The sequence below is a fragment of the Musca domestica genome, unplaced genomic scaffold (assembly GCF_030504385.1).
Source record: "Musca domestica strain aabys unplaced genomic scaffold, Musca_domestica.polishedcontigs.V.1.1 79, whole genome shotgun sequence".
Classification (NCBI taxonomy): Eukaryota; Metazoa; Arthropoda; class Insecta; order Diptera; family Muscidae; genus Musca; species Musca domestica.
In genome coordinates, this window is record NW_026712406.1 from 958557 (window position 1) to 1030645 (window position 72089).

A 72089-nucleotide genomic window follows, 5' to 3' on the forward strand; every position below is an offset into this window, starting at 1 on the left:
GAATAACATCCGACTCCATTCAGACTTGGTATTTCTGTCAACACACGGCCTGTTATAAAGATGGTAGAGATCGGGCCATTTTTCTGGTACCTCCCCGCATAGGGTTCAAGATTTTGAAAACCCAAACTTAAAGAAAGCGATATGAGCATCCAACTCTCTTCAAATAACACACATCCAAATATTTTTGCTAACGCAAGATCTGTTGTGAAGATGATATACATCTGTCAACCCCTTCTGGTACCTCACCCACAAAGTATCACAATTTCCAATAATTATATCTACCATAACTTGCGAAACAAGTCGGCGATTCTTTACACCTTGCTATATCTATTTATTTCTCTTAACCAGATATAATCTGATATAAATATGTGATTTAGCAAAAGTTCTGATTTCGCATAAAACTGGATATAAATTTCGATTTCCTTCAAATTTTGCACATACCAATATTTTTTATCTGTATTAGGTGAAGTATGAAAATGGAATATGCAATATATGCTACCTCACGACATATTTCCACATTTTCCAAAAATTTGCACATATCTCATATAAAGTATAGGTAATCGATATAGGCCAAATCTGGCACGATGTAATATTTGTGTCAGTCTTAGGTCAGTTACGAATTGGTCAATATTGTCCAACCGCTTTGGAATCTCACCCATAAAGAGTCAACATTTTGAATAATCATAACTCAAGGCTGGGGGTATACATCGGTCGGCAAAACCGACTGATACTATTTTACTTGTTTTGATAACTTTTATTTATAGCATTCAAAATGATGACTCAAAATTTGCTTTTTTTTAAATATAAAAATGTGTCCAGAAAACCAGATACAAACACCAATGTAGAATTATGTTTATAGAAAAAATCTCACACAAAAATAACGGAGTTATCTTCGTCATACCTACCACGATTAGGTAAAGAAAACCTATAGAAATTATTGTATCGGTAGTGAATATTAAAGACAGTGTCCTTTTAAAAAGCGAAAAGTCTTTAAAATATAAGAGAGAGCGGTACCATTACGCGACTTACAAGTACCAAAACTAAAAATATTTTTCTCGAGTTTCTTATAGAAATTTTTGGAGATTTATAATAGAATTCAAATAATAATCAATTTGTGTCATGAAACCGATAATTTGCTCAAATTTTGTGTGGACTTTGTTTTAACTCATGTCCTTCATTGTTATTGTGGAGTTTTTTTTTTATAAACCTAGGTTTAGATAATACTATTCGTATTTTAACAGTTTTTAGCTGTGAAACATACGTTTTATTTTACCAAATTATTATATTTTTATTCAAATATATTTTTATTTATTTTTTTTTTTTTTTTAATTTTAAGCTTTTAATTCTTTTGTTTTTCCAGCCAATTGTCAACATCCTTCAAATTGCTCTTCAACCAATTGATGTTATATTTTACATTCTCCAAGGCCTGTTTGCGGGACGTGGTACCGGCTCCGGCTTCAGGATATTTGCCAAAGAATTCCAACATTTCTTCGTATTTAGTTTCGGTGGTGAAACGTTCTGTTATGCTAGATACCATGCGGCCAAAGTAACGATCATTTAGGCCGAATCGAGCCACCATAGTTGACCAATTTTCACGAATATATTCCCATACAATGGGTTCTCCCACCGAGTTGGCGGCAATGTTTTGTATGCAAGTGAAGTAATCCTGACTGCGCACATTATCTTCGTTCCAAGCCAAATCAATGAATCTGAAAAATTATATGAGGTAAGTGATTTTATTTTGTTCAATAGCATTCGATTTAAATTCGTACCTCTTCAAAATCCATGGTTCACGAATGCCGGCCAGACCATACATCAGCTTCAATTTTTCACTGGCATTTTGCTCATCCAAAAATAGTTGCCATAATTGTTCCCATTGTTGTTGTTTGCCCAATCTCTGCATGCCATAGTAATAGACCACTTCTCTTAGATCTGGTTCAGGTTTATTCGTGGGATCGGCTAAGAAGGCAGTGAAGCGACTTGAGGCCTGATCCAAGCAATCTGGCAAACCCAAGGAACAGGCAGCTGTAATGACACTGACACGTAGGCGACTAAAGACAAAAGAGTGAAGTGAATAATTAGGAAGATTGTTTTGAAAACAGTGTGAAGATTTAAAATATTCGTTTGAAAATTCGTACTTCTTTTAAAATATTCAAATTTTAAAAAAGATTCGTTTCAAATGCTACGATTCAGAATCCAAATTACTATTTTAAAATTATTTATTTGCAATTGAAACGTTTTATTTGAGATTGTTTAAAAAAACAGTGTGCAGATTTAAAATAATCGTTTGGAAGTTCCTACATTTTTTTCAAAATATTCATACTAAGGACGGAACTGTGTAGTGAATAATTAAGAAGATTGTTTTTTGAAAACAGTGTGCAGATTCAAAACATTCGTTTTGAAGTTTGTAATTTTTTCAAAATATTCAAATGTTAAAAATATTTGTTTCAAATGCCACGATTCAGAATACAATACAATTTCAAGTTCTTTCATTTGCAATTAAAATGTTTGATTTAATATTGGCGTAAAAACAGTGTGCTGTTCAGAATGATTTATTTACAATTGAAATGTTTCATTTGAGATAATGTGCACATTCGAAATATTCGTTTGCATTCTGAATCGTAACATTTCAAAAAATGGTTTTGTTTTTTAATTTGAATATTTTGAAAAAAATACAAACTTATAAAAAATATTTTGAATCTGCATACTGTTTTCAAAACAATATTTTTTAATTTTTTTAAGTGAAGTGAATAAATAAAAAATATTGTTTTGAAAACAGTATGCAGATTCAAAATATTTTTTTATAAGTTTGTATTTTTTCAAAATATTCAAATTAAAAAACAAAACCATTTTTTGAAATGTTACGATTCAGAATGCAAATTACCACTTCAAAATATTTATTTGTTTTATTTGAAAGGTTTCATTTAATACTGTTTTAAAAGCAATATCTAGATCGAAATATTCCTTTGAAAATTTGTAAATGTAAATAACAAATTCAAACTTTTTCATTTGTAATTTAAAGCATTTTATTGAATTTCAATATGTTTCATTTGAAATTCGTAGGATTTCATTTCAAATTGAGATTGATTTGCTTGAAATTTAAAATTTTCATTTTAAACCCAAATTTTAATTCAATCTTAATCTGAATATGCGAAAGGTTGGTTGGTATCAGTTCAATATAACTCAATTGAAATTCAAATCAATACAAAACGTAACAATTTTAAATGAAATGTTTTGATTCTTGATAGAATGTCTTGTATCTCAAAATTCATGTTTTGGGTTTGAAAATTGTTGTTTTGGATACCAAATTAAAATTTTTAATTAATAACATTCTATGGAAATTCAAATTTTTTCACATGAGAACGAAAATGTTTCGTTTGAACTTCAAAAAGTTCCATTTAAAATCCAAAAAGTTTCATTTGAAAGTCGAAACATAGTATAACTCACTTAAAATTCAAATCAATACGAAACGTTAAGAAATTCAAATTAAATGTTTTGATTCTCAAATTATATGTCTGTTTTTTGGTTTCATAATCAATGTTTGAATTCCAAATATAAATTTTAAATGAATAACATTCTGTTGAAATTCAAAACGATTTATGTAAATACCAAAATATTTCGTTTGCAATTGAAAAAGTTTCATTTGATATCCAAAACTTTTCGATCTTGTTAATTCAATTTGTTCAAATTAAATGTTTTGGTTGTCAAATGTATCTTAAGATCCACGTTTTGATTTCAAAATCAATGTTGAAATTCAAAACGTTGTACGTAAGTACCAAAATATTTCGTTTGCCATTGAAAAAGTTCCATTTGAAATCCGAAATATATTCGATTTTATTAATTTAATTTATTCAAATTAGATGTTTTGATTCTCGAATGTATCTCAAAATCAATGTCTTGAATTCCAAATATAAATTTTTAATGAATAATATTCTATTGCAATTCAAAACGTTTTATGTAAGTTCCAAAATATTTCGTTTGCAATTCAAAGATTTTCATCTGAAATCCGAAACATATCCGATCTTAAACTTAATGCTCTAGATTGAAATCGGTCGTTTTGGCAAAATCCATTTGCATTTTAAAACAAGACAAAATGCTTTGAATCCCAAATCGAATGTTTTGACTTCCAAATTTAATGTTTTGATTTTCAAATTTAATATTTTAAATCTTAAAATTCATGTTTTATTCCAGTATGCTAATCAAAACCAATGTTTTCAGACATGAATGTTTTGATTCTTAAATTAAATGTTTTGAATCTCAAATTTCATGTTTTGTGTTTAAAAATCAATGTTTTGGATTTGAAATATGAATATTGTTTACAAATGATTCTACTTACTTTTTCAAATGATTATTTTCATCGACATTCCATGTAACCTCCTGATAAACTTTTTCGATCAGCGATCGGGCGTACAACAAATAATCCATGTAAATTTCCGTTTGCATAAGATTACCCTGCAAGGCCTGAAGTTTAGTGGCGGCCACATACCATGGTACAAAATCGGATTCTTTTTCCAAATATTTGGTCATATCTAAGGCGATGTCATAACTAATTTGATTGGCATCGGCCAAGGCAAAGACATCGTTCAACAAATGAGCACGGTCGGCAATATCGAATTTCTCTGGTGATGCCACTAAAGCCGAAATAATTTCTTGCCACATATCATCTTCGTAATTGACACGATAGTAACCGACTTGATGGCTATTAAATTTCAACCATTTCGTGTCAATTGGTACCGAAACAGATGCCGACGATTTGTCGTAATTGAACCAAGTGCGACGCACTGTGGCATCGGTATCATAGAAGTAGGTGAGGGGTATGGACCATTTGTAACTGGAAAAATTAATATGCATTAAGTAATGTAAAAGTGGTAAAAATTCCCAACGTCTTACTTGAATTCGGAATCGTCATAGCTCTTCTCGTAATCTTCTACATTCGAAAAGAAACGTTTTTGAGTAATTTCAAAAGTGGTTGCGGAACTTCGTTTTACGTTGATCACAGGCAAGCCCATTTGTTCGGTCCAGGTGCGCATCATTAATCTGGAAATAAACACCCATTTAAATATCACACCAAAAGCAAATCCCTATAGAGCCACATAAAATATATTTCCTACTCACTTGACATCGAAGCCAGGATTGGTATTTGCCACTTCGGTTAGGAAATCATCGGTAACAGCATTTTATATTTAAAGTTGTTCAAATAATTCGTAACAGCTTCTTCGAACTTCTCAACACCGACAGTGTCTTCCAACATGCGAATAACCGAAGCACCCTTTTCATAGCTGATGGTGTCGAAATTTTCATTGATTTGATCGGGCGTTTCGACGGGCTGGACAATGGCGTGGGAGGATGGCGTCGAATCGAATTTCATAACGCTATGCAAGGCATGCAATAAGAATTGGTCGGGCTGAAAAGGAAGAGACATTATTGATTTTTAAACTTTAATTATACATGTCATTCTGTAAAGAGGAAGCTGGCTCTACATTGGGCGCCAATATTTATTATGAAGTAAAATTGAAAAAATAAACAAGATTTGTTTTTCAAATCTTGAACTCTATGCGTGGGAGGTACCAGAAGGATTGGTCCGACCTCAACCATCTTTATAACAGATCTTGTGTTGACAGAGATATTAAGATTTGCCAAGTCTGAATGGAATCTGATATTAACCTCGCGTTTTACGAGCCTCATGGATATTCAAAATTTTGATCCTTTGTGGGGGAGCTACCAGAAGGAGGGGACCGATATATCCTATCTTCCCAGCAGATCTTGTGTTAGTAGAAATAATGGAATGTGTGAAATATGAATAGAACCGGATGCTTATTTCGGATTTGTCAAGTCTTCGTGTTTTATGAGCCTCATGGGTATTCAAAATTTTTTTGTGGGGAAGGTACTAGAAGGTGTGGACCGATATATTCCATCTTCACACCAGATCTTGGGCGAATAAAAATATTGGGATGTGTGAAATTTGAAGACAATCCGACTCTTACATTACATTTTATGAGAATTATAATTATTCCAAATTTTGACCCTTTGTGGGGGGAAGTACTGATGGAGTGGATCGATATCGTCCATCGTCGCGCTTGATATAGCACTGATGGAAATATTAGGATTTGCAAAGTTGGAGCAAAATCTGATGATTCTGTTCATCCGCAGTGCAGTATTTTTTTTTTTTTTTTTAATTTCGACCGTTTGTGGGGTGGGGAAGAGTGGACGCATAACGCCCATTTCCGAACTCGACTTAAGTTTGATAATAATATTACGATGCATAAAGTTTGGACCAAATCGGATACTCCCTTCAAGACGGACGGACGAACGGATATCGCTAGGTCGACTCCAAATGTCCTCAAACGGATTTGGAGCACAGAGACTTAGGGTCTATTACGATGAGACACCTTTTGGCCGTATCAAATGATATATAGCCTCTCTAGCCACATGGCTAGAGGGTATAAAAACCACAATATTATGTATCGAGATGGGATAACAAGTTAAAGTCGATTAGAATATCCTGAACTATGATTTTCGAAACCTCTGTATACCTCAAAACAATGAATCTTTCAACAAAATATAGAGTAGGCTTGTTCGAATAAGATTGAATGAAGACAATTCCTATTTCTAGGATAAAAACAAAATATGATCGAGGTGTACTGTCCGCGCAAGGTAGACTGCGATATTTATACTTTGGTAACACCACAAGTCGATTGGACGAAAGCTGACTTAGGTATCCAAGTCCAGCTATGTCAAAGCCCTGACTAACAAAGGCATCTTTTCATCAGATTGCAGTAGAAAATACATCGTTGGAATTGAAGAGAATTACTGGGTGACATGAAAAAAAAAACTGCAACCAACTTCAGACTGCTCGCATTTTTAAGGCACTCGTTGGCACTAAAAAAAAAACCAAAGTATCGATCACCTCAAGCAAGCCAAAGAGGTCAGCTGAAAAAATGTGCACCTTCGGTTTGCCACCAGAACTCAAGCACCGGTCATGGTGATGGTGTCGGCCGCCATAACAGCCGATGGTCACTCTCCGCTCGTATTAATCGACCGTGGCATCAGAATAAATGCCGAATATTATAGCGAAAATATTCTGGAGGGTGTATTAATGCCTTGGGACGGCAAACATTTTGGCCGGAGAATTTGGGCATTCCAACTGCAGGACTCAGAACCATCGCACTCAGCGCGCGCAACCCAAGAATGCTTACAAAATGAGGTTCCTCGCTTCATTTCCAGCGCAAAAATCTCCGGATACCAATCCGTTGAACTATTGTGTCTGGGGTATTTTGTAAAGCAAGGTTGGCACTCAAAAATACCAAATTGTCGATCACCTCAAGCAAACGCTTCGCCGGGAATGGACCAAAATACCGCAGAGCAACATTCGGGCAGGGTGTGTGACGGTTTCATTGTCCGTTTGAAGGCCATAATTGGTGCCAAAGGTGACCTATTCTAACAAATCTAAATTTATTCTAAAATTTTATGATATTTCCGACATTTTTTGCTTTCATTCATCTCACCCTGTATGTGAATTAAAATTATTTTTTTTATTGACCCCCCTTGCACAATAAAGGAGCCCATTAGAAAATTTACTTACCAAACCCCAGTCAGGATTAATGCTATTAATTGCTTTATATTCCATGAAACGGGCAAAACCTTCATTTAGCCAGAGATCATTCCACCAATTCATTGTAACTGTAAAAAAAAACCCGTCAGCTCTCTAAAGTCTTTGGAAAGAAACTCCATGTGTAAACCTACCCAAATTTCCGAACCACATATGGGCCAATTCATGAGCAATTACGGCAGCAACCCGCTGTTTATTCCAAGTAGAGCTCATGTCGCGATCGTACAAAAGAGCCGCCTCACGATATGTCACTAGACCCCAGTTTTCCATGGCATTCGAAGAGAAATCGGGAATGGCAGCCATGTCTAAAAAATGGATAAGGTCGTTATAAATTTTTAAAGGATTACTTTTGATTTTACGTAGTTAAATGTAAAACTTTGTTCTACAAAGATTATGCTACTATTATGGAGAGCTACAATTTGTTCGATTTTACTCGAGAGTAAAAATACTCGAGTACGAGAGCGCTCGAAGAGTACACGTTTTACAAGAAGTTTTCTTCTCTTCTTTGAGGTAGGGTTCGCGAGTATTCCCTCCATAATATGGTGGAGGTTATAACTAGATTGTTTTTTAATCGCAGATGTACGAGCTTCATTCTCAAGCGAATTTTACTCCCTAATCCAATTTGAGAGAGTATTTCGGAGCTCTCTTATTAGGCAGATTTATTGTAAGCTTGCTTACCCAACTTTGGCAGAGGATATTCAACCTTATAGTTCTTAACGAAATATTCCATGACAGCTGCTGCTGTATCGGCAGCAAAGGCCGTTTTCGATAGCTGATGTTGTGTAGCGAAAATACGAATATCAAACGGTTCTCCATATTCAGGATTAACAGTTCTGGTGGTACTGGCAAAATCCGAAATGAGAAAAACAGCCAAGTATGTACTCATCTCAACACTGGTGGCGAAATTAACTTCTGTATAATCGTCCAAAAATGTTGTGCTCTAGAAAAGATGGAAACACAGTTGTAATCGCAGGAGAATGGGAAATGCGATCGAAAAACTTACCTAGAGAGAGCATGATAATTATCGCCAGTTGGTGTTACCAATGTAATGCGGAATTTTGCCTTCATATTTGGCTCATCGAAACAGGGAAAAGCTTGACGGGCATAGGTTGGTTCAAATTGCGATGTGGCAATGTGTCTGTAGGAAGTGAAGAAAATAATTGTCATTATATAAGTAAAAGAGCATAGCTCCTAAGTTTCCACAGATCACCGTAGGGGGAACTCAAGCAAGTGATCCAATGGTGGCCTTCTATCAGAAATTACTATAAATTTTACGATTGGCCCCTAATGTATGTTCTATTTTGACATTTTTGTAGTAAACACATACGAAATATACGTTAATATACCATCTCCAGAACGCGGAATATCAGTGACTATTCATCAGTGACAATAATCGGTCGGTGACTTTGGAATCGCTGACTTGTTTCGCAAGTTATGATTAAAAAATTAAAAATAAAAATATTAAAATTTTGACCCTTTCTTGTTGAGGTACCAGAGAACTCCTTCTGGGTAAATATACATGACATCTTCAAAAAAGATCTTGTTTTAAGAAAAATGTCTGTATTTCAAAATCTTAAACCCTATGTGGGGGAGGTACAAGAAGAAAAGGTCCGATCTCTACGATCTTTATAACAGGTCTTGTGTTGATGGGAATATGGAAATATAACAAGTCTGAATGTAATTTGATGTTAATTTCGCGTTTTATAAGCTTCACTGATATTCAAAATTGTGACCCTTTCTGGGGGAGGCAGCAGAAGGAATGGACCGATACATTCCATCTTCACAGCAAATCTTGTGTTAGCAGAAATAATGGGATGTGTGAAATTTTAAGAGAGTCGAATGTTTTTTTATTTTATGGGAGATATAATTATTCAAAATTTTGGAAATTTGTGGGGGAGGTACCAGAAGGAGATGTCCGATCTCTGCCATATTTATAACAAATCTAGTGTTGATGGAAATATTGAGATGTACCAAGTCTGAGTGGAATCGGATGTTATATTCGCCTTTAATGAGTTTCATGAATATTCAAATTTTTTGAACCTTTGTGGGTGAGGTATCGGAAGGACTAGACCGATATATCCCATCTTAACAGCAGATCTTATTTTAGGAGAAATAATGGGTAGTGTGCAATATGAAGAGATCCGGAAACCTCTTTCGTATTTTATAATCGCTTTGGTTATTCAAAACTTTGACCCTTTGTGGGGGAGGTACCAGAAGAAATAGTCCGATCTCTATTATCTTAATAACAGATCTTATGTTGATGAAAATATTGAGATGTACCAAGTCTGAATGAGATCGAATGTTAATTTCGCATTTTATGAACTTCATAGATTTTAAAAAATTTGAACCTTTATGGGGGAAGTACCAGAAGGAGTGGACCGATATATTCCATCTTAACACCAGACCTTGGGATAATAAAAATAGTGTGATGTGTGTAATTTGAAGGCAATCGGACTCTTACATCACATTTTATAAGAGTTATAATTTTTCAAAATGTTGACCCTTTACGGGGGTGGTACTTTATGGAGTGGACCAAAATTGTCCATTTTGTACCATGGTACGGGTATTATGTCTCTGTGCATTTCTTTGTAACATGGATTGAGATGAAATATTTTGTTTGGCCCAAGGACGAACCCTATTGAACCAAATGTGCACCAAATGGCCAATATACCTCCAAATTCAGTCTAGAAGCAAGTACATTAAATTTGGTGAAAATCGGTTCAGATGTAGCTATAGATTCAATATATACGTTTCATCCGATTTGGTGTTTAATCCCCCACATTCGTAAAATGCATCCCACAAGAACGAGGTTTGATACCAGTTAACAGATACAGCCCAAAAATACCTTTGCCAAATTGTATCCAGATCGGTTCAGATTTGGATATAGCTCCAATATATATCTCCAACCGATTTCGGGTGAATTGTACACCAAGTGGCCAATATGAGTCCAAATCACCTGAATTTTGGCACATCCGACCGAATTCAGTCTAGAAGCAAGTATATCAAATTTGGTGAAAATCGGTTCAGCTCCCATATATAGCTCCCATATATATGTTTCATCCAATTTGGTGTTTAAGTCTCTCACATTCGCCTCACTGCTGATCTAATGCCTCTGACTCTGTCTATACTTCCCAATTAACGTACGCTCGGTTATTTTTATTATTTAAAAAGATTTCTTTTTGTGACGGAATTTCAATAAAAATTTCATAAATTTTGTCAAAAACTTTTCTATAGTTCTTAAAAATCATTCACTTATTTGCCTGACAATTGGGGAAATAATAAAACTTTAAGAAATCACTCAGTCTAAAGCACCATTATTATGTATAACCAACGCCCAGTGTGCAAGTACTTTGATAAAACAATGTATACTTTTAGGCTGACGTATAAACTAAATGACAATGTTATCAAAGCTAACTAACAATTAATGTCTTTCTTTCTTCTCTCACAGTACTTACCTTTTCTCATCGCTGGGTGTTGAGTATGTGCTCCTATAAAGGCCAACAATCTTTCCCAACATTTCACCTTCAAAAATAATGCCCAAACTCATTTCGCTGCCACCTTTCACTGCCTCTTCCATATTGACAATTAAAAATTGACGCAATGTATCGAATTCATAGCTTGCCACTTTAACGCTACCGCTTGAGGTGAAGACAGCACTGATGTGTAATTTATGTGAGTGCAAAACAATTTGTTGCGTGTCCTCAACAACGCTGACGGTAATCACTTCCTGACCTGTGAAATTGCCAGTTTTGATATCAGGATGCAAATACAAATCATAGAATGTGGGTTTTATGGCGGTGGGCAAGCGATAGTCAATCTGAAAAAAAAAATTGAAATGAAATTAAATTGTTTTTGTTTATTTTAATCTCAAAGAAAAAAAACCAAATTAACTTGTTTTTGATTTCAAAACTTTGATATTATCGCATTATTAACATTATAGTTAATAGCCAGAACTATATTGTCATAAATATAGCTGGTCTGACAATTTGTAATAAATAATAAAAAAATGAGACCTTCTGCCAACAAACAATTCATAAATTTTATTGTTGTTAAATATCCACTATATGTGGATACAATTTATGATGGCACCACTAAAGATTCGTTCGATATCCAACTAAAACAACATTTTTAATATCTTATCAAGGAATATTGGATTTTGTTCACCGCCAACAACTGATTCTGAAAACAATATATTTTTTATGATATTTACAAAAGTTTGATAAAAAAAAAATCAATAACACTTTTATTGTGGTCAACTGAGTTATTTGTATGTTGTAGAAATAAATATCATTTTACATCCTTTGTATGCATAAAGTTCTATGACAATTTAGCCATGTCCTTTCATCACCCCCGCGTCCGAATGGAATGAAGAAGGTTGCTAAGATTTTACTCAGATGTATATTAGATCCCCAAAATTTTTGGGCCATATACGTCAACCTATTGGCACAGCCCCTACTTAACTTTTGCCGCCAGCTTTAAGGCGTTACGGGCGTTTTAATGACAATTTTAAAGCTTGTGTTCCCAGTGTATAAAAACACATTCTTGCAGAGAACTGTCTATTTAAGTCCACATTTTAGTATAATCCCCATATAACGGTACCTCCTTATTCAGTCGGTATTTTTGCCATTTTTAGCCAAATTTTTTTAATTGGAATTATTTCAAACTTAATACTTGGAGATCGTAGTGGGCGCTCTCATAAATGTCTGAAAATTGCCCGTACAGGTGATAGAAAATTATTTATAGAGGCCCTCTGTTCGTTGCTCCTATATTCGTGTAGCTTCGCATATTCGATATTTTTCCAATTTTCGACACATTTTTAAAAGGAATAATCTCAGCGATGATATTTGAAGTTCGCCTGTGCCTTCTCTGGCAGATAATTGGCAACACAAGGCAATGCTTTCATTTAGCCCCCATATAGCTATACCACCTGATATTCGGTATTTTGAAAAATTTTGAGGCATTTCTTCCAAAGGATTTTTTTACATCAAGGAAGTACCTTTCAAATAGTGGAGGATATTAAAAGTATGACCCGGCCGAACTTAGCTGCTTTTTCCTTGCCAGAATTCCGAAATTTATAACGAGAGTTACTGATGGAGTGCAGGATAGATATACCAAAGGGTTTTTGGAAATTCCAACTTTAATTTTACGGAAAGTTCTAAAATGTTACCATTGGGTATTATGTAAATACTTTTGGTTTAGGTTATGAAAAGTTCTAAAATAGTACTAAACTTCTAAAATACTACCATTTGGTATTATGTGAACGGATAGAGCTTGAAATTTGCTATGAGAATCGGCATTCGGCACAATTGGCATTCCTGTTGGTGGTAGATTTGCGATAAAGAGTTGGTTTTGAAAATGTGTACCATAAGTGCAAGAAAAGTACTAAATAGTACTATATTTGGTACAATTTGGTATTAGGTGAACAAAAAGTGCTTGAAATCTGAAATTTGGCATTAGGATCGTAGTTTATGTGTAGTCTGGAAATGTGTTTTCGGAAATGTGTACTATAATTGTACGAAAAGTAATAATTGGTACTATATTTGGTATGGGTTGAAGGGAATAGGACTGGAATCCTTAAATTTTATGTTGATGTCACTGTTGGTGTCTGTGGTTAGATATGGCGGTGGTTTTGGAAATGTGTACTATAATTATTCGGAAAGTACTAATGGGCTCTCGGTGTCTATGGTTGAGATATGGAGCTGGTTTCGGATGTGCGTATTATATACTAGAACTATGTACTAAATTTGTATAATGGGGAAAATTAAACAGCTGAAATTTGCTATAAAGGTTGGTATCTGAGTTTTAGATATGGGGATCGTTTTTAAAATTCGTACTATAATTGTTCGAAAAGTACTAAATGGTGCTATATTTAGTCCAGGATTAGAGGATAGAGATTTCAGGGATAAAGATAAAATTCCGAAATTTTTTGTTTTTTCTTTTTCCTAATTTATTTACCTCAGGGAGGGGATTAACTGGCGGTCGGGTACAACATGCACTCAGCCATTGTTACAAACATTATTTTTTGTCTACCGACATTAATGTGCGTCGGCAATTTTTTCATATTTATACCCTCGGCCACATGGCTACAAAAGATATATATGACTTGAAACGGTCAAGGCGTGCCTCATTGAAATAACGAGTTTAGACCCTCTTTGGACCAAATTCGTTGCCGGACATTTGGAGTCGATCTAGGGGTGTCCGATATCACATACCAAAAGAGACGGTAATATCAAATTTTTGGGACCTATCCCTTTACCCAGTACCCAATTTGGTAGCACTTAGTCTTTTGCGGACAATTAATGTAAGCATTTGCAAAACCACCTTCATATCTTCACCACAAAGACTAATAGTGACATCTATATCAAATGTCGGGATTTTAACACTATTCCATCATTTAAATATTTCAAAACAATCTCCAAGCCTCAGATACCAAAGTAATTTTTTTAAATCAATTTTCAGGGTTTCGGCTCGTTTATTGCCTCCATTACCAAATTAAGTACCATTTGGTGCATTTATGGTACGCATATTCAAATCCAGCTCTTTCTCTCAATAACAGACACCAACAATGTCACCCATATCAAATTTCAGAATTTCAGATCTATTCCTTTCACCCAATACCAAATATAGTACCATTCATTACTTTTCGTACAATTATAGTACACATTTCCGAAACTACTCCTAAATTGCAATTCCAGATACCAAGAGAGTCCTCAACACCAAATGACACATTTCTAAATCTGAAACTCAGATACCTATATCTAAAAAGTAAATTTTAGGAAATTTAACTCAATTCCTTCATCCAATACCAAATTTAGTACTATTTAATACTTTTCGTACACTATTCCAAGACCACCTCTATGTCTAGGCTACACATAAACAGCGACCCTAATTGCAAATTTCAGATTTCAAGCAATATCTTTTCATCCAATACCATATTGTACCAAATATAGTACCATTTAGAACTTTTCGTGCACTTATAGTACGCATTTCCAAGACCACTTCTTTATCTCAAATCTACCACCAACAGGGACCCCAATGCACAATGAAAAATGTCAGCTTCATTCGTTCACCCTAAACCAAATTTAGTACCATTTTGTACAGTTCGCAAACTTAGTACACTTTTCCTAAAACCACCTTCATATATCAAACTTGCTTTCCATTACTGATTCTAGCTCTATCCGTTTATATAATACCAAATTGTACCTTCTAAAATGGTACAATTTAGTACAATTTTACCACTTTTCGTAGAATTAAAGTTTGAGTTTCCAAAAACCCTTAGGCACATCTATCCTGCACTCAATGCGTGACTCACATTCCAAATTTCAGAGTCCTAGCTCATTCCGTTTGTCAAATACAAAGTATTTAATTTTTAGTAGGGCTTAGTGCTTTTCGTGACCTTTTAGTACGAGTTTTCGAACATCCCACCTTATCACACACCTACGCACCAAGACTGACGCTCGTGCAACTGCAGCCGTTTCGTCTGGCCTTCGATCTAGATCGGTCAGTTATTTCACTACTCGTTTCCTAGCATGGAAATTTGAAGCAGATCGAACGCTATTCAAAAATTTGTGGTTCAAATGTACCTTTAGCTCTCATATAATTCTTCACCCGATAAGCCATTTTTGTTGTGAATTTTGAATTATAAGCTTTCATTTTTTTTTTAAATTTTTGAATTTTAAGTCACTTTTAAAATTTTGCAAAAATCAAAAATAAATAAAAAATTATCCAACTTACCTTTGTTTCATCCTGCAATTTTTCTGCAACTTTTTTCGGTTCGAATTTTAATTCCGCTTCAATATTATTGACATTTCCCGCAAATGTGGCGGTAGCCTCACCATTCAACATGCTACGAGGTAATTCCGCTGCCACCAAGGACATGGTGATTGTTAGGATTGTTAATCCAAGGACATACTTTAAAATATTCGCCATTTTTTTTAAACAAAAAATTCCCTTCTTAGGGATAAACACAAGCACACACAGTCACAACTCAATCTATTACCGGCCTGAAAGACAGACCATGGCAAACTAAATAAGATTTTGAAATTTCTTTTAAATTTCCTTTTCGTCTGTCAGGTTTATCAAATCGTAACGATATGCAATCGACATCAATAAAATTAGAGCAATATTGATTATTGGGTTTTTAATGACCAGACGTTTATGTGCATTGATATGATGTACCGTATGATGGTGTGTGATAACACAATATTTTATGTTATTATTGCAGATTTCTTTTAAATATAGTCGAGTTGGATATTCCGATAATTGGGGGTTGTTGAGAAATGGCAGAAAATTGTCATAATTTTTACGAAAAAAAAAATGATCAAAGAATATGATTTCAGATTTCAAGTGTAAAAATCAGAGGATAATTATAAATTATAAAATTTATTCCGAAAGTGTTCCCCATATCTTTGGAAGATCCTCCACACGGCCATAGGTTGCTCTGAGTGGAAAAGTCCTAAAGAATTCAAATGAAGAAATTAATAAGTTAAAAAGTATCAGTCGATTTTGCCGACAGATGTACAATACCCTCAGCCAATGTTCGGTTATTAAAATATATTAGACTTCTGTTATGATTATTGTAATTGCATAAAGGGTCAAATGCAGTGAGTTCCGCAGGAATGGGCCAATCTTGACAATTTCGTATCGGACATAAATAAATATGATATAAATATTGCGACGTGCCAGTTTTGGACTATATCGACTACTTCCTATACTTTATTTGAGATATGTGATATTTTTAAGAAAATGTTGAAAATGTGCGTGATGTACCAGATGCAGTCGTCCGGAGTATTCCATTTTCGTACTTCACCTAATACAGATAAAAATAAAAATATTGGTATTGGCAAAATTTCAAGAAAATCGAAATCTTTAACCCTATGTGGGGGAGGTACCAGAAGAAATGGTCCGATCTCTACCACCTTTATAACAGATCTCGCGTTGATAAAAATATTGAGATGTACCAAGTCCGAATCGAATATTAATTTCGCGTTTTATGAGCTTCACGGATAATCAAAATATTGACCTATTGTGGGGGAGGTACCAGAAGGAGTGGACCGATATGTCCCATCTTCACACCAGACCTTGGGTTAATAAAGATATTGTGATGTGTGTAATTTGAAGACAATCGGACACTTACATCACATTTTATGAGAGTTACAATTATTCAAAATTTTGAACCTTTGTGGGGGAGGCACTTGATAGAGTGAGCTATATTTTCTATTTTCGCACCTGATACAAATATTAGGATTTGCAAAGTTGGACCATAATCGGATTATCCTTTCTCTTTCTGTGCAATAAAATATATATATTTTTTTAATTTCTATTTTTTTTTTTTTTTGTGGGAAAGGTACCAGAAGGATTGGGCTGATGTTTCCCATCTTTGAACTTAATTTAAGTTTGATGATAATGTTACGTTGTACCAAGTTTAGATCAAATCCGATACTCCCTTCGAGAGTTAGCGTGCGCACCAGCCAGCCAGGCAAACAGACGGATGGACATCGGATTTGATCCAAAGAGACCTAGGGTTTTAAACCGTTAATTCAATGAGGCACGTTTTGACCCATCAAATGATATATACCTTCTCTAGTCATGGCTGAGGGTATAAAAATTGTGTCAAACTGAACAAATTGTGAGGTTTGGGGTTTGAAAAGGCTCAACACGAACTTTTGGAACAAATCTAAAAGTCTTAGGTGAACTTTCCGCAAATGAAGTAGCGGACGTTAGCTAATACATGGTATACTACTATTTAAACAGTTCCTCATATTTTATTATCATTTCGGGTTAATTCTCCTGCAAAGTAGCTGCCACGACCCCTGTACGAAATGGGAGTATCCGGTTCGTTCTCTGTGTGATATTCAATTTTTATAGTTTTGTGAGTTATGTGGATCCCGATTTTCTAACTTGATCTAAGATTGACAAAAATATTAGAATCTGCCAAATTTGGAACGAATCGATACTTCTTTCTAGAGACTTATGGTGCGGATCAGCTAGTTTTTTACAGTATTAAATGATACATACCATCAGATGCCATACGGTACCTAATAAACCTATAATTTTATGCTGGGAACAATTTATGTTGACAATTGACCAACCAAAAATTCAACCTTACTTATTTATGGACGATCGGATTCCTGTCTGTAGGAACCCAGAGAGGACTGGGAGGTATGTCTTCTATTTGTGAAACACTTCTTCTATTCAAGGACAACCCATAAAAGGACTTATATTAATGAAAACTTTATAAAAGTGATTCAAGCTGTAGTAGATTTAAAGGTGTACTTCCGGAAATAGAAAAATCTATAAAATAATGTTTATCTATGGAAGATCATGCGATCTATAGACAGAAAACCTATTGTATTTTATCTGTAGAATGCCTACGAAACAATAGGTGGTCTTCTATATCTGTTGAAAATCTAAAGTATATCTCGTAGGTATACCAGATTTATAGAAATCTCTTTATGTATGTCTTCTACCTAAAAAGATGTAAGAACTAACGAATATGAATGCCTCCTCTCTTTCGTGAGGTCTACTTTCTATGGCAGAAGGTCTGTTGAAGATCTAAGGAAGTCCTATCTTATATGATCTAAACATGGGCTCCTCAGCATAGCTCCGAAATGGTTGAGCACTTCCTTTCGCTAGTATTTTTCACTGCTCTGTCTAAAACTGTTGTTTCTAAGAGCCACATTTTGGCCGTATCAAATGAAAAATTCGTGTATATATGGAAGGTCAAATGAAGGTCTTCTGTCTGTGGAGAACCTATAAGTTTTCGAAGGTCTGGTTTCGGTGGAAAGGCGTTTTATCTATGAAAATCCTATATAAGGTGTTCTTTCTATTAAAGGACTTCTTCTGGAACTTATAAAAGGTCTTCTATCTGCTTAATATTTAAAAACGGCTTCCTGCGTTCAAACATTCTGCAAGGGCACTTCTATCCTTCTCAAGGTCTTATTAGTACAGAAAAGTCTATTAAAGGACTTTTAGGTCTGAAAATATCTCGTATTTGTGGAAGACACATTCAGAGCCTTTTGTCTAGACCTACAGAAGAATTTTAACAACTTAAGACTTGTAGAACAACTTCTGCCTACGTAACACCTCTAGAAGGTCTCGCATCTGTAGATTTTTGAGTCTTTCTCTCTAAATTACAAATAGGTATAATTTTGACAAAATATTTCTTTATTTTTTAATTAAACCTAATATTGACACCATCCCCTAATGTGACTTCAGCCAATTGGAGACCTCATCCAAGTTGGTCTTCAACCAGTTGATGTTATATTTGACGATTTCCAAGGCACGTTTACGTGAAGCCGTACCAGCACCACCCTCTGGATATTTCTTAAAGAATTCCTCCATTTCTTCGAATTTCGTTTCGCTACTAAATCCACCGGTAATGGTGGGAATCATGCGGCCCAAATAACGATCATTCAAACCGAAACGTTCGATCAATTTTGGCCAATTTTCGCGTATGTATTCCCAAACAATAGATTCACCCACAGGATTGGCGGCAATGTTTTGAATGCAGGTATACCAATCTTGGCTGCGAATGTAGTCTTCGGTTTCGGCCAAGTCAATGAATCTGGAGAATAAATTGAAATGTGGAATTATTTTCTTTAAATGTAGATACGATCCTACCTCCTCAAAATCCATGGTTCCCGGATGGCGGACAGGCCATACATTAACTTCAGTTTTTCACTGGCATCCGATTCGGCCACAAATATGTCCCACATTTTCTCCCATTGCTGTTGTTTGCCCACGCGTTGCATGCCATAGTAGTACACGATTTCACGTAGATCTGGATCGGGTTTTTCATTCGAATTGGCCAAGAAGGCGGTGAAACGTGTTGAGGCCTCGTTCAAACAATCCGGCAGGCCCAAGGAACAGGCAGCAGTAATAATGCTGACACGTAAACGACTAACAGACACACAAAAATGTTATAAGAGAATATAAAAGTCTTCACTTCCTAAAACTTACTTTTTCAAATGATTATCCTCATCTACATTCCATGTCACTTCCCCATAAGCCTTAGCGACCAAACCACGGGCATATTTCAAATATTCCGAATAGATTTCGGTCTTCATCAGATTCGTTTGCAATGCCTGCAACTTTCTGTAGCCACATACCATGGCACGAAGTCGGTTTCCTTTTCCAAATACGTGGTCATATCCAGGGCAATGGCATAGGAAATTTGACTGGCATCAGCCAATGAGAAGATATCATTCAACAAATGGGCACGATCGGCAATTTCGAATTTAGTTGGGCTAGCCACCAGATCGGCAATGATTTCGTGCCACATGTCGTCTTCGTAGTTGACACGATAGTAACCGATTTGATGCGAATTAAATTTCAACCATTTAGTGGAAGCTGGAACTTCGACAGTGACTGATGCTTTGTCATAATCGAACCATTCACGTTTGACGGTGGCATCATTATCGGTGGTGTAGGTTAGGGGAATGGTCCACTTGTAGCTGAAATGATAAAAATATATTCATTAAATAAATAAGTGTTTTTCATGTAATTGTGGAATCGATATGACTTCCATTAGCAACTTAGTCGAGGTATGAACCAAAATGGGTGCGGCCATGCAAGCATTCCATTCTGACAGATACCTGTCACAAGGGCCTTGGAAACTCTACTCTCCTGTCAAGTGAAACTTGGGAAAAAATATTTTTTGCTTGGGCGCCAGTGGTACATGGAATCTGTAACTATAGGTCCCCCAGGCTAGAATAGCTCGCCGGGGTTCCTTGGGCTCGTACAGAAATTTATTTATTTGCAGACAGAAAGACAGTTGTCGTACTAGGCTTCGGTTCGGAATTAGAAATGGTTCTTCGATCCAAGACCTGGATAAATACTTGAGGCAAGGGACAGGACAAGAAAGCAGGATTTGGTACACAGGATTATTCAGGACTAACGGATGGGTTTTATGAGAGATAATTTGATAATTATTTGAGCGGGGTCTATGAGAGTGTGCAAGGCTACAACTACAGGAGATCCAATCTATATTAAAACAGGGATATGAAAAGCTACGGCTGCAAGATACCACCTTAAGTATTCGAGCAATTCTACCAAGACGGCAAGGCTACAAGGATATAAAGGCTAATATGTACACAAACGGGATCTACAAGGATTTGCAAGTTTACTTCTGCCAGAGACTTTAATAAGTACTCAATCGTGATCTACAGGGATATGCGAAGCTACGGTGGCGCGAGACCTTAATAAGTACCCATTCGGAGATCTTAATAAGTACTCAAGCTTGATCTACTAGGATATGCTATTCTACGATCTTAATGAGAACCCAAACAGGATCTACAAGGATATGTAAAGCTACGGCTGCAAGAGACCTTAATGAGTACCCAAACCGGATCTACAAGGTTACGTCTGCCCGAGACCATAATGAATCCTTAAGCGGCATCTACTTGGATATACAAGGGTTCGTCTGCGAGAGACCTTATTAAGTACTCAAGTTTGATCAACAAGGATATGCAATGCCACTTCTTTGAGAGATCTTAATTAGTACCCAAACACGATCTACAAGGTCCAAGGCTTCTTATAAGTACTCAAGCATGATCTAAACGGATGTGCGAAGCTACGGCTGGAAGATACCTTAATGCATACTCAAATTCTGAAGGTATATAAAGCTATGTCGGCGGGAGAACTTAATAAGTACTCAACTGTGATCTACAAGGATGTGCGAAGCTACCGCTATGCGAGAATTTAACAATTACTCAAGCAATTTATGAAGGCTACGTCTGCTAGAGACCCTAATAAGAACTTGAGAATCAGAATCTACAAAGATATGTGAAGCTATGGATGCGAGAGACATTAATAAGTACCCAAGCAGGTTTTACACGGATATGCAAGGCTATGTATGCGAGAGACCCTAATAAGTACTCAAGCATTATAGACAAGATTATGCAAAGCTATTTCTGCCAGATATCTTAATAAGTACTTAACCAGGTACTATAAGGATATCCAATAATTTAAGGATACTACTGCGATTCAAGGATTCGGGGCTTGGAGACCAGGTTAAGGACTTTAAGGAAGCATGTCAAGGGTTAATTTTACTTTAATCACTTGTCGTCGATCGATGTTCACTGTTCGCCTATCCTTCAAAAACTGTCACAATTTTGTCATCGTCCTCCGTTTTATACTTGGCTCAAACACGCGTTCGTGGATTAAGTATTCTAAGGTAGGATATCCAGGGTTAATTTTACTTAAGCAACTTGCCGTCGATCGATATTGACTGTTCGCATGTCTTTCACAGACTGTCCTGATTTTGTCATCGGCCGACATTTTATATTTGAATGCACCACGTGTTCACGGTGGAGTAATGGGAACTTGTTTACTGCCACTGGCGGTAAAAAATTAGTGCTGTTCTGCTATTGTGGTAATGGTTCATCTGTCAGAACAAATCTCAAAGTTAAAGTCAAATATTCCGTTTTTACGCTGTGAGCAAGAGTCTTAATAGAGTAATAAGTGTGAGCAAATGTGAATGAAAGGATTTTCGCCGTCACAAGTCCGAAAACAAGATTTCGTAGACCTCGATACGTTAAGACGATTGCTGTCGAACTGTTTACTCTCTACGAATTCGCGTAGAGATATCCATTTCTCGCCCAGAAGCATTCTCACATAAAACTAAAGAGCCGTGAGTACACTTCTGGTAAAACTCGTATTCTGCTAGTACTCCCGCTCGATGGTATAATCGAGTAAATCGGAGCTCCGAATCCAACACCCAAAATAAACGGCGTTCAAAGAATACAATTATAGCTTTCGAACTGTTTACCCCCTACATGAGATTATAGAGGAGAAACAACAAGTGCTTCGAAATGCTCTTTCGAATTTACGTACATAGTCGTCTAGGCGCTACCTCATAAAATAAGAGAGTTAGACCTCTTGTACAACTCGAACTTTTCGATAAGTCTCACACGCGAGAAAAATTAAGCAAATCGGAGTTATGTAACTAATCCCTAGAAGGAAATAATGACTGGAAGGATTTTCGACGTCACAAATCCAGAAACAAGAATTCGAAAACCTCGATATGGTAAGATTATAGCTTTCAAACTGTTTACGCTCTACATGAGATTATCATATACTGCGTACACAAATTAACGAGAGAACAACCAACCGTTCTTCGAAATGCTCGCTCGAATGCGAGTAGAGTTGGATACTCACACACGAGCGCTCCCAATGAGAGGAGAGTAAACCTCTTGTACAATTCGTAATTTTCGATTAAACCCACTCGCGCGAAAAATTAAGCAAATCGGAGATATGTAACCAACACCTAGAAGGAAATAATGTCTGGAAGGATTTTCGACATCAAAAATCAAGAAACAAGAATTCGAACACCTCGATAAGATAAGATTATAGTTTTCGAATGAAGTGCTTATCCTCCAATTGGGATTATCATAGGCTGCGTCCACAAAATAACGGGAGGACAACTAACTGTTCTTCGAAATGCTCTCTCGAATTCGTTTAGAGAGAGATACTCGCCCACGAGCGCTCCCACAGGTAACAGGAATGTGGAGAGTAAACTTTTTTGTAAAACTCGTACTCTCGATTAATCGCACTCGGTAGTAAAATTGAGCAAATCGGGCCATTGTACCGAAAACGAAGAAGCTCTAGAGGAACTGCTCCTTTAAATGAACTATCGTAACTTATCCAGCTCTCTTCGTCATCTAGTTCAGGGATTATTGCTAAATAGTTTACGAGGTATCAGCCAAAGAAAACGTTCATATTTTTCAACAAACTATTGAAATAAGAAAAGTCTAAATTTTTTTGACTATGAAAACGAAGTTGTTTGTTGGTGCTATATTTAGGGAAATTGTAGTCCAAGACAATAGCTTCAATTATCCTTTTGACTGCAAGCCAAAATTTCAAATAGTTTACAAAATATAAACCGAACACAATTTCTGTATTTTTCAAAACAAAATAGAGTCTGAGAAAAACCCTCAAGTTCAAGTCGGGGTCAGTTTTCACCTTAGACATATTGTCTAATGGACTTTTGTGTACAATCTGAGGAATCAGAAACGCGTCCCTCCCCTTAAGGTTTACAAATCGCTCCATCCTATTCGACATAGCTTATCCTGTTCGTTCTTTTGGTTCTACTTTTAGTTTGAGTTTGTTAGAACGATTGAACTCAATGGAACAACTGATATTTTTGTCTTCAGCAGAAAACCCGAATCTATAGGGTTTTGATATTGCGACGGTGCTAATTTGGAAAATTTGAATGGTTTGCCGAATAAAAAAATACTTACTTGAATTCGGAATCATCATAGACATTGTCATAGTCCTCAATGTTGGAGAAGAAACGTTTTTGGGTCAATTCAAATGTTGTTGGAGAGACACGTTTGACATTCACCACTGGCAGACCCATTTGTTCGGTCCAGGTGCGCATCATGAACCTGAAAATAGAAATAAAATTTTGTTTAAATAAATTCTGAAAACCTTTCGAAAAATATCAGCAGGTTACTACACTAAAATCGTCTTTATAATATTAGTTCATTTTAAACGGAGCTCATTTGTGTAAAGCCTATTTCTAGAACTAGTTCATTCTCTTAGTTCAATCGCTTGTCGTTCTTGTGCAGTTCAGTCGGTCATTTGTCAGTTGTTTATTCGTTCATCGATAGTTTTCGTTTTTATTTGAACTGACTCATTTTTTCCTTGCAGTGAATCATTATTTTGAACCAGTTCGTTTGAGATCTATAGAAACCTACTCCGTAAGAATAGTAGCGACATCTACATTTCCAAACTTACTTGACATCAAAACCAGGTTCGGTATTGGCCACCTCATTAATGAAATCATCCGTCACCGCGTTCTTATATTTGAATTTTGTCAAATAATTGGTAACAGCCAATTCGAATTTATCCACACCCACAATGTCCTCCAACATGCGAATAACCGATGCACCCTTTTCATAGCTGATGGTATCAAAGATTTCCGTAATTTGATCGGGATTTTCAACTTTTTGGATAATGGGATGAGAGGCCACCGATGAATCGAATTCCATGACGCCATGTAGAGCATGGATCAAAAATTGGTCGGGCTGGAAATGGGAAAAATAAAAGTTGGAAAAGAAGAATTTAAGAGTTAGGAATTTTTAAATTACCAAACCCCAATCGCTGTAGATTTCATGGACCGACTTGTACTGCATGAAACGGGCAAAGCCTTCATTTAGCCACAAATCATTCCACCAGTTCATGGTAACTAAAAGGGAAATATTCTATTATAAGAAATTAATGTTAATAGTTTTCGAATCTTACCCAAATTGCCGAACCACATATGGGCCAATTCATGGGCAATGACAGCCGCAATCCTTTGCTTATTGTAAGTGGAACTGTAACTGCGATCATACAACAGGGCCGTTTCACGATAGGTCAACAAACCCCAATGTTCCATGGCATTTGAGGCAAAATCCGGAATGGCAGCCATGTCTGTAATAAAATACGAATTGGCAGGAATGATATCAAAGGGTAAAGACTAAAGATACGGTTTTGAAGTTGTTTTGAAAATTTTAAAGTCGAAATCGACTTTTTTAAGTGGTATCAATTTTGAAACGTATGAAGCGACTTTTTGTTTTTCTCTTTGCTCACAAAAAGCAGAGTTGTAGTTCTAAAAATCGATTTCTGTCGACTTTCTGAAACCACACAAAACTTCAAAAATCGATTTTTATCGAACGATACCATTTTTTTTTTTTTTTTTTTTTTTGAAGTAGAAGGGATATTGAATCGAATTTCTCTATCGTTAGAAGGATACGTAGATGCAATTATATGACATTACCTAATTGGGCAAAGGATATTCCACACGATAGTTCTTGATATAATATTCGGTGACAGCAGCTGCGGTATCGGCTGCAAAATTAGTCTTCTCCAATTGATGGGCCGTGGCATAGATGCGTATCTCAAAATCATCGCCAATTTCAGCCTTAACTGGTCGGGTGCTGTGGGCAAAATCAGAGATCAGGAAACACGCCAAATACGTACTCATCTCCACACTTTCGGCAAAATGCACTTCGGTATAGTCATCCAAAAGGGTGGTGCTCTGAAAAGGATAAACGGTTAATTTCAAGATCTCGAAATGGATTGGATGTTTAGAAACATACCTCTTCATTCATATTGGATAGAGCATGATAACCATCACCGGTGGGTCGAACCAAGGTAATGGTGAACTTGGCTTTCATATTGGGCTCATCGAAACAGGGGAACGACTGGCGGGCATAGGTCGGTTCGAATTTCGATGTGGCAATTGTTCTGGAAAGAGAAGGTACAGGAATCGTTCGATATTATAGTCTTCATATGTGATTATGACATTTCCATCTTGATGGAAGAATATTAAAGCGCCAGTTGACACATGATGTTAGAGTCATATGTAAAGTGAGATTTTCACATTTTGTAGCATACTTTTAGGTGCCCACAAATATTTGTGTACTTGAAAATCGCTTTATTTTATGAACTTAATACTATACATTACTATATAATATGCTTATCCTAGCTTAATTTTGTAGTGCCTAAAAATATGCTACAAAAATGTTGATAAATTCACTTTACATATGACCCTAACATTATGTGTAGTCTGTCCCTAAAGGGAATACATTAAAAATATGTAAGTGTGCTATGTTGACATTTGATTAGTCAACTTTTGGTAAAAAGCTGAACGTTCGGCAGGGCCGAACTTTGAATAACCTCCACCATTTGGAACTAGTTTTGGCAAATCTCAAAAAGAATAAAATTCATTAAAAATTATGTTAATATCTTAAAATACCGAATGTACCTGTTATATTAGGGTATATACGACGACATAAACCTGCATAAACTTATAAAAAATCGGTAATAATGTCGCTAAAATCATCAAAATACCGAATATCGAGAGGTACTGTTATATGGGAGCTATACCAAAACGTGGACCTGCTCAGACAATTTTCTGTCAAAGGCTGTAGTATCCATTACGAACCTCAAATACCAAATTTGAAACAATTCCGGTGAATAATGTCGCTAAAATCATCAAACAACCGAATATCGGGAAGTACGTTATATGGAGGCTATACGAAGACGTGGACCTGCACAGACAATTTCCCGTCATAGACTGTAGTATTCATTACAAACTTCAAATACCAAATTTGAAACAATTCCGGTGAATAATGTTGCTAAAATCATGAAAATACCGATATCGAGAGGTACCGTTATATGGGGGCTATACGAAGACGTGGACCTGCACAGAAAATGTTCTGTTTTAGGCTGTATTATCCATTACCAACTTCAAATATTAAATTTGAAACATTTCCGGTGAATAGTGTCGATTAAATCACCAAAATACCGAATATGGGGAGGTGCCGTTATATGGGGGCTATACGAAGACGTGGACCTGCGCAGACAATTTCTATACCAAAGCGTAGGCCTGCATGGCCCATTTTCAATACCAAAAGTCCTGCATACATAATATACATTTGAGTAAAATTGTATCAACCTATTTCATTTCGTTCGGAAACTGGAGTGATTTCCACAGACGGGCGGACGGACATCGCTAAATCGACATAGAATTTTATGCTGATCAAGAATATTTATAATTATGGGTTCTAAAATATATATTTCGAGGTATTACAAACGGAATGACAAACTCGACTTTTCCCTGTGTCGACTTATGGTTGCTTGAACTTAGGTTATGTCTACGGCCTACGTATCCCTATCTTCACCTTGTCCACTCACCTCTTTTGATTCTCGGGCGTTGTATACGTACTGCTATACAGACCAACAATTTTACCCAACATTACACCCTCGAATTCAATACCCATGGAAATTGTACCGCCAGCAGTTAACTCCTCACTCAAATTGATTATCAAAAACTCCCGAACAGTATCGAATTCATAGTTGACCACCTCAATGTTGCTGGCCCACACACCACTGGAGGCTTGAACAAACACGCGAATAATTTCCAATTTATGCGAATGCAAAATAACCTGTTTGGTATTCTCCAGAACATCAATGGTAATGATAACTTTGCCGGTGAAGTTGCCAGTCTTAAGATCTGGATTTAAATACAAATCATAGTGGGAGGGTTTCAGGGCCGAGGGTAAGCGATAGTCAATCTGTAAGGAAATGTTAAAATTGTGTTTGGTTGTAAGTAAAATATTTATTAAAAATTGGTTCAATCTTTAAATAATCAACAAAAATTGGGTAGTAATAATAATTTTTAAAATATATTTTGAAATAATTTTCCCTCGCTTTGCTATTTTTCTTTTTCTAAGAAATAAATTATGTATGTGCAGATGTGCATTTGGGAAAACCCTCAAAATTAACTTATCGCTTATCTACAGTAAATTTCGAATTTAATCAAAATCTAGGGAAATTTATGACCTTCATATTTTTGTAGATTATGTAAATATGTATGTCATAATGTCGATTTAAAAAGTGTTAATCAAAAATTGCGGAATTAAAATTTGAAAATTTTCAAAATCATAATTAAATTATTTGAAAATACATCAAATATTGCACTTCTAAGTGTAGTTCTCGCATAATCCTACTTTCTCCCTGCTCTTTCCACCTACCTCCTTATCATCATCAGCCAAAGAACGTGCACTGCGCGGCTTTGCCTCACCCTCCAGCAGTGATTCCATGTAATCCAATTTATCGCGGGCATCCTTGATGTTGGCGTTCAGGCGGGCGTGTTGAAAACCCAAAACAACCGTTGACACCGAAAAGGCCGTAACGGCCCACAACAGTAACCAGCGTACACTCTTATGACGTCCAAGCATTCTTTCACTCTCTCTCACTCTCCGTCCCCGGCGATTATAACAAACAACCGGCGCGTTCAACAGACCTTTTAAAACTGAAACCTTTTTCGAACACCAAATAATTTTTCGTCGATTACATCTAATCAGAAAGAATAACACTAATCTGATATTTTTTAATCGATTTATTACCGGCCTTTATGGATGAAATCACACTTATTGCGATATGCAATGTCGTATTGATTGGGGGAGAGGGAAGGCGATTAAATAGTTTTGATTAGAATTCTACACTGAAAGAAAAAAAAACCAAAGGCGTTAGAAAGTATCCGTTGAGTTTGGATAGACTCAAAGCAAATGACCGAATCGAGAGTACCTCCCTAATTCTAGATTTCGAAAAATTCGACGGAGTTTATTTTAAAATCTATTTTTCTTAATTTTAATGGTTAGGAGAGAGGAACAGATAAAGTCAGTTCTATGTTTCCTATTTGACCCTTATATTAGCTCTACCTAAATATTAATAAAAGACTGATTGACTTAACGATTCATCAACATCCAGTCGAAACGGCTGAAGCTAGAAACAGGAAATTATGGGTGAGGGTCACTCTTGGTCCGAAGGGGTCAGATAAGGAAATTCGTACTAGATCGGTACTAAAATCATTAAAAGGTACTACATATGACACTATTTGTATTTGAGAAAGCAGTAGGATTAGAAATCTTAAATTTTAAATAAGGGTCACCGATGGAGTGAACGATAGATGTAATAAAGGGTTTTTGGAAATTCGCACTATAAGTGTACGAAAAGTACTAAAATGTACTACATTTGGTACTATTTGGTATCATTAGAAAGGTTAGAATTAACAATTTGAGATTTTGAATGGGAAACAAGGTTGAGGACTAGGAAGTAGGGTAAGGACAAAATTTTGGAAGTGTGTACTCATGTATTCGAAAAGTACTAAACGGTACTGAATTTAGTACAATTTGAATTTGGATGAACGGACGGAGCTGGAATAGGGATATTTGAAATTCAAGGTTCAAGGAATCAAGGTTGAGAACTAGGGAGTATCATAAGGACGTAGTTTTGAAAGTGTATACTCATGTATTCGAAAAGTACTAAACGGTACTAAATTTAGTACAATTTGAATTTGGATAAACGGACGGAACTGGAATAAGGATATTTGAAATTATCATTACTGGCGGAGTGTAAGATTGGGTAGTTTGGATATGGAGGTAGTTTTCGAAAAATTTACTTGTGTGCACGAAATGGTACTAAATTTAGTACAATTCCGATTTGGGTGAACGGACGGAGCTGGAATACTGAAATTTGGTAAAAAGATTACTATTGCATTGTAGGACTGAGGTAAGTGGGTAGTTTTGAAAATTTGTACTTATGAGTTCTAAATTTCGTACAATTTTAACTTTGGGAGAACTGATAGAGCTAAAATACTGACATTTGGAAAAAAGATTACAATTGTATTGTAGGATTGGGGTATGTAGGAAGTTCTGGAAATTTGTACTAAATGGTACAAAATTCGGTACAATTTAAATTTTGGGAGAACTGGTAGAGTTGGAATCCTAAATTTAGGAATATGATTCCTATTAGATTGTATGATGTAAGTAGTTATGGAAATTTGTACATATGTATATTAAATGGTAATAAATTTGGTACAATTTAGATTTGGGTGAATCAATAGAGCTCATATCCTGAAATTTTGAAAAAAGATTGATGGTGGATTGTAGAATTGAGATATAGAGGTAGTTTTTGAAATTTGTACTTAAACGTACCTAAATATACTAAATTTAGTACAATTTTGATTTTGGTTAACCGGTAAAGCTCTTGGAGAGTAGTATTCGAATAAGGAGGTAGTTTTCGAAATATGTACCAATATGTATTGAATTTGGGCAAACCGAATCCTGAAATTTGAAATTGCACTCAATGTGGGAGTATAGGATTGGGGTATGTAGAAAGTTTTGGAAATTCGTACTTATGTGTACCAAATAGTATTAAATTCAGTTCAATTAGGATATAAATGAATCGATAGGACTGGAATCCTGAAATTGGGTAGTACGATTTCTATGGGATTGCATGATTAAGGTATGAAACTAGTTTTGGAAATTCGTACTTATATGTACTAAATAAATTTAGAACAATTTGGATCTAAGTGAATCGATAGGACTGGAGTCCTGAAATTGGGTAATACGATTTTTATGGAATTGTATGGTTGAGGTAAAGTAGTTTTGGAAATTAGTACTTATGTGTACTAAATTTGGTACAATTTGTATTTGTGTGAACCGATAGACCTGGAATTCCGAAATTTTATATTAAGGCCACTGCTGGTGTCTGCGGTTAAGATATGGAGGTGGTTATGGAAATGTGTACTATAATTGTTCGAAAAGTACCAAGTGGTACTAAATTGGTTATTGGGTGAAGAGATAGAACCCAAATTCCGAAATTTGATATTGAGGTCTTTGTTGATGATGTGGATCCATTAGGATATGCCAAGTTTCAGGCAACCTCGAAATACTCATGTCAGACCCAACAAAGTATATATATTCTTGATCAGCGTAAAATTCTAAGACGATTTAGACATGTCCGTCTGTCTGTCCGTCCGTCTGTCTGTTGTAATCACGATATCTTTCGAACAAATTGAGATAGAAGGCCAAAATTTTGCACACATGTATATTTTGCCAGTAGGCAGGTTAAGTTCGTAAATGGGCCGTGTAGGTCCAAGTTATCATATAGCCCCATATAACGGTACCTCCCGATATTCGGTATTTTGATGATTTTAGCGACATTATTTAACGGAATCGTTCCAAATTTGGTATTTGAAGTTCGTAATAGATACTGCAGCATAAAATAGTAAATGGGCCATGTAGGTCAACGTCTTCGTATAGCCCCCATATACCATACCCCCCGATATTCAGTATTTTGATGATTTTAGAGACATTATGTACCCGGATTGTTTCAAATTTCGCATGTGAAGTTCGTAATCGATACTTCAGCCCATACCAGAAAATTGTCTGTGCAGGTCCACGTCTTCGTATAGCCCCCATATAACGGCCCCCATATACGGTATTCGGCATTTTGATGCTACATTATAAACAGATTTTTCTTCAAGTTTTGCATTTAAATATTGTAATAACTTATGACAAAAGTTGCCTATGCAGGTTCACGTCGTCGTATAGGCATTCGGTATTTTTGTAAGATTTTAACAGAATTTTTAACGGATTTTATTTATCTATTTTTTTTTTTTTTTTTTTTTTTTGAAAATTGCCAAATTTATACCAAATGGTGGAGGGTATTAAAAGTTCGGCCCGGCCGAACTTACAGCTTTTTTACTTGTTTCTTCTTCACTTTATATCCAATTTAGAACCACCTTGTGTTACTTTGTAGAACGTACTTCCAAAACAACCTCTAAATCTTAAACCCCGCTGCACAAAATGCGACCCTAATGCAAATATTCGTATTTCCAACACTATTCTTGCCCCAAATACCGAATTTAGTACCATTTTGTATTTTTCGCACAAAGTACTTCCAAATCTCAACTCTACGCACATACACCGACTCTAACACCAACATTTCAGATATCAAGCTTACTTCAGAATTTTAGTTCTTCAATGCCAAATTTAGTACCATTTAGTACTTTTCGTATGCATGTAATACTCACTTCCAAAGCTACTTTTTTTCAAACCCTAGTCACCATAAGCGTAGTACACATACCTAAACCTTATATTAACCCACATCCCAAACCTAATTCTTTTACCAAATTTCACGATTTTACCACTATCCATTACCACAATACCAAATGGTACGAAATTTAGTACATTTTAGTAATTTTGGCACACGTTAGAATTTCGAAAAATTCTTCAGTAGTTTGTCTATCCTATACAACGTCAGAGACTCTAATTCCAAATTTCTCGAATACTCTATCCGTATGTCCAATAAAATGAATTCTATTTGCCGTAACTTTTAGTACTTATAGTACACTTACAGTTCTAATTTACAAAAACCCTGTCTCACCCCTACACACCAACATTGATCCCACATGTAAATCTAGCTTAGACCGTTTCTTCTGGGCGGATGATGAATCAGTAAGTCACTCAATCACTGAAATATTTTCGAAAATCCTGTTTCGAAATGTAATGTATTAGTAAAATAGCTGTAACTCATGAACCAATACAGAGACCGTATGCAAACCTTCGTATTGACGTCACCTTTCATATGAACAGCTTTATGCTTTAACAAAACTTAAATCAAGACTCCGGTATTTCTTCTTTCAAATATCAGTACCATATAGTCGAAGTGTCCGAGTTTTGAATATCATAACATTTATATATGCTCACTTTCGGATACCCCACAAATGCCATACAACTATCAAAGGCTCATAGTATATATACATCATATATCAATTTCTATATTTTATCTAAATTGATTTTGCCAATTTTGATTTATTATCTCTACGTCCTATCCCCCCCCCCCCCCCCCCCCCCCCCCCCCCCCCCCCCCCCTCCCCTCCATTAACCACAATCAACCATAACGAACATAATTCATTTATGCTCAGCAACAAATCGTGCCAAATGACTTGCAATCTTTTTAAGAGAATAGCTTATCAGTTTCGGCGGGTGTGTGTATCGCAATTAGTTGCGTTCGACACCGCTTAATAGATATGTCCAATCGGGTTTTTGTCTCTGTCAACATGTTGTTATACTCGAGAATACAATTGAACAAATTGAATGTGACATTTTGAATGATATCTAATCGAGTATTAGCTAATCGCCCTGATATCTAACCCAATTTGGGGTATGTGGAGAGAGGACTTTGTGTTTCGAATTCGCGCGCAATTAGATAAAGACGTCATGGCATATTTTCAAAATTGTTTTTAATAGTTTTTTTTTTTTCATAATAAGCAGTTAGTTTCAAATACGTCGATCAGGAGAACTGTTAAGATTTTAAAATAATTTAAACTTTTGCCTACTCACTGACCCCCAGAAGGGATAATGAATTTGATTCGAGCAGACACTTAACCTCACGACGTCAGTATGCATCGTAGATTATATAGCCAAGAATAGGAAGTTAGCCATCCCAGTGTGACACTCATCGCTAAGACTACTGTTTCAACTCTAGAGACATCAACGCCAGTTTTTTTCCGTCTCGGACGATGGTGAGATTCGATATCAAAATATGGAAAAAATTCACAGAAAAAAAAACATTGCACAAGTCCCAATATCGTGAAATAATTTGCGGATATAAAGAAAATAGCACTGGGTGATAAAAATTATTTTTTTCCAGAAGATCTAGAATTGAAAATCGGCGTTTTGAAAGTTTACAAAAGCAAGTAACCTAAATGGAGGAGAAGTATTTTCAAATTTTCGAATCAGATTTCTTGAAGTGCTGTTCTACCTGTTCTGAGAAAGGGAGTGTTTATAAGTTTTTTTTTTTTTTTTTTTTTTTTTTTTTGAAAATTAAGTGGAAAATATGACTAAAACTTAATATCGGCATTTATTATACAAAAAAGTGGACCCATAAGACCTCTTTTTTAAATCATTGATTCTTAACATTATCCAAAGCACTTTAAAAAATGTTGCGAACTATTGCTTGAAATATTTGGATCCCTTTGTGTGTGCAGTTAAGGACCTAAAAAGTCAGTCATTTTGAAAGTTTACCAAGGAGGGTATTAGTAAAGCCATTGTACAATGGACCTACATCCGTTTTTTTTTTTTTTTTTTTTTTTTTTTTTTTTTTTTTTGTCCAAAACTCTATATTTAAGACCTAGGAACCAACAGTGACCTCAGTATAAAAATTCAGAATTTCAGCTCTATCGCTTCACCCAATATCAAATTTGGTAACATTAAGTACGCATATCCGAAACAATCTACATCTCTCAACGCCCGATACCAAGAGAGATTTCAATATAAAATTTCGGGATTCCTCCTCTATACATTCACTCATTACCAAATTCAGTAACATTTATTCCTTTTTATAATTTCTGAACTCATTTGCAAAATAGTTCCAAATCTGATTCCTAAACACCAACAGTCATCGCTACATAAAGTTTTACGGTTTCAGCTCTATCCCTCCATCCAATACAAAATTAAGTACTAATTAGTACTATTCGTACAATCCATTTATAGAACACGTTTCCAAAACCATCCATTGTCTAAATTCCAGATACCGACAGAGACCTTAATATCAGCTCTATTCCTTCACCCAATAACAAATGGTACACATTTCCAAAACCACCTCCAAATCTCACCACAGACACCAACAGTGACATCCATGCCAAATTTCTAGATTTCCGTCATGTCCCTTCACCCAATACTAAATTTAGTACCATTCAATACTTTTCGTAAAATTATAATGCACATTTCCGAAATCATCTCCATATGCTCAAGCTACACATGAACAGCGTCCATAATATCAGAATTAAAGCACTATCCCTTCATCCAATGTCATATTGTACCAAATATAGTACTACTTAGTACTTTTATACACTTGTAGTACACATTTCACCAAATTACCAAATCCTTCCGTTTAGCCAAAACATATTTTTTTTTTCAAAGTTTCGTACACTTAGTACACATTTTCAAAACCACATCCTTACATCAACCCCATTTCTCCATCCCCCATCCCCATCTCTCATACATTCTCTATCGTACAAAACATCAAAGTCTTTCTCACTCCAAATTTCAAATTTCCAGCTCTATTTCATCCCCAAATATCAAAATTAATACTATGTAGTACTTTTCGTACTTTTTAGTACGTATTTCCAAATTCCCGGCCATGTGTTAGAAATATAGACTTCCCACTCAATTCCTTATCCAAATACCAAATTTAGTAGTACTAAGTACTTTTTAGTAAGTATTTCGAAAACCACGTCCAAATGTCAACCCTACACACTTGCAGCGTTCCTAATACAAAATTTCAGATTTTAAGCAGTATCCGTTCATACAATACCAAGTTGTATATCATTTTGTACATTTCGTACGATTGCTAAACGTATTTCCAAACTACAACTCTTTATTTTAGCCCTACCCACCAGAAAAAAACCCAACATTTTAAATTTCCAGATCAATCCGTTTAACCAAGACCAAATTGTACCCAATTTAATACACATACGTACGAGTTTCCCAAACTTCTTACATACCCCAATTTTACACTCCAAATTTCCAAAACTACCTCAACTACCACCTCAATCTTACATTCCCATAGAAATGTTATTTCCAATTCCAATTTGTACCAAATTTAGTACCATTTAGTACACATAAGTACAAATTTCCGTAACAACCTGCATCATATTTCCCAATCTTATCTTATTTTCCCTATTTCAGGATTCCAGCTCTATCGGTTTACCAAAATCCAGATTGTACCAATTTAGTATCATTAGTACCATTTAGTACTTTTAGTGAACATAAGAAAAAATTTCGAAAACTACCTCTATATCCCAATCCTACACTCCGCCAGTAACGTTAATATCAAAAATTCAGCTCCATCCGTTTCTCCTATTTCGAACTGTACCAAATTTAGTACCGTTTAGTGTTTTTTATGTACATGAGTACACTCTTCCAGAACTACCTCTTAACATCGACCCTACTCATCAATCTTGATTCCTATGCCCAATTTCAAGTTTTTAGCTCTAACCGTTCACATGATACGAAATGGTATAAAATATTTCTCCATTGAATATCGCAAAACTTCTTTCGAAAATAAAAATTCAATTTTTAAAAATAAATATCAAAATTTTATTGACCTGATTTTAATGCAGATTAAATCTTTACCTTCTCATATTTAATACAACTAAATAATTTCGATTTAAAAAACCACATTTCATGGCTTCAGTAACCATTGGCGAACCAAGTCCAAATTATTGTCCAACCATGCGATATTATTCTTGACAGTCTCCAAGGCACGAACACGGGCCGCAGTACCGGCACCAGCTTCGGGATATTTGGCAAAGAAGTATTGCATTTCTTCCAATTTAGTTTGAGTCGAGAATCGTGAGGTAATCGAGGGGATCATGCTGCCCAGATAACGTTCGTTCAAACCGAAACGTTCGACCAAATTCAACCAGTTCTCGCGAACATAGTCCCAAACGATGGGCTCACCAATGGGATTGGCGGCAATATATTGCAGACAGGTGAAGTAGTCCTGACCGCGGACATATGAATCATCCCAGGCCAGTTGAACGTAGCTGGGGAGAAAAATAATTTTTAAAATTCTGTGGTGATGTTTTTTAACATTTCCCCATTTCTTACCGACTCAAAATCCATGGTTCTTGCACAGCAGCAAGACCGTACATCAGTTTGCTCTTCTCACTGGCATCGGTCTCCGAGACAAAGAGGTTCCACATTTGATTCCAGTTTTCCTCATTGCCGGAATTCAACATGCCATAGTAGTAGACTGTTTCACGAACATCAGGGTGGGGACGTGTACTGGGATTGGCCAACCATTTGTCGAATTCGGCGGAAGCTTGATTCAGGCAGGCGGGCAAACCCAGGGAGCAGGCAGCACCCAATATGGTGACACGCAAGCGACTTAAGAAAGAAAATAATGAAAATCGTTTAACAACAAATAACTTAATTTCACTCACTTTTGCAAATGATCCTCGCCAACATTCCATCCAACCGATTGGTAAATGGGCTCAATTAGTTCACGGGCATAGCTATTATAGTGCACAAAGACATCGGTGTACATTAGAGTGCGTTTGAGTGATGTCAACTTGGAGGCAGCCACACTCCAGGGTACATATTGATCTTCTTTGCCCAAATACTTGGTCATATCCAAGGCCATGTCGTAAGCCAATTGGGTGGAATCAGCCAAGGAGAAGGCATCGTTCAACAGACAAGCACGATCGCCGACCGAGAAGACCTGAAAACAAAGCGATTCGAATTTTTTTTAAGATAATGTTTTTTTTTCCCAATTTAAAACTTTATTTTTTTAATATTTTTTTTAGACTCATAGTCATGGTCCATAGAAAGTATTAATTACACTGTGAACATAAAAAATAATTACGGAGAAAATTCAGCAGATTATAAAAAAGACCCAAAAAAAGAAGACAGAAAAAGACACTGAAAGTTAACCTCGCAAAGTAACCTAAATAGAGGGTGCAAGTTACCCCCTCTCGTACACTTTTGGATATTAAGATTCATCGGGATCCGTGCATTTAAGGGATATAGTGTCTTCTGCAATATTGTAGATAGAGAAACGGGGAATATTTTGGTCTAAAATGTTAACCCTCTAGCGAGTCAATAAAGGTGTCTTTTTGGTCCATTCTCTTAAATATGGTCAAAAACTCCATTTAAACGGGATCGGAACGATTCAAAATATTCCACAAAATTATTTATCACAAATTTCTTCTATGGGTCCTAGAAGACATGAAGAGTCTAAATTTAACGTAAGCGCCAATAACTCATATACATTTTAGGGTTAAAGCTGCATTTTGTGTGAGTTTACGCAAAAATCTCCATCAAAGCATTATTTTAGAAGAATGACGTTAAAGACAAAAATATTGTTCACCGAATTTTACTATGAGTCACCAAAGAAAAGAAACCTCTATTTTCATTGTATACCAAAAAATATTTGAATCAATATTCCAAACAAAAAATCGAAAATATTCCCTATTTTTTTTTGGATAAATTTTTCCTCGGACTTTTTTTGATTTAATGTCTATAAGTAACATAAAATTTCGTTTTAAGCGGAAGTTGTCAAAAGAAAAAATATTCCAAACAAAATTTCGCTATAAATCTCAGAATAAATCATGTATATTTTTTATATTATATATTTTTTATGGAAATCAGATTCGAATCGAGTGTACGAAAAGTGCAAATTTTCTCTTTGCTTTTTATGCTGTTAATTTAACACGAAACCAATCGGAGCCAAAATCTCCCTTTATACTTCATTTTTTGGGAAAGGTTTTAAAGGAAGAATTATTCTAGATAAAATTTTATTGTGAGTCTCCGAACAACAGAAATTGGTATAATTTATATGTAACATTGAAAATAGCTCAAATTTTTGTTTGTAAAAATATTGCTTTATTTCTGAAAAACTTCTGAATTTTTTGCAATTTCCAGCAAATTTCCTTATAGTTTCACTGTACAATAGACAGTTTTAAGGTTAAGGAATATTCCAAGTGGACTTGCTATTACTCGTTTTTAGATCCAAACCCGCAAAGGAGTTTTGGGGTCCTTAGGCCAGATTTTGCTAAGGCCCTTGTACAATTTTGATCACATACAAAGGGACCCTTATAGTTTGAGATATATATTTCACAATTTTTGGAATAGGGCTTTTAAATTTGATAGCGATCTTTGGATTACATCCTGAATCAATGGTAAAGAAAATGGGTCATATCGGTCCCCTTGTAAGGATAGCCCCAATTCAAGTATTTTTTTACGATTGAGTTACGATATTTACCAAAAAAGCAGTTCCGAAATTTTTATACATTCGGAAAAAACTTGAAATTTTTCAAAAAAAAAAAAAAAAAATCCGCCGAAAAATACCGCTCAAATGAAAAACTTTATATGGAAGCTATACAAACCCGTGGTACTGCATAAGTATTTTTTTGTCATCATCAAAATACCGAATATCGAGATGTATCATTACATGGGGGCATACGAAGACGTGGACCTGCACAGACAATTTTCTGTGATAGGCTGAAAAACGTGGACCTACACAGACAATTTTCTGTCTTAGGCTGCAGTATCCATTACAGGCTTCAAATACCAAATTTAAAACGATTCCGGTACCAAATATACCAAAACGTGAACCTGCATAGACAATTTTCTGTCTTAGGCTGCAGTATCCATTACGAATTTCAAATACGGAATTTTAAAAAATTTCGGAGAATAATGTCGCTACAATCATCAAAATACCGAATATCGGGAGGTACCGTCATATGGGGGCTTTACGAAGACTTGGACCTTCACAGACAAATTTCTGCCATAGGCTGTAACATCCATTACAAACTTCAAGTACCAAATTTGAAACAATTCCGGTGAATAATGTAGCTAAAATCATCAGAATACCGAATATCGAAGGTACCGTTTTATGGAGGCTATACGAAGACGTGGACCTGCATATACAATTTTCTGTCACAGGCTGAAGTATCCAATACGAACTTCAAATACCAAATTTGAAAGAATTCCGGTGAATAATGTCGCTAAAATCATCAAAATACTGAATATAAGGAGGTGCCGTTATATGAAGGCTATACGAAGACCTGAACCTGCCTGGACAATTTTCTGTCATAGGCTGTAGTATCCATTACGAACTTCAAATACCAAATATGAAACATTTCCGGCGAATAATGTCGCTTAAATCACCAAAATACCGAAAATAAGGAGGTACCATTACATAGGGTCTATACCAAACGTGGACCTTCACAGACAATTTTCTGTCATAGGCTGAAGTATCTATTACGAACTTCTAATACCAAATTTGAAACAATTCCGGATAATGTCGCTAAAATCATCAAAATATCGAAAATAGGTAGGTACCCTTAATAGGGGGCTATACGAAGACGTGGACCTGCACAGACAATTTTCTGTCATAGGCTGTAGCATCCGACGAACTTCAAATACTAAATTTGAAACAATTCCGGTGAATAATGTCGCTAAAATCATCAAAATACCGAATATCGGGAGGTAACGTTATATGGTGGCTATACCAAAACGCGGACCTATATGACCCATTTTCAGTACCAAAAGTCCTGCAGGCATAATATGTATTTGTGTAAAATTGTATCAACCCACTTCATTTCGCTCGGAAGCTAGAGTGATTTCCACAGACGGACGGACATCGCTAAATCGACATAGAATTTTATGCAGATCAAGACTATATATACTTCGTGGGGTCTAAAATGTATATTTCGAGGTGTTACAAAGGGAATGACAAACTTAATATACCCTCCATACAATGGGGGGTGGGTATAAAATAATGGGTCTGGACCTCATGGTAATAACAAAAAATTGGGGGTATCGGGGGTAATTTATTTGGCTTTAACTTGGTTTCTTTTGACGTAGAAAAAAAAAACTATGGAAAATATGATTAAAACCCTGAGGAACGTGTCCCCTCTATTTAGGTTATTTCCGATGATTTCGTCTACTGTAGAGTAGATGACCTCAATGGTCGTCTTCTGTAGAATAGATGACCTCAATGGTCGTCTACTGTAGAGTAGATGGCCTCAATGGTCGTCTATTGTAGAGTAGATGACCTCAGTGGCCGTGTACTGCAGTGTAGATGACATCAGTGGTCATCTACTTTAAAGTAGATGACCTCAACGTGTCCCCTCTATTTAGGTAATTTACGATGTAAACTTTCATAACGCCGATACATGTTCTTTTTAAAGCTCTACTTTCATAATCTGCTCGATTTTTCCCATAATTTTTGAAAAAAATTAATTTTGTCGCCCAGTATTGTTTTAGATTTTTGGATTTCTTAAAAATACTATTTCTGATTTCAAAAAAAACTTACATTTGGATTCTCAATCAATTTGTTGGCCAAATTTTCCCACATACTAATGGGGTAATTAACGCGATAATAACCCACTTGGTCGAAGTTAAATTTAATCCATTCCACGGCGCTGGGCAAATTAATTGTGACTGCAATTAGAGAAGAAAGAAAGAAAATGGAAATAAATCGGTTGGAGATAAGAAATACGACACCCATTAAAACAAGACCGCATCAAAAGACTTACCGGCATTTTGGTCATAGTAAAACCAGACACGTTGGACGTCCGAACTGGCACTGGTCTTGTAGGTAATTGGTATGGACCATTTATAGCTGTTCGTGGCAAAAAAAAAATTAAAATATAAAAAAACATTTAAGAACACTCGTTCCAGAGAATGCAAATACAATCCGGAAGATAAAACAAAAAACATACTCAAAGGGTGAATCATCATAAACGCCATTGTAGTCATCGGGATTGGAGAAGAAACGCTTTTGGGTCAACTTGTATTGCGTGGCCGAGATCTGTTCAACCTCAACAACCGGCAGACCCATCTGTTCGGTCCAGGTGCGCATAATCGCCTTGACATCAAAGCCCAAATTCAATTTGTCAATTTCCGTCAAGAAATCATCGGTAACGGCATTTTTGTATTTGAATTCATTCAAATAATTGGTCACCGCATGCTCGAAATTATCCGAACCCAAAAAGTCCTCCAACATGCGAATAATCGAAGATCCCTTCGAATAGGTGATGGTATCGAAAATTTCCGTAATTTGGTCGGGATTTTCCACTTTTTGTACAATGGGATGTGAACCCAAGGTGGCGTCCAGCGACAGAACACCATGCAAGGTACCGGTAATGAATTGATCTCGCTAAAAAAAAGACTTATTAGCAATCGAATTTTGAGAGAGTTCTCTGAACTCACCATTTTCCATTCGGGGAACACCGCCTCAACACCCTTATTCTCAATGTAACTGGCGAAACCTTCGTTTAGCCACAAATCATTCCACCACATCATGGTAACCAGGTTACCGAACCACATGTGCGCGAATTCATGGGCAATGACACTGGCAACACGTTGCTTGTTGGCTGTGGAGCTGACCTTTTCATCGTAGAGCAGTGCTGTTTCACGATACGTCACCAAGCCCCAGTGTTCCATAGCACCAGATACGAAATCAGGTATGGCAGCCATGTCTGGGAAAAGTGAAAGAGAAATTCCAAAAGATTTGTTAAATTATGTAAATAATCTTCATATACAGAGAGGTATATGACCACATAGTCATCTACCGGAGAGTAGATGACCTTTAAAATAGGTGACCACAGTGGTCATCAACTGCAGAGGAGATGGTCTCACTGTTCGTCCCCTGCAGAGAAGACTATGTCTTCTATTGTAGAGTAGATGATCTCAGTGGTCTTCTACTGTAGAGTAGATGACCTCAGTGGTCTTCTACTGTAGAGTAGATAACCTCAGTGGCCATCTACGGTGAAGTAGATGACTCCAGGGGTCATCTACGGTAGAGTAGATGACCTCAGTGGACGTCTACGGTAGAGTAGATGACCTCAGTGGACGTCTACGGTAGAGTAGATGACCTCAGTGGACGTCTACTGTAGAGTTGATGACCTCAGTGGACGTCTACTGTAGAGTTGATGACCTCAGTGGACGTCTACTGTAGAGTTGATGACCTCAGTGATCGTTTACTGACCTCAGTGGTCGTCTACTGTGGAGTAGATGACCTCATTGGTCGTCTACTGTGGAGTAGATGACCTCAGTGGTCGTCTACGTTAGAGTAGATGACCTAAGTGGTCGTCTACGGTAGAGTAGATGACCTCAGTGGTCGTCTACGGTAGAGTAGATGACCTCAGTGGTCGTCTACGGTAGAGTAGATGACTTCAGTGGTCGTCTACGGTTGAGTAGATGACCTCAGTGGTCATCTACGGTAGAGTAGATGACCTCAGTGGTCGTTTACTGTAGAATTGATGACCTCAGTGGTCGTATACTGTAGAGTAGATGACTTTTGTGGTCATCTACGGTAGAGTAGTTGACCTCAGTGATCATCTACGGTAGAGTAGCGGTCACCAGTTACAATAATCATCGATCCGAATTCACTTACCCAATTTTGGCAATGGATAGGGAATTTGGAAGTACTGGACATAGTATTCAATAACGCCCTTGCCAACCTCGACGGCAAAGTCAACCTTGTCCAATTGTTCAGGGGTGGCAAAGACACGCATTTGGAACTCCTCGCCAATGCCTTTGGTGTCGATGGTGACACCCTTGCTCTGGAAATCCGAAATGATGAAACAGGCCAAATAGGTGCTCATCGGTACACTCTTTGTGAAATAGACTTCGGTGTGGGTGCCTTGGTTAACTTCTTGCTGCAAATGGGGGAGAGATGTGATGAAAAGGCCAAATTTCCGTAAAGAAAATATCTTACCATGACATCCATGTTCGAGAGGGCATGATAGCCACCTTCATTGGGATAGACCAAAGTGATTTCATAGGTGGCCTTCATTGCGGGCTCATCGAAACAGGGGAAGGCTTGACGGGCATAGGTGGGTTCGAATTTCGATGTGGCAATCCATCTAATAAAACATGGAGATTATTTTAAAAATTCTTTTTCAAATAGTTATTTAAACATTGCCTACTTTTTGGTATTATCCGGCTTCGTATAGGAGGATGAGTACAAACCAATAATTTTGGCATCCATGTTGCCTTCGAAAAGAATACCCAAAGTAAAGTTCCGTGGTGCCACAATCTCTTCCGCCATTTCGATAATCAAGAATTCACGGACACTATCCAAGCTATAGTTCTTGACATAATTGGTACTGCTGCCCACACCCGTCACATAGACATTGGTGATTGTCATGTACAGCGAGTGTAAGATAATGGTATTTGTTGTTTCGACACAACTGATGCGGATATTGACCTGGCCGGAGAAGTTGCCGGTGCCAACATCAGGATGCAAATACAAATCATAATTGATTGGCAACAAATTTCCGGGCAGGCGATAATTTATCTGTGGAGCAAAGCAAAAAAAGAAAATAAATTATCGTCTTCTGCAGAGTAGATTACATCAATGGTCGTCTACTGTAGAATAGATGACCTCAATGGCGGTCTACTGTATAATGTATAGGCCATTGAGGTTGGCCGTCTACTGTAGAGTAGATGACCACAATGGCCATCTACGGTACCTTAGTGGTCATCTTATGTAGAGTAGATGACTTCAGTGGTCATTTATGGAAGTGTAGATGACCTTAGCGGTCATCTTCTATAGAGTAGATAACCTCAGTGGCCATTTACTGTTGATTAGATGACCTTAGTAATAATTTTCTGTAGAGTAGATTACCTCAGTAGTAGTCTACTGTAGAGTGGATGACCTCAGTGGTCGTCTACTGCAGAGTAGATGACCTCAGTAATCGTCTACGGTAGAGTAGATAACCCCAGTGGTCATCTATGGTGGAGTAGATGACCCCAGTGGTCATCTACGGTGGAGTGGATGACTCCAGTGGTCTTCTACGGTAGAGTAGATGACTTCAGTAATCGTCTGCTGTAGAGTGGATGACCTCAATGGTGTTCTAGTGTAGAGTAGATGGCCCCAGGGGTCACTGTCTAGCATCCTTAGCGAAAAGGATTACAAATCGGATAGCTTTAAATGTGAGGTAATATTTTTTTACCGAATCTTAATTTGTTTTCACTTTCAGGAGACCCCGTAATTTTTTTATTCTCTACTCAGGCGGGGCCGGAAATTTATGACCGATATAAATTTTAAAAGAATAAAAAAATGTTACGATGTGTTTACCGAATTACTCCGATAAGAGATCAATAACCGCCAAAGACTTGTTATCGCTTATAGGTGTCCGACAACATCATATCTAAATTTTGGGGAATATTTTTTATTCCAAAATTTTTTTGTAATCGAAGAGGAATTTATGCAGTTAAGGCTCCCTGGGTTACACCCCTTCGAAAAATGGGAATAATCGTGTTTACAAGCTTACCGGTTGAGGAGAAGGAGCAGGAGTTGTAGGGGTGGTTGGTTCAGGATCCGTTGATGGTGGTGCCTGAGTCGTTGTGGTGGTGGTGGTGGTCGATGTTGTTGATGTTGTAGTGGTTGTGGTTGTCTTCAAGGCCTCCTCCAGAAGATCCAATTTTTCCTTGGTTTCATTCAATTCATTTTGCAAATTGGTTTTTTGCACTGCCAGAACAATGGTGGAGACAGTGAACGCTGTGAGGGCTAAGCCCAATCCAATCGAGACTACCTTTGCGGTTATTATCATAGTAAAACGGGATTGTTGTGCTCTAATGGAACAAAGAGGAAATCCTTTTTCACTTTTAATTCCTTGAGAAATTGCCGTTTCCTTCGGAACTTACCAGCTGAGAGTGTTAACTGAACCGTCTACCACGCTATACCGAACGCAACTAATCTTCTGGCCAACGAAATTGGCCAACAAACGGCCGCCTGCCTGCTCTATATCATAATTAAGTTGCAATAAAATATTATCTCCGTTTTCTTAGTTCCTGATAATCTTATCGCTGACGACGACAACAGCGACGCACAGAACATCGACTTCATTGATATATAATCAACGTCCGGATTACTATTATTAGGGGCCAATATCAGCAGATAAACGCCTAAAAGACTTACAATCACTGATCAAACATAGACTAGTGGTCTTACCACATAGTATTCGGGTAGTTAATTCATAAATGTCGGCTAGATTGGAAACAAATAGTTTTTTGGGTAGTAATTGCGAATTGGAGAAAAGCCATTAACAATTAAAAAGAATTATTTTTTTAAATAATTTAATTTTTTAAAAAAAATTCGAAAGTCAGTAGTTTTCAAAAGATTGATACGAAAAGTATACCAACTAACATTAAAGAAATGACAAGTTAAAAAGCTGTAAGTTCGACTGGAGAGAACTTTGAACACCTTCCGCCATTTGGAACAAATTTGGCAATTTTCAAAAAAATAAAATCCGTTAAAAATTCTTTTAAATGTTTAAAAATAACTACTAACATTAAAGAAGTGACAAGTTAAATAGCCGAAAGTTCGACCGGGCCAATTTCGGAACGAATTTGACAATTTTCAAAAAAAAAAAATATCCGTTAAAAATTCTGTTAAAATTTTAAAAATATGGAATGTAGCCGTTATATTAGAGTCTATACGACGACGTGGACCTGCATAGGCAATTTTTTTCATAAGCCATTAAAATATTCAAATGCGAAACTTAAAAAAAAAATCGGTGAATAATGTAGCTAGAATCATCAAAATACCGAAAATAGTGAGGTGTCTCCGTATGAAGGCTATACGAAGACGTGGACCTGCACAAAAAATTTTCTGTCACAGGCTGTGGTATTCATTACGAACTTCAAATACCAAATTTCAAACTATTGAATAATGTTGCTAAAATCATCAAAAAACCGATAATAGTGAGGTGCCACTGTATGAGGGCTGTAAGAAGACGTGGACCTGCACAGACATTTTTCTGTCATAGGCTTTAGTATCCATAACGAACTTCTAAACCCAAATTTGAAACAATTGTGGTGAATAATGTCGCTAAAACCATCAAAATACCGAATATCGGGAGATACCGTTATTTGGGTGAAAACTTTCCGTTATATGGGGGCTATAGCAAAACATGGATCTACATGAGCCATTTTCAATATCAAAAGTCCTGCAGACATAATATACATTTGAGTAAAATTTTATTAGCCTACTTTATTTCAATCGGAAGCTAGATTGATTTCCATAGATGGACAGAATGACAGACATCGCTAAATCGACTCCAAATATCCTGAAACGGATTTGGTCCAAAGAGACCTAGGCTCTAAAACCGTTATTTCGACGAAGAACGTTTTGGTCGTATCAAATAATATCCATATGGCTGAGGGTATAAAAATGAGTCATTTAGGTCCATGTTTTGGTATTCAGTCCTTGAATGCAATAGTAATTTTGTTTCTAAATGTCAGAATTCCTTCTCTATCGGTTCACCCAAATTGTGTACCATTTAGTACAGATGGGTTCGAACTTCCAAAACTACCCACATTCCTCAGACTTAGAATGCAATAGTAATCTTATTTCCACATTTTAAGAATACCAGCTCTCTATTGGTTTATCCAAATTCAAATTGTACCAAATTTAGTACCATTTAGTACTTTTCGTACACTTAAGTATCATAGAGTCCAATAGAAATCTTACTTCCAAATTTCAGGACACCATCTCCAATGGTTCACCCAAAATTTAAATTGTACCATATTTAGTACCATTTAGTACACATATGTACACATTTTAAAAACTACCTTCATTTCTTAGTCCCAGAATGCAATTTCAAAATTCCAGCTCTATCGTTTCACCCAAATCGAAATTGTACGAAATTCAGTACCATTTACTACTTTTCGTACACTTAAGTATAAATATCGAAAACTTTTTCCATATCCCAATACTACATTCCGGCAGTAATGTTAATTTCAAATTTCACGACTCCTTGTCCATCCGTTCCTTTAAATTTAAAATGTACTAAATTTAGTACCGCTTAGTACTTTACGTATTAATGGGGGTACACACTCCCAAAATTACTTTCTTACATCGAGCCTACTCCTCAACCTTGATTCCCATTCCAAATTTCAAGTTTCTAACTCCAACCGTTTACATGATACGAAATGGTAGTAAATATATTAACCTTTAGTATTTTTGTACACTTATAGTGCGAATAACCCTTTGGTACATCCATTACACACTCTATTAGTCACACTTATTCCAAATATAGGAATTCTAGCTGTACTGGTTCACCAAATACAAAGGATATCATAATTAATAACTTTTGGTACTTTTCGAACCGTCCTACTACGAATTTTCAAAAACCCAGCCTTATTTGGCCTCTTCGGATCAAGTTTGATTTGTACTAGATTTGAAGAAAACAAAAGTTATATTTAAGTCACAGTTCTCCATTTGGAGAAACCATAATGCCAAAACGAGTCATCATCATTAAATTTTCAATATTTATATCGACGCAGTTAAAAAAGCATGCTTATGCATTGGAATATCCGATGTACGGAAATGCTAATGGAAGTTTTCAAAAATTCATTGATAAAATGGAGTTTCCATTTTAAATTGGTCTTTCTAGAGTGGCGCCAGGGAAATTCGCTCACTTAAACCCATGTCTTTCCTTGTGGTTTACCATTAAGGATTTTTTGTAAAATGTTGAAATTCCTTCATTGTCTTGGGTTTTATTTGTGACGGAATTCCATGTCACCAAGTAAGGCGTGATGACATACAAGACCGGAAAATAATAAATATTTCACAATTGCATCATAAATTACCTGGATTTTACTATCGGAAGTTATGGATATTTTCCCTCCGAAATTTAAGTCGCTATCAGGTAAGCGTCATGTTGATGTCAATATTTAGAAATTCTTATTGAAAATCCAAAACATTTGAACGGGGAAAAATAAATCCTAAATATCACATTTGTTATGGGATATTTTGATTGTGGAAATTTGTAATAACGAGTATGGAATTTTATTTGTGACTAAGGAAAACTCCTTCAAAATTTTACATTTTTTTCAAAATATGGACAACAGACAGTTAGCTTAGGGGGAATTTTAAGAGAAAACTAAACAATAAGACAATTATTTAAATAAAAAAGATGAAATATTAAAATTATTTCTTTGAGTTGTCTGAACTTAAATTAGGCCTTCGATTTTATCCATATATTGATTTGTTGACATACTGGCCTGTTTTTGTACGACAAATGCGAAAGAAACAACCATTCCAAATGTGTTTTTCAAATTTTAAATTTATTTCAAGATTATTAATTAAAAATATCAACTCATTTGTAATAGTGTGTTTCATTTGCATTTATTCTCGTATCGATGTACTGAAACCGGCCTTAAATCGTCCTCCTCTAAAATAATTCGTCATATCTGCAAATTTTGAGCTAATTTCTTAAGAAAATTTTCGTGGAGAAATTAAAACAAAATTTTTCTAGCTTTCCCTAATTAATTTCATATTTCCTTTGGTAATCCATACACAACAAAGGGTTTAGCCCCACAAAATCGTAATCTAAATTACTTTTCCACACAACTTCCAGTAGTGTTGTGGAATGTACCACCCAAGGGCGTGGGAAACTCTTCGAAAACTACCTGGAATTAAATTTTCTTTTATAAATTTCCCTTTGACCACAATTATGAGAGTTTTGTGACCCACAAACCAAAACAAAGTTTCCGTAGGTCTTATCAAATTATTCCCCTTTTACCAAACTTACTCCTCTTCTTATTGGAAAATCTCCACATCAAAGGGTGTTGATACCTGGTAGGTATAAATAAGAGAACACATCTCACTGCTGGCATCATTCAACAAACAACACTCAAGTAATTAACAACAAATAAGCAGAAGAGAAAATTTCAGAAAAATGGTTAACACAAATATCATCGTCGTCACTGTTTTCCTGCTGGAGATCTGTCAAGCATCCCTGCTGCAGCAACTGAATTACATGGCGGCACAACGTATTTACACCACCACCAAAAACATCGTTTACACCCAAAGACAAACTCCTTTCTCGCTGGACAACATCATGAGTTCGAGTATGGAAATGGCCATGGAAAACTGCCAGCGATCCTTCAAATGGGAACGGTGGAACTGTCCCACATCAGATTTCATTTTGAGACGTGCTGCCAAATCATCGGAATTGGATAGAGAAGGTGCCTATGTGGAGGCAATTGCAACGGCAGCCATTATTTATACCACAGCCAAGAACTGCTCAAGTGGCATGATTGCAGGATGTGGTCCCTGCTCTGATAGCCCCTACACATCGCAGTGTTCCGATAATCCCCAGGCAGCAGAGATACTACTGAGAAGACACATTGACGTCAACTTTCCAAATGAATTCTATGGCAAGATTTTCACACACAACTACAAAGCCATCATCAATCTATTGGAAAAATCTCTCACCACGCAATGTGTTTGCACCGCAATGGCTCCAAGTGGCAAATGCTCCCAGCAAGTGTGTCGACAAGTTTTGAAACCATTCGAAGAAATTGCCGACGACATTCGTCAGATGTACGACGAAGGTATTTTGTTGGAGAACACAATTATCAACTCTCGTATCTTGTGGGACAACATTCCCCTAGATGTATTGGTATTTATGCGCGATTCCCCCAACTACTGCGAACTGGATGCAGTGCCACAATGGAATGGTATGGTTGGACGTCAGTGTGCAGCTGGAACGAACAATGACGATCTATCGGAGGAAGATCAAGATAGATGTAACCATCTTTGCCGGGAATGCGGTTACAGCGTTGAGCAGAAGAAAGTTTTAACCGAAACCCGCTGCAATTGCAAACTGACATGGGACTTTAAGATGCAATGTGACTCGTGTAAAATTGCTGAGACGCATCATTTCTGTTACTAACCACTGGCGTTGAGTTTTTGTTCTCATAATTGACTCTTGAACTCGCTGGACGAGAGAGACCTCTCAATGACAACATATATTTATTTATAGGATTATGTTATAAGATATTATTATTAATGGATATAAAATAAATAAAATATAATTAATTTAAATTTAATAAGTTCTGCCTTTGTTAATATTAACTTTAAAAAGGGGTTTTTGAATGAATAGAATGCATTTTGTGGGGAAATATACTATTGCAAAGAATTCGGACTCATTAAGGATTGAAAAAAAAATTTAAGATATTGATTTGGCCAACTACCTCTTATAACTCTCACCAGACTTTAGTTCGAGAAAAATATCGACTACTTCCTTTACTATATATATACAGGGTGGCGCAAAAGTAATCCTCCTATCAGAAAATGATATAAATTTTACGATTGGCCCCTAATGTCAGTTCTGTTTTGACATTTATTTTTGTTTTAAACACATGCGAAATACATATTAATAAACAATGTTACGCGGAATATTGATGACTACTTATTGACCAATAATCGGACGGTGACTTTAGCAAACGTAAAGTTCGTCGCAGATTTCCTGGCCGTCCTACTGGTGAAACACTGCGATGTTTAGCCGCTCGCCTCCAAGAGAGTTGCACAACAAAAGAGGTTAACGGGCGTGGGAGAGGCGGTAGTATCCGTTCTGCAAAAAATATTGCTGTTATAGCCGAGGATATCATGGAAGCGTCGTCGACATCGACCAGAAGACGTGCCACGCAAATGGGTATCAGTCGACGGTCTTTGCAGCGAATTTTTGTACAAGATTTCAAGATATTTCCGTATAAAGTCCATATGGTTCATCAGCTGTTTGCTGCTGACTGCCAATCGCGTATTACATTACAAAGCAATGATCAAGGACTTCTTTTTGCCGCAACTTGATGAGTTGGGATGGGAAAACATGTGGTTCCAACAGGACGGTGCAACGGCACACACTGCGCGTGCCATAATCGATATAATGAAGGATGCATTCCTCAGGCGCCTAATTTCACGTTTTGGCGATTGCACCAGTCAGCCTAGATATATGGAGGTGGTTTCGGAAACATATACCTTAATTGTACGAAAAGTACTAATTGGTAGAAAATTTGGTATTGAGCGAAGGGATATGGTTGAAATTCTCAAATTTAATATTGAGGACTCCGTTGGCATCAGGAATTGAGATATGGAGGAGGTTTTAGAGATGTGTGTCATAATTGTACGAACAGTACTAAATATGGTATTGGTCGAGGGAATAAAGCTGAAATCCTAAGATTTGATATTGGGATCTTTGTTGGTAGCTGGAATTAAGACATTGTACGGAAAATTTAGCAGATTATGAAATTAAAAAATCATGATTACCATGAAGCTATCCCTTGAAGAATGCGAAAGGAACATCCGATTTGGCACAAATTATTAATATTTCATTAATTTTATCTTTTCAAATTTTAATATTTCTGTCACTCGCCCAATTTACATGCCAATTTGATTTATAACATTTTCTCCGATATTTCCGAAAAATTACAATTTCCAAATCGTTTTCCGAGGTTTATTTGAAATTCCGTACTGTTAATTAAATTTCCCACACTCGAGATACCCCACTACATTTTAAATATTTGGGACTTATTTTTCATTTTAAATGTTTTGGATTTTCAATAAGAATTTCTAAATATTGACAGTCCTTAACTTCCTGTATTTAATTTAAGGTAATTTATTTTAATGCTTCGGAAAATTTACTCCTTTCCGGTTTTGCAAATCACGCCCTTAATCGTGGCGTGGAATTCCATTGACGGTAAACCTATAAATGACATATACCTAGAATTGACATGAAAATTTTATGAAATGTAAATATTCCTTATTTAATATCAGTTCTCCTGTAGGGAAATATGTCTTTATTTCTAAGGATATTTTGAAAACTTACCCGCTTAGGAAAAATGTATATTTAATTAGGCATTTTCAAATTTCATGTAATTTTCACGATAATATCATATTGGTGTATTGGTATATTTAAAGTATTGAAATACGAAATTAAATTTCAAGAATTCATTGAAGTGTGAAGAACACCATTGCGGATTTTTCATAACATTTTGTAAAATTATTCCTTCTTTAATATGGGATTTCACATCAATGGAATTCCATTACACGAGTTAGGGCGTGACCTGCAAAACCGGAAAAGAGTACTTATTCAAATAAAGTACATGGATTTTACTATAGGAAGCTTAGCATATTTTTTTCCAGCCAAGACTTAGTCATGTTTCAGGTAAACGAAATGTTGATGTCAATATTTAGAAATTCTTATTGAAAATCCAAAACATTGGAACGGGAAAAAATAAATCCTGAATATCTCATTTGTGATGGGATATTTTGATTGCGGAAATTTTTAAATAACGAGTATGGAATTTTATTTGTGACTAAGGAAAACTCCTGCAAAGTTATATATATTTTTCAAAATATGGAAAACAGACAGTTAGCTTAGGGGGAATTTTGAGCAAAAACTAAACAATAAGAAAACTATTTAGATAAAAATTATGAAACATTAAACTGATTTTTTTGAGTTGTCTAAACTTAAATTACGCCTTCGATTTCATCCCTATATCCAATTGTTTTATTACTGGCCTGTTTTATGGCAAATGCCTCGGAAAACGATTTAGAAATTGTAATTTTTCGAAAATATCGGAGAAAAATAAAATTGACATGTAGATTAGACGATTGACAGAAATATTGAAATTTGAAAAGTTTAAATTAAGGAAATACTAATTATTTGTGCCAAATCGGATGTTCCCTTCGCATTCTACAAGGGATAGCACTTGTCATGCCTCATCGTAATCATGATTTTTCACTTTCATAATCTTCTAAATTTTCCGTACAATATCTCAATTCCAGATACCAATAAAGATCCCAATATCATATTTCAGGATTTCAGCTTTATTCCCTCGACCATTACCATATTTAGTACTTTTCGTACAATTATGGCACACATCTCCAAAACCTCCTCCATATCTCAATTCCTGATGCCAACGAAGTCCTCAATTTTAAATTTGAGAATTTCAACCTTATCCCTTCACTCAATACCAAATTTTCTACCAATTAGTACTTTTCGTACAATTAAGGTATATGTTTCCGAAACCACCTCCATATATCTAGGCTAACTGGTGCAATCGCCAAAACGTGAAATTTGGCGCCTGAGAAATGCATCCTTCATCATATCGATTGTGGCACGCGCAGTGTGTGCCGTTGCACCGTCCTGTTGGAACCACATGTTTTCCCATCCCAACTCATCAAGTTGCGGCAAAAAGAAGTCCTTGATCATTGCTTTGAAATGTAATACGCGATTGGCAGTCAGCAGCAAACAGCTGATGAACCATCTGGACTTTATACGGAAATATCTTGAAATCTTGTACAAAAATTCGCTGTAAAGACCGTCGACTGATACCCATTTGCATGGCACGTCGTCTGGTCGATGTCGACGACGCTTCCATGATATCCTCGGCTATAACAGCAATAGTTTCTGAAGAACGGATACTACCGCCTCTCCCCCGCCCGTTAACCTCTTTTGTTGTGCAACTCTCTTAGAGGCTAGCGGCTAAACATCGCAGTGTTTCACCAGTAGGACGGCCAGGAAATCTGCAACGAAATTGATGTGTTCTAAAGTCACCGTCCGATTATTGGTCAATAAGTAGTCATTAATATTCCGCGTTCTGGAACAGTGTAGCGTAACATTGTTTATTAATATGTATTTCGCATGTGTTTAAAACAAAAATAAATGTCAAAACGGAACTGACATTAGGGGCCAATCGTAAAATGTATGTCATTTTCTGATAGGAGGATTACTTTTGCGCCACCCTGTATATATATAGTAGAGGAAGTAGTCGGTATTTTTCTCGAACTAAAGTCTGGTGAGAGTTATAAGAGGTAGTTGGCCAAATCAATATCTTAATTTTTTTTTCAATCCTTAATGAGTCCGAATTCTTTGCAATAGTATATTTCCCCACAAAATGTATTTCTACTCATTCAAAAACCCCTTTTTAAAGTTAATATTAACAAAGGCATTTATTTTATATCCATTCATAATAATATCTTACAACATAATCCTATATATAAATATCTGTTATCATTGAGAGGTCTCTCTCGTCCAGCGAGTTCTTTGTCAATTTATGAGAACAAAAACTCAACGCCAGTGGTTAGTAACAGAAATGATGCGTCTCAGCAAATTTACACGAGTCACATTGCATCTTAAAGTCCCATGTCAGTTTGCAATTGCAGCGGGTTTCGGTTAAGACTTTCTTCTGCTCAACACTGTAACCACATTCCCGGCAAAGATGGTTACATCTCTCTTGATCTTCCTCCGATAGATCGCCATTGTTCGTTCCAGCTGCACACTGACGTCCAACCATACCATTCCATTGTGACACAGCATCCAGTTCGCAGTAGTTGGGGGAATCCCGCATAAAGACCAAGACATCCAGGGGAATGTTGTCCCACAAAATACGAGAGTTGATAATTGTGTTCTCCAACAAAATACCTTCGTCGTACATCTGACGAATGTCGTCGGCAATCTCTTCGAAGGGTTTCAAAACTTGTCGACACAATTGTTGGGAGCATTTGCCACTTGGAGCCACAGCAGTGCAAACACATTGCTTGACGAGAGATTTTTCCAACAGATTGATGATGGCTTTGTAGTTGTGTGTGAAAATCTTGCCATAGAACTCATTTGGGAAGTTGACGTCAATGTGTCTTCTCAGAATTTTCTCCGCTGCCTGAGGATTATCGGAACACTGAGATGTGTAGGGGCTATCAGAGCAGGGAGCACATCCAGCAATCATGCCACTTGAGCAGTTCTTGGCGGTGGTGTAAATAATGGCTGCCGTTGCAATAGCCTCCACGTAGGCACCTTCTCGATCCAATTCCGATGATTTGGCAGCACGTCTCAAAATGAAATCTGATGTGGGACAGTTCCAACGTTCCCATTTGAAGGATCGCTGGCAATTTTCCATGGCCATTTCCATACTCGAACTCATGATGTTGTCCAGAGAGAAAGGAGTTAGTCTTTGGGTGTAAACGATGTTGTTGTTGGTGGTGTAAATACGTTGAGCAGCCATGTAATTCAGTTGCTGCAACAGGGATGCTTGACAGATCTCCAGCATGAGAACTATGACGATGATGATGTTTGTGTTAACCATTGTTCCCAAATTTTCTGTTTTGCTTCTTTGTTGTTAATTACTTGAGTGTTTTTTGTTGAATGATGCCAACAGTGAGATATGTTCTGGTATTTATACCTACCAGGTAGCAACACCCTTTGATGTCAATATTTTCCAATAAGAAGAGGAGTATGTTTGGTACAGGGGGGAATAATTTGATAAGAACTACGAAAACTTTGTTTTGGTTTGTGGGTCATAAAACTCTCAAAATTGTGGTCAAAGGGAAATTTATAAAAGGAAATTTAAGTCCAGGTAGTTTGCGAAGAGTTTCCCACGCCCTTGAGTGGTAAGTTTCCAAAACATTATTGGAAGTTGTGTGGAAAAGTAATTTAGCTTATGATTTTGTGGGGATGAACCCTTAGTTGTGTATGGATTACCAAAGGAAATGTGAAATTAATTTGGGAAAGCTAGAAAAATGTTGCTTTTATTTCTCCACGAAAAATTTCCTAAGAAATTAGCTCAAAAATTGCAGATATGATGAATAATTTTAGAGGAGGACGATTAAAGGCCGTTTTCAGTACAGCGATACGAGAATAAATGCAAATGAAACACTCTATTACAAATGATTTGATATTTTTTTAATTAATAATTTTGAAATAAATTTAAAACTTGAAAAACACATTTGGAATTATTTTTATTTCGCATTTGTCATACAGGCCAGTATGTCAACAATTGGATATATGGATGAAATCGAAGGTGTAATTTAAGTTGAGACAACTCAAAAACATCAGTTTAATACTTCATTGTTTTTATTGAAATAATTTTCTTAGCGTTAAGTTTTCGCTTAAAATTCCCCCTAAGCTAACTGTCTGTTTTCCATATTTTGAAAAAAAATTTATAACTTTGAAGGAGTTTTCCTTAGTCACAAATAAAATTCCATACTCGTTATTGAAAATTTCCACAATCAAAATATCCCATCACAAATGAGATATTCAGGATTTATTTTTTCCCATTCCAATGTTTTGGATTTTCAATAAGAATTTCTAAATATTGACATCGGCATTTCGTTTACCTGATAACGACTTAAATTTCGGAGGGAAAATATCCATAACTTCCGATAGTAAAATCCAGGTATTTTTTTGATCCAATTGTGAAATATTTATTATTTTCCGGTCTTGTATGTCATCACGCCTTACTTGGTGACATGGAATTCCGTCACAAATAAAACCCAAGACAATGAGGGAATTTCAACATTCCACAAAAAATCCTTAATGGTAAACCACAAGGAGCGATTTTCCCTGGCGCCACTCTAGAAAGACCAATTTAAAATGGAAACTCCATTTTATCAATGAATTTTTGAGAACTTCCATTAGAATTTCCGTACATTGAATATTCCAATGCATAAGCATGCATTTTTAACTTCTTCGATATAAATATTGAATATTTTATGATAATGACTCGTTTTGGTTTTATAGTTTCTCCAAATGGAGAATTGTTACTTAATATACACAGGAGATAAGATCATTTATTTTTATAACCTCAAATATAAAAAAGGAAAATAAAACTTTTGTTTTCTTCAAATGTAGCACAAATCAAACTTGGCCCGAAGAGGTCAGATAAGGCTGGGTTTTTCAAAATTCATACTAGGATGGTGCGAAAAATACCAAAAGGTACTAATTATGATATCCTTTGTATTTGGCGAACCAGTACAGCTAGAACACCTATATTTGGAATAAGTGTGACTGATAGAGTGTGTAATGGATGTACCAAAGGGTTATTCGCACTATAAGCGTACAAAAAGTACTAAAATGTACTATATTTACTACCATTTCGTATCACGTAAACGGTTGGAGTTAGAAACTTGAAATTTGAAATGGGAATCAAGGTTGAGGAGTAGGGTCGATGTATGGAAGTAATTTTGGGCGTGTGTACCCATTAATACGTAAAGTACTAAACGGTACTAAATTTCGTACATTTTAAATTTAAATGAACGAATGGAACAGGAATCCTGAAATTTGAAATTAACATTACTGCCGGAATGTAGTATTGGAATATGGAGGAAGTTTTCGATATTTATACTGATGTGCACGAAAAGTACTAAATGGTACTAAATTTCGTACAATTTCGATTTGGGTGAACCGATAGAGCTGGAATTTCGAAATAAGATCACTATTGCATTCTGGAACTGAGAAATGAATGTAGTTTTTGACATTTGTACGTATGTGTACTAAATGGTACTAAATATGGTACAGTTTAAATTTTGGGTGAACCATTGGAGATGGTGTCCTGAAATTTGGAAGTAAGATTTCTATAGGACTGCATGATATAGGTAGTTATGTTTGTACTTAAGTGTACTAAATGGTACTAAATTTGGTACAATTTGAATTTGGATAAACCAATAGAGAGCTGGTATTCTGAAATGTAGAAATAAGATTACTATTGCATTCTAAGACTGAGGAATGTGGGTAGTTTTGGAAGTTCGAACTAATGTGTACTAAATGGTACACAATTTTGGTGAACCGATAGAGCAGGAATTCTGATTATTAGAAACAAGATTACTATTGCATTCAACAACAAGGACAGAGTGATGTAGGTCGTTATGAAAATATGTACTCAAGTGTACTAAATGGTACAAAATTTGGATTTGGCTGAACCAATAGAGCTGGTGTCCTGAAAATTGGAAAGAAGATTACTGTCAGAGTGTAGGATTGGGGTATACAGGAAGCTTTGGAAACTCGTACTTATTTCTACAAAGTGGTACTAAATTTGGTACAATTTAAATTTTGGTATGAAAAGTACTAAATGGTACTAAATTTGGTGTTGGGTGAAGGGAAGGGCTGGAATCTGCAAATCTGATATTGAAGACACTGTTTGCTGTCTATGGAGTAAAAAATAGTACTATTTTCGTATTTGGTGAAGGGATAGAACAGAAGACCTGAAATTTGATATGGATGTCACTGTTGGTGTCTGTGGTTGAGAGAAGGAGCTGCCGTTAAATGTTGGGGTAGAGGTGGAATTCTAAAATTTGGTACCGAGGTCACTGTTGGTGCCTAGGGTGGAGAAAAGGAAGTGTTTTTAGACACATGTAGTATAACTGCATGAAAAGAAGGGTAATGCATTTGGGATTGGGTCTCAGGATAGAGGTGGAATTCTTATATTTGATATGGAATCCACTGTTGGAATGTAGTTTTGACAAAAAAAGTTCATACAAAAAAATCACCAAAATTCCCATAAGTAAAAAAAATGACCTTCCCATTCTCACTTTTTGTAAAAAAAAAAAAACAACAACAAGAACAAATGTGATTAAGCCTGTCAGTTTATCGATTTTATTTATAATTCTCATCATATGCTATTTTTGCAGTGCCACTCCATATTTTGTACAAATGTACGGCTTTTAAGCGTTTTTCCGAACTCTATTCGAAATTCCATACTCGTAATTGCTAAATTCCCATATTTAAAATATCCCATCACAGATTTCAAATTTGCGAGTTATTTTTCCGTTCGAATGTTTTGGATTTTCAATAAGAATTTCGAAAATATTGACATCAGCATTTCATTTACCTGAATCTTGGTTCAGTCACGTGTGGAAAATAATGATAACTTCCTAAAGTAAAATTCAGGTAATTTATTTTTGGAATGTTTATCCGTTTCCGGCTTGGCACATCACGCCCTAAGCGTGTCGTGTTGCTCTTAAAACCCAAATTAAATAAATATTTTTCCAAAATATCTAAAAAATCCTATGTCTCTGGCGCCTCGTTATGACTCTCACATAAAGTGGAAACTCCATTCTATGTATGAATGTATGAAATTTAGTATTTGTATTGGCGTACTTTAAATGCCCCGATGCATGAGCCAGTAGCCTTTATCTACCTAGATGTTAATGTGTGCTATGTGGCTTCATATTGGTATTTCTGATACGTATGACAAATTCCAATTTGATTACACGTTTTCCCCATATGGGGCAACGGTCATTAATCTTTAGGAAAATTTCGAACATTTACAATTTTCCAATTTATAATGCAAATGGGAATAAGTAAATAAGAAAACCCCCCTGCTCCCATTGATAAAATACATTTGGTATTTTAGTGGTAGGACAAAAATCCAATGGAAAATATTTTGCTGATGTCGGTTTTAAACGAATTTCTAGTTTCTAATGTGGGCGGGACAACACGAAAATAACACAAACGCGATTAAAAATTTACCTGGTTTTTACTAAGTTTTGTGGAATATTTCGGTTTATTGGCAAGGGAAATCTTATTGAAAATTCGAAACATTACGTTAATCCAATATGCATTTTGAGGGAAAATTGCGTTCTGCAGAGGACATTATAATCTAATTTTGAAGATATAAAAATTGTATACAAGATAAAACTGCAACAAAGTCAAACGCCATAATTTTAAATTTTTTTTAATTTAATTGAATGAAAGCAAAACATGTCGGAAAGCATAAAATTTTAGAATAAGTATAGATTTGTTCGAATTGGTCACCTTTGGCAACAATTATGGCCTATAAACCGTCACACGCTGCCCGAATGTTGCTCTGCGGTATTTTGGCTCATTCCCGGCGAAGCGCTTGCTTGGGCTGATCGCCACTTTGGTATTTTTTAGTGCCAAACTTGCTTTCTAAAATACTCAAGACACAATAGTCCAACGGATTGGTATCCGGCGATTTTAGTGGCTATTGTGCGCTGGAAATGAAGCGAGGAACCTCATTTTGTAACCATTCTTGGGTTGCGCATGCTGAGTGCGATGGTGCTGAGTCCATTTGGAATGTTCAAGGTCTGCGGCCGAGCGAAGCATCTCTTTAGCCCTTGAGTCTATTTTCTTCCTGTTGCGGTGTAAGTTCTTGCATTTTTTGAAATTTCAATGGCTTTACACCGAGCTCATTTTTCAATATTTGCCAAATAGAATATTGCGATATGTTCAGCTCACGAACCATTTTTCGGCCACTGCGACGCGAGTTTCGATCAAGTCGCTTCTTTACTTTTCGAACCATTTCTGCTGATGTTGCTGTTTTCTTCCGTCCACTTCCTTAACGTACCAGTATCACGGTAACGAGCAATGGTACGACACACAAAATATTTATTCATATTTAAATGCTGGAGTGCTCTAACGATAGCCACTTGTGGTTTTCCAGCCAAATATAAAGAAATCACGCTTGAATTCCATCACGAATAACTTTTTTTCTGGAAAATTCTCACCAAAATGCTTTTGTACGCTTTTAAACAATACATTGAGCTGTCACTGGAATAATTTTAACAACTGTCGAACGAGTTGCTTAAAAATGACAGCAGTCAGAAGTGGGTTGCAGTTTTTTCATCTCATCCGTATTTATATAAATAAAAATTTATGAATTTTGTATTTTTTTTTTTTTTTGTAAATAAATATTAAAAAAAAAGAAAATTATTGTGAAGATCCAGGATAATCTTTCTCTTGCATTTTTCTCAATTGTTTAAAATTCTTACGTTCATAGAAATTTAAATACTTTTGTTTAGTTGCATTTCTTATAACCGTTTCATTATTATTTGTTTTTAAATTCTAAGTGCAACTTTTCGGAAAATTACGATAGAAAGATATACAAATTAAATATTTCCGACTTAGCGTGGAAGTCGTTTTCTTCATACGAATTTACAAAATTTTTTTTCTAATTACCTTCCATATTTTGTACAAATGTACAAATAAGTTTTCCAAAGTCACTCGTGAAATTCCTCCGCCGTAATGCAATTTCCCACATTCGAAATATCCCATTGCCTTTTGAAATTTTGGGATTATTTTTTCTATTTAATTGTTTTGGATTTTCAATAAGAATTTCAAAATATTGGTATTTTGTTTACCTGAAACATGGTTAAGTCGTTTAAGGACAATAACCTTAACTTCCTCTAGGTATATCCAGACAATTCATTTCCTGTTTTGCCGATCGCGCCCCTAATCGTGTCATGGAATTTCTTCGGTGTTAAAACCCAAATAAAAGACATTTTCCAACACATTTAAAAACTCCTTATTGGCAAATCTATGGCGCCTCGTTATGACTTTCACATAAATTGGAAACAACATTTTGTGAATGAATGTTTTAAGTTTGAATTCTGTTTGCATTTCTGTACTTCCAATGCATGAGCAGAGTCATTATTTATTTGGCTGATATTGGGTGTTTACCGGCATGTGGGAAAATATGACCTAATCTATAGGAAACTTAAAAAAAATACAAATAATATAATACAACTGCAATAATTTAAAAATGATTACTACGATAACCGATTTTCCCTTTACGATATGATAACGAAAAATAAATTACAGAAATGGTAGATTACTGCCGATTTTGGAACAGAGCATAATTGTATGTATTTAATTGTCTATCATTTTATAAATGTTTTCGTGCAAATATGTGGTTAAAAATCTGTCATAATTTTATATTCTATTTTTTTTGGTAATTCATGTAAGGCGTTATGGAACTCATGGGATAAATCTACTCTAATTTGAAATTCCATTGGCAAATATTTTGTAGTTTTCGATTTTAAGCACCAAAGAAATTCCTAGTTGCTAATTAGGGCGGGACATGTCAATATGTTTTCAACTTTAAAACACAAGCGACTAAAAATTTACCTGGCTTTACCAAGTTTCAGAGAATATTTCCTTACAATGGTTAGGAAAAATAAAAATGTTTGGAAATCTCATTGAAAAATCAGAACATTAACATGGCAACATTCAACGTAAATCCTATTCAATTTTAAGGAAAATAGCACTCCATCCACAGTGGGTATATCTGACAATTCAAAGAATATCTGAGCTATAATCGTAGATATTTTAAAGATTTTTTTGGGATGTCAGATGTCTGGAGTTTTAAAAAATGCGGTTTAAACGACTATCGTAGCCATGATAATGCTTGTTTTTAAGAATATTTTATGGAACCATTTATGTCATAATTGTTATATTTTTAGGGAGTATCGGAGTCTTAATTGATTTTCCAACTATTTTTTGAGAGACCTATTTGAGCTACAATCCTGGATATTTTTGGGAATAATTCTTGAGATCCTTTGAGTGGCCATCTGAACTAGAACCGCACATTTTTGGGAATATATGTTGAGAAACCATCGAAAGTATAATATTTTTTCAAGGACTATCAGAGTCATTACCGAGGACTTTTTAGAATAATTTTTTAAGGTCCATAAAAGCCGCATTTTTTTTTTTTTTTTGTAAATACCTTTTAAGGACTATCTCAGGCCTTGTCGTGGATCCATTCTTATTTTTTTATCTAATCTAAAGTGTAATTCTATGATTATTGAAGCATGTTATTCCAAGGGCTATCTAAGCTACAAACGTGAACGTTTTGAAATATTTGAATAAAAAAAGTTTGAGGATTATTTAAGACATAATAATGGATTTCTAGGAACATTATTAAAGGACTATAATAGCTCAAAATACTGGATTTTTAATACTCTTTTTTAGGGACTTTTTGAACCTATATTGTGGATTCGTTAAGAACCTTTTCCAAAAAAATATCTGAGCTGTGGCAGCCGATTTTTAAGAATATATTTTTGAATTCGGTCTATTATATATATTCAGTAACTTCGGTCTATTTTTTTTTCTTTTTGAAGACTTTGTGGGTCATTGTCGTTGAACATTTAAGAATTATTGTTTTAAGAACAGTCCGAGCTCAAATTTTTGTTTTTTTTTTCAATTTTTTTCAGGACCTACAGTTATTTTTAGGAATATTTTTAAGACACCTCTGATTCATAAATTTTTACGAACATTTTTGGAGAGGAGCCAAAATTGTTGGTTTTTAGAGACTATAAAGGAATACATTTCAGGAATTATCGGAATCGTTATCGTATATTTTTTGAGATATTTTTTGGGGAAATCAGGTTTTTATTTGTGAGAGACCATAGGACTCATAATCAACGATTTGTGGGAATATTTTAAAGAATATCTCGGAAGAAACCATAATCGAGAATATTTGGGAGCATTTTCAGGATAATCCAGAGCAATTATCCTGGATGTTTGAGAACATATTTTGAACATCAGGTTCTATTGCCGAAACATTTATACATTTATTTTAAGAGCCATCAGAGCCATAATCTTGGATATTTAGATTAGGTATTATTCCTGAATATTTTTCAAGGACTAAGTACACCATAATCCTTGGTTAAGAATGATTTTCTAGTATATCTGGACCACTATCATGGACTTTTGGAGAATATTGTCCTAGGACTGCCCAAACCCTAGTCTTGGATTTTTAAAAATATATATAAGGTCGATCAGAACACAATAGTGGATTTTTTATGATTTTCGATATGATTTTTGAGAATTTCAGCTCTAAACCTTCACTTAATACCAAATTTTGAAATTTGTACGATTTAATACTTTTCGTAAAATTATAGCACACATTTGTAACACCACCACCACATCTCAACACCATGTACCAACAGATACCTTAATATCAAATGTCGGTATTTCAGCTATATACAATGACTCATTACCAATTTTAGAAACATTGAATAGTTTTCGTATAAATTTAGTACTAATTTCCAAAACCGTTCCATATCTAAATCCTAGACACCGAAAGTTATCGCAATATAACATTTCCCGGTTTCAGCCCTATCCCTTCACCTAAAACCAAATTGAGTACAATTTAGTACTTTTCGTAAAAATATAGGACACATTTCAAAATCACTGTCAAATCTCAAAAAACCTAAAACCAAATTGAGTACCATTTAGTACTTTTCGTAAAAATATAGGACACATTTCCAAATCACTGTCAAATCTTAAAAAACAGATACCAACATATATAAAATTTGAGGATTCCACCTCTATACTTTTATCCAATACCAAATATAGAACCATTCCGAAACCACCTCTATATTTCCAGGTTACACATGAGCAGCGGCTCTGATACCAAATGTTATTTTTCAAACACTATATGTTCACTCAATACCAAAGTGTACGAAGTGTTGTTCTATTCAGTACTTTTCGTACACTTATAATTCACATTTCCAAAACCATTTTTCTATCACAAACCTACCACCAACTGGGACCCCAATACAAAATTTCAAAATCCCAGCTTTATTCGTTCACCCTAGAACAAACTGTTTAAAATTTAGTACCATTTAGTACAGTTCAGATACAGTACAGATTTCAAGAACCACATATATCAACATTACTTTCCAACTTTGATTCTCATACCAAATTTCAAGATTTGTTAACATTTTAGAACTTTTCGTAACCTTGAAGTTCGAATTTCCAAAACCCTTTCAAATATCTAGCTAGTTCCGTTTTTCCACAACAAAGTACTCAATTTTAAGTACATTTTAGTATTTTTCGTACCCTTTTAGTTCGAATTTCAAAAAATCCAGCTATCATACGCCAAGACACCAACACTGACCCTCGTGCAAAATTTCAAAATTCAGTCATTTCGTCTGGGCTTTGTTTTTCACACATTCTCATTAATTTAGAAAATTAAACATTTATATATTTCTCAAATTCTAACAAATTCAAAAATTCATTGCAATTTATAGCAATTTGGTCCTATGGACACTAACAAACAAAAATATCCTATAGGATTAACTCAATACAATGAGCTACCTGCGTGATATAAATAGCCGACAATTCTTTAACGCAACCAACATTCAACAAAGATTCCTCATCCTATCAACACCGTACACAGCAAACCTATGACAATGTTTACTTACTTCATCATTCATTTTCTTCTCCTCCTTGAGATCTGTCAAGGATCACTATTGCATCAACTAAACTATATGGCTGCCCAAAGCATCTACGCCAATAAAGTTTACAGCCCACTGCGAGCTCCCTTCTCGTTGGACAATGTGATGCGATCAAGCATGGAAATGGCCATGGAAAATTGCCAGCGATCATTCAAATGGGAACGTTGGAATTGCCCCACATCTGATTTTATTTTGAGACGCAGTGCCAAATCAGCAGAATTAGATCGTGAGGGAGCCTATGTGGAAGCCATAGCAACAGCGGCCATAATTTACACCATCGCCAAGAACTGTTCCAGTGGCATAACAGCGGGCTGTGGTTCCTGCTCGGATAATCCATATACGCCTCTTTGTTCGGATAACCCCAGAGAAGCCGAAGAACTCTTGAGGAAATATAGGAATATCAAATTTCCCCACGATTTCAGAGGTAAAATTGAGGCCCACAACTACAAAGCTATTACAAATCTCTTGGGAAAATCTCTCATCAAACAGTGTGTATGTGCCATTATCGGTCCAGGTGGCATATGTGCCAAAGAATTTTGTCGCCAAGTTTTGAAACCCTTCGAAGAGATTGCCGATGACATTCGTCAGATGTACGACAAAGGTATTTTGTTGGAGAACACAATTATCAACTCTCGTATCTTGTGGGACAACATTCCCCTGGATGTCTTGGTCTTTATGCGGGACTCCCCCAACTACTGTGAACTGGATGCTGTGCCACATTGGAATGGCATGGTTGGACGTCAGTGTGCAGCTGGAACGAGCAATGGTGATCTGTCGGATGAGGATCAAGAGAGATGCAATCATCTTTGCGGGGAATGTGGTTACACGTTGGAAGAGAAAAATGTCCTGACCGAAACTCGCTGTAATTGTAAATTTACGTGGGATTTTCGATTGCAGTGCGACTCTTGCCTTATTGCAGAGAAACATTACTATTGTTATTGAATAAATGGGTGGTGATTTGAGGGATGTTAACCTCGCCGGGCGAGATCTATAGAAATGCATATGAATATAATTAGACTAATTTATAGATAATAAGATTTTCAAATAAAATTTACGAAAATGTTAAATGTTTTAACTTTTTTTGCTTTTAAAGATAAATATCGGCTTTAGACCCTAGGTCTCTTCGGAGAAAATCCGTTTAAGGACTTTTGGAGTCGATCTAGTCATGTCGCTCTGGCCGCCTCGTGAGTAAATAACACTCGAATGTTCAAACTTGGTACATCGTACTTTTTTTACCGAACTTAGATCGAGTTCAGTGATGGCCTACTCCTTCTGGTACCTCCCAACAGAAGGTCAAATTTCGTAATAATAATTATCGAAAAATGTGAAAATAGTGTGTGTCGAAATTTTTCGAAAAATTCACAAATTTCTTTCAAAATGACTGGCTGATTTAGAATCAACGCCCAGGCGAAATGGCTGAAGCTAAAATCTTGAAATTATTACGAGGGTCAGTCTTGGTGCCTAGGCGTGTGATAAAGCTAAATGGGTACGAAAAGTTCCAAAACGTACTATAAATTTAATACTTTGTATTGGACAAAAGTAAGGGGCTGGAATTCTGAAACTTGGAATGAGAGTCACTAATGGAGTGCAGGATGGATGTGCCAAAAGGGTTTTTGAAAATTCGAACTTCAAGGTTACGAAAAGATCCAAATTGGCACTAAACTTCTAAAATGGTACCATTTGGTATTATGTGGACGGATAGAGCTAAAAACTTGAAAATAGGCATGAAAATCAATGTTGGAAAGTAAATTGGATACATGAACGTGGTTCTATAAATTTGTACGAACTGTACTTAATAGTACTGTACTTAATAGTACTAAATCTAGAACAATTTTGTTTAGGGTGAAGGGATGAAAGTGGAGTTTTCAAATTTGCAAGTAGGTAGGTATATAGTGGTAGGTTTGTGATAAAGAGCGGGTTTTGGAAATTTGTACAAGTGCACGAAAAGAACTAAATCTGGTATTGGGTGAAGGAATAGAACTTAAATCCTGAAACTTAATATACAGGGTGAGATGAAAAAACTGCAACCATCTTCAGACTGCTATCATTTCTACGCCACTAGTCCGAGAGCTATTAAAATTATTCCAGTGACAGCTCATTACGGGGTGAGATAAAAAAACTGGAACCAACTTCAGACTGCTGTCAATTCTAAGCCACTCATCCGACAGCTGTTAAAATTATTCCAATGATAGCTTATTATATTGTTTACAAGCGTCCAAAAGCATTTTGCTGAGAATTTTCCAGAAAAAAAGTTATTCGTGATGGAATTCAAACGTGATAGTGTGATTTCTTTATATTTGGCAGGAAAACCACAAGTGGCTATCGTTAGAGCACTCCAGCATTTAAATGTGAATAAATCGTATTTGTCTCATACCATCGCTCGTTACCATGACGACGTCAAGGAAGTGGACGGAAGAAAACAGCAACATCAGCAGAAATGGTTCGAAAAGTAAAGAAGCGACTTGATCGAAACCCGCGTCGCAGTGGCCGAAAATGTGGCTCGTGAGCTGAACATGTCACAATATTCCATTCGGCAAATATTGAAAAATGAGCTCGGGGTAAAGCCATTGAAATTCCAAAAAGTGCAAGAACTTACACCGCAACAGAAATAAAATAGACTCAAAAGAGCTAAAGAGTTGCTTCGCTTGACCGAAAGTGGTGAACTGCCGAATTTGGTATTCTCCGATGAGAAAACATTCGTTGTTCAGCAGTTTGTAACGGACAAAATGATCGTGTTTACTTGCCAAAGAGGTCAGCTGAAAATGTGCACCTTCGGTAGGCCACCAGAACGCAAGCGCCGGCCATTATGATCGTATGGGCCGCCATAACAGCCAATGGACGATCTCCGCTCGTATTAATCGACCGTGGCATCAGAATAAATACCGAAAATTATCACTTAATTATTCTGGAGGGTGTATTAAAGCCTTGGGCATGCAAACATTTTGGCCGCAGACCTTGGACATTGGACAGGACTCAGTACCATCGCACTTAGCACGTGCCACCCAAAAATGGTCACAAAATGAGGTTCCTCGCTTCATTTCCAGCGCACAATGGCCACCAAAATCTTGGGATACCAATCCGTTGGACTATTATGTCCGGAGAATTTGTAAAGCAAGGTTGACACTTAATAAATACCAAAGTGTCGATCACCTCAAGCAAGCGCTTCGCCGGGAATGGGCCAAAATACCGCAGAGCAACATTTGGGCAGCGTGTGACGGCTTCATTGGCCGTTAGAAGGCTATAATTCGTGCCAAAGGAGACCAATTGGAACAAATCTAAACTTGTTCTAAAATTTGATGCTATTTCCGACATTTTGTGCTTTCATCCAATAAAATTTCAAAAAATTGTAAAAATTATGGCATTTGACTTTGTTGCAGTTCCTTTTAAAATGGACTTTGTTGCAGTCCTTTTAAAATGATGCTTTGTTGGAGATTTTTGCTCAAACTCACTCAAAGTACGCTTTTAACCCTAAAATCTGCTCTTGTTGTATATGAATTCTTGGTGTTTAGGTAAGATTTAGACTTTTTATGTCTTCTAGGACCTATAGTAGAATTTTATGACAAATAATTCTGTAGAATATTTTGACTTTAACCATATTTTAGAAAAAGGACCAAAAAGACCCATTTGTTGAGTTGGTTCAGGGTTAAAATAATCGACCTAAATATTCCTCGTATTTTTATCTGCAATATTGCCGAAGACACTATATACATAAAATACATGGATCCCGAGGAATCTTTATTCGAAAACTTCCAGAAGTGTTGAAAAAGGTGATGGTGAAAGGGTGGGTGGGTAATTTGCCCCCTATCTTTAGGTTACTTTTCAACGTAAACTTATAAAACACTGGTACATGTGCCTACATATCATAATCTGCTGGATTTTCTTCGTAAATAATTTTTAAGGGTATACCCTTAACAATATTGCCGTAGCCATAACCAACCCTTTAAAGAGCTATTAAAGAGCTACATATTTTTGTAAAAATATTCCGATAAATGTATATGAAAAGGAAAATTAAAAATAAATAAACCACAATCAATTGTTTTGTTATGTTTATGGCAGAGAACCCAAACTTTTGGTTATGGCGTATTTCACAAATAATAAATTCCATTATACCCCATAAGATTGGTTTGAATATCTGTTTTATATGGTTATGGCTATGGTATATCTACTCGTATATGAACCTTAACCCTCTAATATATTCCGACTTCATTATTTTTAACTTGGAATACATTTTCCCCCTCCATATGAAAAAAAAACAACAGCAACACAATTTTTTCTCCTTTTTTATTTAGAAAACATCGCCACCCGATTCAGCTTTAATTCTCTAATTAAATCATTCTCAATTAACCCATGCCGCTGGCTTGCCCTCTACCCGATAACCATTGTAGGCCATATTCGAGGCAGCGGCAGCTATTTCAGATCTCCGGCTAGGCTCACCAGCCCAGTAAGAGGGTGCCACCTCATATGTCTGCATCGGTTTATTGCTATTCCTAAAGGCCGAAATGATCAGCAAGAATATGGCCAATTTACCCACCAGCATTGACTTCATCAGCAGCAATTTCAACTTCGTTACCAGAAATGGAACAATGGCCGATTGTATTAGGAACGGTAGTATAAAGAGAGGCAGAATGCGTGTCACCATTTCGTATTTTTTGCCACGACCTACAAAAGAGTGAAGCGCATAAATGGAAGATAATGACAAATTACGAATGTGGAAGGAAAATTGCGATGGGGAATTAAGGAAAATTATGGTGGCCTATGGAAATTACCTTCTTCGCTGCTATCGCTTAGCCAACGACCTGTTACCAGCTCTTTAAGACTTTCGCCATCGAGGTTAACACGAACTATGCTATTGTCTAAATCCAATGACATGTTAAGAGCTGGACCCACATTGTATTGCAGTTCTGGTGGGGGAGAGGATGGCCGAACGGGTGAATGTTTACGATTGTGAAGGGGTAAATGTAGTTCTTTTTGGTTGGTTATGGGTTCATAGCTGAGATCAGGTTCTTCTGTGACAACAGCCAAATTATCCTCGTCCCCATTTTCGTTTCGAATAGTAGTTAGCTCTAGTTTTTTATCTTCCCCTCCCTCATCCAGGTCATCTGGGGCTTCGAACACAATTTCCTCATCATCTTCATCCTCAGCATTCTCGGCCTCATCAGCAACCCCATCATCCCGTATTGACTCATTTTCCTCCAGTTTTTGTTGTTTTGTTTTCATTTTCTCCCTCAGATTTTGTTTGTACTCCGTCAGGGTCTTGTTACCCAAATAGGTGCTCTTGTAGTTCTTGTAGATTCCCATAAAAATACTTCTCAATGGCTTGGATTTCTTTTCCATTTCTTCTTCGGCGGTCAAACTTCGCCCTTCCGCTGATGATGGCGATGCCTGATCTTGGCCTTGCTTTGGTTCACTTGCATCACTTAATTTTAACTTCACCTCCCCATCCCCTGGCTGGGATAATGATGACCCTTCATCCACCAGGATATCCGTCGCCTCATCTTCGGCACTTAAACTGGGATCGGTAGAACTAATTAAGACACAAATAACTAATAAACCGCTTACGAAACTCTTCATCTTGTCAACATAATTTTCTTCTGCTTTCCAAATTGGCCAAAAAAAAAAACAAACACTGGGAACGTTCCGCGTACAGAGACCGTGAAAAACTCTTTATGCGACGTGCAACCACTTGAATGTCAACGGGGAAAATGCGTTCGACTTCATGTTTGCCATGGATTTTTATTAACTTGGCAGCTGCTTGTCCTCCAGCTCCAGGTAGAGCATGGAGTGGCAAGCGCTTGCTGCTGTCACACATTTGTGGCCAGCATTCACTGTGTGGTGTTGCTGTTGCAGTTGCAATTTATCTGGTTTAGTTTGTTCCCCTCTCTCTCCCCCTTTGCTTCTTACAACCAGATGCGTTCTTGAATTTCCATTCGATTCAACGAACTTTTCTTTTTTCGTCTCTCTCTCTCTTTCTCTCCCTGTCTCTCTCTTTGCTTGGCATTGAAAGTCATTGCAACCGACCATCCAACTGAAATCTTACAACTGGAATAAGCGTCTAGTTTTTCCTCTTCATCTACTGGCCTGCCTAGCTGCGTTGAATATTAACTTGTTGGCTCATTGGCATCAGGAGTCAAATGCGGACTTAAGAAACTACAACAAAAAAACTGTCTTATTTGTGTAAGCTTTTGTTCCAGTTTTAACAGCAGCGTCAACATTTAGCCTCCAACGAGCTGCACTTTTGAGTTCATAGCTAAATTATTTTAGCAATAGCTGGGAAAAGTAAGAAAGCAAGCAAAAGAAGTCGTTTTCCATTATTAATCCTTTTATTCTAAGTGAGATTGGAACAGGTTGCACAATTTTTTATAGCCGTCGGATTTTTTTTTTTTTGTAATAATCGATTTGACTCTCATATTGATGCAGGTTTTTTATTTTCCATTTTTTTTTTCGAGACCAATTTCAAATTGACAATGGCCAGTTATAAAATCCAAACAATTTAGGTTAAATTGAATCAATGTTTTGTGGTCATCTCTGAAAACTAGACTGGCTGAGCTAGGCCTGCTTGGCAAAACGGTGTTGAAATTTAAATCAAGGCGGATATAACGCAATAACATTGACCTGATCAGATTTTTATTTACAATTTTAAGAAAACAAAAAAAGATTTGGTACCGAATTTTTCGAATTTCGTACTAAAAGGGTAGAAAAAAAAAAACAAAATAGTACAACCTTACCTTTTAACGATACATATACGTCATAACTTAGCATTTTTGTAGGGGACTACTCTTTGAATATAGGGGTGAGATACGGTGGGATTTTTCCGACCTACGTACTTCAAGGGTACGAAAAGTTCTAAAAAGTCAAAATGTACAACTTTATTGTATCATCATTGAGAAACAGGACTTTGAAAATTTCCCCTCTACCTTTTAACGATTAAGATAGGCGGATTTCTTGGAAATTTGCATTTCAAGGTCATAAGTACTATAAAGCAATCGTGATGGCATGAGGGTCACTCTTGATGTTGAAAAGTAATTTAAAGCGATATTTGATTATAGCGGAGATACAAAATGTG

General features: G+C 36.2%; 6 protein-coding genes and 1 pseudogene across 6 annotated transcripts; 2 read left to right on the top strand and 5 right to left on the bottom strand.

The window, feature by feature from the left end:
• Positions 1-1338: 1338 nt before the first annotated feature.
• Positions 1339-15634, bottom strand: LOC109612295 (aminopeptidase A). The gene is made up of 11 exons (XM_059130711.1): positions 15344-15634; positions 11065-11426; positions 8613-8747; positions 8288-8547; positions 7744-7914; positions 7583-7680; positions 5156-5404; positions 4891-5081; positions 4337-4831; positions 1773-2051; positions 1339-1709 (listed from the first exon to the last, which is right to left on the bottom strand). Exons 1-11 carry the CDS (start codon positions 15536-15538, stop codon positions 1340-1342), a joined length of 2805 nt encoding a protein of 934 aa, XP_058986694.1. The 5' UTR covers positions 15539-15634; the 3' UTR covers position 1339.
• A 3120-nt stretch (positions 15635-18754) lies between these two features.
• On the bottom strand, positions 18755-28413 carry LOC131806550 (aminopeptidase A-like; annotated as a pseudogene).
• Positions 28414-36050: 7637 nt separating this feature from the next.
• On the bottom strand, positions 36051-45276 carry LOC131806549 (glutamyl aminopeptidase-like). Its single transcript, XM_059130747.1, has 12 exons — positions 45124-45276; positions 44751-45051; positions 43401-43771; positions 43190-43337; positions 42866-43130; positions 41680-41948; positions 41190-41626; positions 41004-41089; positions 40781-40908; positions 36903-37180; positions 36568-36846; positions 36051-36503 (listed from the first exon to the last, which is right to left on the bottom strand). The coding sequence occupies exons 2-12, from the start codon at positions 45027-45029 to the stop codon at positions 36140-36142; spliced, it is 2904 nt and encodes a 967-aa protein (XP_058986730.1). The 5' UTR covers positions 45030-45051; positions 45124-45276; the 3' UTR covers positions 36051-36139.
• A 3887-nt stretch (positions 45277-49163) lies between these two features.
• On the top strand, positions 49164-50162 carry LOC131806532 (wnt inhibitor of Dorsal protein-like). Its single transcript, XM_059130712.1, has one exon. The coding sequence runs from the start codon at positions 49164-49166 to the stop codon at positions 50160-50162; it is 999 nt and encodes a 332-aa protein (XP_058986695.1).
• Positions 50163-54246: 4084 nt separating this feature from the next.
• LOC131806533 (wnt inhibitor of Dorsal protein-like) lies at positions 54247-55353 on the bottom strand. Its single transcript, XM_059130713.1, has one exon. It carries the CDS (start codon positions 55351-55353, stop codon positions 54355-54357), a length of 999 nt encoding a protein of 332 aa, XP_058986696.1. The 3' UTR covers positions 54247-54354.
• Positions 55354-65059: 9706 nt separating this feature from the next.
• Positions 65060-66093, top strand: LOC131800358 (wnt inhibitor of Dorsal protein-like). Its single transcript, XM_059130714.1, has one exon. The coding sequence runs from the start codon at positions 65060-65062 to the stop codon at positions 65966-65968; it is 909 nt and encodes a 302-aa protein (XP_058986697.1). The 3' UTR covers positions 65969-66093.
• A 3269-nt stretch (positions 66094-69362) lies between these two features.
• On the bottom strand, positions 69363-70597 carry LOC131806534 (uncharacterized). Its single transcript, XM_059130715.1, has 2 exons — positions 69793-70597; positions 69363-69685 (listed from the first exon to the last, which is right to left on the bottom strand). The coding sequence occupies exons 1-2, from the start codon at positions 70595-70597 to the stop codon at positions 69363-69365; spliced, it is 1128 nt and encodes a 375-aa protein (XP_058986698.1).
• Positions 70598-72089: the final 1492 nt, after the last annotated feature.

Coding starts and splice junctions, on each gene's coding strand:
- LOC109612295 (XM_059130711.1), bottom strand. CDS start 15,538: ATGGCGAATATTTTAAAGTATGTCCTTGGATTAACAATCCTAACAATC. Junction 4,832..4,890: donor TATGACGATTCCGAATTCAA/GTAAGACGTTGG, acceptor TAATTTTTCCAG/TTACAAATGGTCCATACCCC. Junction 1,710..1,772: donor GAACCATGGATTTTGAAGAG/GTACGAATTTAA, acceptor ATAATTTTTCAG/ATTCATTGATTTGGCTTGGA.
- LOC131806549 (XM_059130747.1), bottom strand. CDS start 45,029: ATGATAATAACCGCAAAGGTAGTCTCGATTGGATTGGGCTTAGCCCTC. Junction 41,949..42,865: donor CTATCCATTGCCAAAATTGG/GTAAGTGAATTC, acceptor CACTTTTCCCAG/ACATGGCTGCCATACCTGAT. Junction 41,090..41,189: donor TATGATGATTCACCCTTTGA/GTATGTTTTTTG, acceptor TGCCACGAACAG/CTATAAATGGTCCATACCAA.
- LOC131806532 (XM_059130712.1), top strand. CDS start 49,164: ATGGTTAACACAAATATCATCGTCGTCACTGTTTTCCTGCTGGAGATC.
- LOC131806533 (XM_059130713.1), bottom strand. CDS start 55,353: ATGGTTAACACAAACATCATCATCGTCATAGTTCTCATGCTGGAGATC.
- LOC131800358 (XM_059130714.1), top strand. CDS start 65,060: ATGGCTGCCCAAAGCATCTACGCCAATAAAGTTTACAGCCCACTGCGA.
- LOC131806534 (XM_059130715.1), bottom strand. CDS start 70,597: ATGAAGAGTTTCGTAAGCGGTTTATTAGTTATTTGTGTCTTAATTAGT. Junction 69,686..69,792: donor AAGCGATAGCAGCGAAGAAG/GTAATTTCCATA, acceptor ACTCTTTTGTAG/GTCGTGGCAAAAAATACGAA.